At 32.6% G+C, this 72,089-nt stretch overlaps 7 protein-coding genes and 1 non-coding gene across 8 annotated transcripts; 5 read left to right on the plus strand and 3 right to left on the minus strand.

The window, feature by feature from the left end:
• Positions 1 to 9,306: 9,306 nt before the first annotated feature.
• LOC105792470 (peptide chain release factor PrfB2, chloroplastic) lies at positions 9,307 to 12,427 on the minus strand. Its single transcript, XM_012621061.2, has 7 exons — positions 11,984 to 12,427; positions 11,448 to 11,660; positions 11,063 to 11,164; positions 10,750 to 10,887; positions 10,179 to 10,483; positions 9,900 to 10,053; positions 9,307 to 9,800 (listed from the first exon to the last, which is right to left on the minus strand). Exons 1-7 carry the CDS (start codon positions 12,425 to 12,427, stop codon positions 9,666 to 9,668), a joined length of 1,491 nt encoding a protein of 496 aa, XP_012476515.1. The 3' UTR covers positions 9,307 to 9,665.
• A 204-nt stretch (positions 12,428 to 12,631) lies between these two features.
• On the plus strand, positions 12,632 to 19,109 carry LOC105792471 (RNA pseudouridine synthase 1). Its single transcript, XM_012621062.2, has 2 exons — positions 12,632 to 13,004; positions 18,016 to 19,109. The coding sequence occupies exons 1-2, from the start codon at positions 12,632 to 12,634 to the stop codon at positions 18,690 to 18,692; spliced, it is 1,050 nt and encodes a 349-aa protein (XP_012476516.1). The 3' UTR covers positions 18,693 to 19,109.
• Positions 19,110 to 21,189: 2,080 nt separating this feature from the next.
• On the plus strand, positions 21,190 to 24,333 carry LOC105792472 (pyrophosphate-energized vacuolar membrane proton pump). Its single transcript, XM_012621064.2, has 8 exons — positions 21,190 to 21,529; positions 21,607 to 22,181; positions 22,293 to 22,672; positions 22,752 to 22,838; positions 22,934 to 23,264; positions 23,361 to 23,771; positions 23,850 to 23,909; positions 23,985 to 24,333. The coding sequence occupies exons 1-8, from the start codon at positions 21,298 to 21,300 to the stop codon at positions 24,189 to 24,191; spliced, it is 2,283 nt and encodes a 760-aa protein (XP_012476518.1). The 5' UTR covers positions 21,190 to 21,297; the 3' UTR covers positions 24,192 to 24,333.
• A 1,153-nt stretch (positions 24,334 to 25,486) lies between these two features.
• On the plus strand, positions 25,487 to 27,429 carry LOC105792473 (GTP-binding protein SAR1A). The gene is made up of 3 exons (XM_012621065.2): positions 25,487 to 25,765; positions 26,078 to 26,209; positions 26,908 to 27,429. Exons 1-3 carry the CDS (start codon positions 25,637 to 25,639, stop codon positions 27,226 to 27,228), a joined length of 582 nt encoding a protein of 193 aa, XP_012476519.1. The 5' UTR covers positions 25,487 to 25,636; the 3' UTR covers positions 27,229 to 27,429.
• LOC128032319 (small nucleolar RNA snoR83) lies at positions 26,567 to 26,690 on the plus strand. The gene has a single exon (XR_008188446.1). It is a non-coding gene; the product is annotated as a small nucleolar RNA snoR83 (small nucleolar RNA).
• Positions 27,430 to 38,876: 11,447 nt separating the features above from the next.
• On the minus strand, positions 38,877 to 42,055 carry LOC105792474 (uncharacterized). Its single transcript, XM_012621066.2, has 10 exons — positions 41,868 to 42,055; positions 41,701 to 41,781; positions 41,577 to 41,604; positions 41,371 to 41,453; positions 41,249 to 41,281; positions 40,929 to 41,007; positions 40,765 to 40,817; positions 40,004 to 40,064; positions 39,815 to 39,897; positions 38,877 to 39,606 (listed from the first exon to the last, which is right to left on the minus strand). The coding sequence occupies exons 1-10, from the start codon at positions 41,883 to 41,885 to the stop codon at positions 39,517 to 39,519; spliced, it is 609 nt and encodes a 202-aa protein (XP_012476520.1). The 5' UTR covers positions 41,886 to 42,055; the 3' UTR covers positions 38,877 to 39,516.
• A 10,898-nt stretch (positions 42,056 to 52,953) lies between these two features.
• On the minus strand, positions 52,954 to 54,374 carry LOC105792475 (uncharacterized). Its single transcript, XM_012621067.2, has one exon. It carries the CDS (start codon positions 54,290 to 54,292, stop codon positions 53,177 to 53,179), a length of 1,116 nt encoding a protein of 371 aa, XP_012476521.1. The 5' UTR covers positions 54,293 to 54,374; the 3' UTR covers positions 52,954 to 53,176.
• Positions 54,375 to 65,052: 10,678 nt separating this feature from the next.
• LOC128043077 (uncharacterized) lies at positions 65,053 to 65,406 on the plus strand. The gene has a single exon (XM_052634898.1). The coding sequence runs from the start codon at positions 65,053 to 65,055 to the stop codon at positions 65,404 to 65,406; it is 354 nt and encodes a 117-aa protein (XP_052490858.1).
• Positions 65,407 to 72,089: the final 6,683 nt, after the last annotated feature.

Here is a 72,089-nt window from a genome sequence, read left to right on the forward strand (position 1 = left end):
CAATGTCTTCAAGCTTATCTTTTATTTATTTTTCTTTTCTTTGATATGGAAAAAGGATTTAAAAGAGAAAAACAATTCGCATTTTCTTTATTTGAAACCCAACAAATAAAAAAGTTTAAAAAGTAGTTGAATGCATAAGTTGGGGCTCAAAGTAAAAATGAAAAATATAAATATAAAAAATAATCTAGTTAAAAATCAAATTTGTTGTACTTGGGTAATACTATTTAACCAATCTTTTAGCTTGATTTAATTAATTTTCTATGGTACAAGAAATATCTGATTCAATAGAGGTGGTTGAATTATTGGGTTTGTCGGTTCTTATTACAATTGATTCAATCTAATTTTGACAAGACTATTATTAAAGTCTTCAATTAATCATATGAAAAAACATATATTTCGAAAAGAATATTATTATGAACATGCTAACACAATTGTGTCACCAAACGAATGACAAAAGTTTTGTTGAAATGATCACCATCATTCATTTATCAATATTGATAGTATGTTTACATTTATAGACTTGTGTTTAACAAACTAACTAACTTGCATATACCTAATTCTGCTAACTACTAACTGTCTTAACTTCTCAACACTCCCCCTCAAGTTGAGGGTTGATACATATCTTTAACCCCTAACTTGGATACTAAGTACTCATGTTGCTTAATGCTTAAAGCTTTTGTCATCAAATCAACAAGTTGCTCAGTTGTTCCAAAATGCTGCATCTGAATCATTCCATCCTTGATTTTATCTTGTACAAAATGACAATCAATTTCTATATGTTTCGTTGTTCATGAAAAATAGGATTAGCAGCAATTTGCAGCGCTGCCTTACTATCTGAAAAAACCAAGGATTTATCAAATTGACTAGGACTAACTTCCCTCAATAAGCCATTCAACCATATAACCTCTGCTACAACCACTGCCATACTTCTATATTCAGCTTTTGCTGATGATCGAGAGACTGTGGTTTGTTTTTTTGACTTCCATGAAACAAGGGATTCTTCAATTTTAACACAGAAACCAGTCACCGACTTCCTAGACATGGGACATGAAGCCCAATCAGAATCACAAAAAGCAATCAATTGTGATTTGCTTGCAGCAGATAGTAAAATACCTTGACCAGGATTTTTCCTTATGTACCGTACCACTCGAAAAGTAGCTTCCAAATGTGATGTTTTTGGTCTGTGCATGAACTGACTCAAATGTTGAACCGCAAACATTATGTCCGGTCGTGTATTTATTAAATATAGCAATCTTCCCAACAACCTTTGATACATTGTAACATCCACGATTAAATCATCTCCATCAACCTTTGTTTGTACTGACTCATCATATTTAATTGATGTGAGCTTCTGATTCTGCTCAAGCGGTGTACATACTAACTTTGCTTCCTGAATCCCAAATCAGCTATCAACTCCAAAGCATATTTTCGCTGATTCAATATAATCCCTTTGTTCGACCTTATCACTTCTATTCTAAGAAAATACTTCAACACACCTAAATCTTTCATCTTAAAATTTTGATGCAGAAGCTGTTTCAACTTATTTATCATGCTAACACTACTGCCTGTAATTAACAGATCATCTACATAGATGAGTAAAACAACCATGTTACCTCCAACCCTTTTTGTGAACAAGGAATAATCGTACTTGCTTTGTACATATCTTCCTCATATTAAAGCCTCGGTAAGCTTCAAATTCCACTGTCGAGAAGCTTGCTTCAGACCATACAATGATTTACGCAGGCGACATACACGAGACTCCCTCTGGTTGCAAAAACCAACCGGAAGTTCCATATAAACTTCTTCGGACAAGTCCCCTTGAAGAAAAGCATTGTAAACATCCATTTGAAAAATAGGCCAATCATGAATGGCTGCCATGCTGATCACTGTCCGAACCGTGACATGCTTAACGACCGGAGAAAAAGTATCATGAAAATCAATGCCAGCCTTTGACTATAACCTTTACCAACAAGACGTGCTTTAAAACGTTCCACCAAACTATCAGAATGGTATTTAATTTTGTAAACCCACTTGCATCCAATGGGAACAACACCAGCAGGTAAAGGAACAACTTCCCATGTACCGTTGACCTCAAAAACTTAAACCTCTTGTTGCATAGCATCAACTTACCGTGGATCCAAGACGGCCTCATCATAAGTGTTGGGTTCAATTAAAGAAGAAACATGGGCAACAAACAATTGAGTATGAATATGCAAATGAGAAAAAGAATAAACACTAGTAATAGGAAACAAACCTGTGGCACAAGAAGTGAACGACTGGTTAGAGCAGACGTAATCCTTCATCCAAGTAGGCGGCTTAACAGACCTTGTAGTACGACGTAAAGGGATATTGTTAGGCGCAGGAGACATAGAAGGAGTAGAAGAAGATACGAGCACATAAGGTGAAGAAGAGGGAATAGATATAGAAGGGGAAGGTTCAAGTTGAAGAAAAACAGAAGTATCATCATTAGGAAAAGACAAAAAAGGTTTGGTAGGAAATGTAAAAGGGAATACCGTTTCATGAAAAATAACATCTCAGTTAACAAAAAAATTTTGGTTTCAAGACTGAACAATAAGTATCCTTTTTGCACAAGAGAATAACCCATGAACACAGACGGAATAGCCTTAAGAGAAAATTTATCGTGGTAGCTAGGAGTAGTAGCATAAGCGAGACAACCAAAGACCTTCAGTCGATAAAAATCAGGAGACTTATGATACAAAAGTTCAAAAGGACATTTCCAGTTCAAGATAGGAGTGGGGAGACGATTAATCAAAAAATAAGCAGTTAAAACACATTCGCCCCAAAATTTACTAGGCATGTGGGACTGAAACTTTAATGACCGAGCCACTTCAAGTAGATGTCTGTGTTTTCGTTCAGCAACTCCATTTTGCTGAGGAGTGTGAACACACGAACTCTGATGGACAATTCCAGACATATTAAAAAACTCAGTACATTCATTCTTAAAGAACTCATACCCATTATCACTACGAACAATTTTAATCGTAGTAAAGAACTGATTTTTAACCAAAACAAAAAATTGTTTGAGACATATAAGAGCATCACTTTTATATCGCAACAAATGCACCCAAGTCATTCGTGTGTAATCATCAACAATTGTTAAAAAAAACCTATGACCACTGTGAGTAGAAACCCGATAAGGTCCCTACAAATCTATGTGAATAAGGGAAAAAGAAACATCAACACGAGATTTATGAATGGGAAATGGAAGCCTAGTTTGTTTAGCCATTGGACAAACAGAACATTTATAAATATTGTTAACATCGGACATTGTACAAGAAAAATTAGGAACCTTATTAAGTCTTGAAACCGAAGCATGACCAAGTTTATTGTGCCAAAGAATAGATGAGTCTGTAGAAGCAACAGCAACAACAGAAGAAGGTGAAACCACAGAAGTCTGTTGAGACAGATCCAAGATGTAAAGACCACCTCGTGCTTTACCAATCCCCCTCATCTTTCCACTGGAGAGATGCTGTATGAGACAAAAATGAGGATAAAAGGAAACCATACAATGAAGATCAGTGGTAAGTCGGGAAACAGAAAGTAAATTATAACGAAAATTTGGAACACAAAGAACTCTCGTCAATGAAAGGTTAGGGAAAACTGTGTAAGTTCCAATATAAGTGATTGGGACTGAAGAATCATTTGGAAGTTGAACACTTGGGGATCCTAATGTACATGCAACAGGAGATTCCAAGAAATAAAGATCCGACTATATATGGTCCGTAGCCCCAGTATCTATAATCTATTTATTACCAATATCCACTATACCTGCTATACTGGTAGCAGCTTCAATCGCAGCAGGTTCTTTGTTCAACAAATGCATAATCTGATCATACTGTTCCCGTGTAAATACTGGCGCTCGTGAACGAGATCCACGGAAATCCACTGCTTCACTACAACAAGCAGAATCAGGAACAGCAACATTATTTACCACAGAAGTAGAGCTATTGGTCGCCTTCTTTTTTGTAAACTTAAAATCTGCAGGATAACCAATTAATTTGTAACAAGTCTCTCTTTTATGTCTTTTAACCTTGCAGTGATCACAAATGCCAGTAAATCTTTTTTTCTGTACCATCTGAAATGAAGAGAAAGAAACCAAATCATCCCCAATATTACTAGAACTATGCTTTCTTTGTGACTCCTCTTGCATAATCATCGAATACGCATGATTAACAGATGGTAACGGACTCATCAATAAAATCTGACTACGCACAGCACTATATGATTCATTTAGTCCCATAAGAAATTGAAATAAATGCTGTTGTGTAACATGAGTACTGTTCTGCCTAGATTGAACACATCCACAAAAAGACGTAGGTACAAGGGCTTCATACTCATCCCAAAGTAACCGCAACTTGGTAAAATAGGCAGATATGGAAACTGTACCTTGAGAATATGTAGTAATCTCACGATGCAAGAAATAGATTCTTGAACCATCGATTTTGTAAAACCGCTTACTAAGATCATTCCATACTGCCGCTGCACTAGACGCAAAAACAATTCCCGCAGAAAGCTCTTTACTAACGATATTTAAAATCCAAGAGAGAACAATTGCATTACATCACTCCCACTGATGACCCATTTCCTCCGGTACCATATCTTTAGAGTAGGTGCCATCCACAAACCCCAATTTATTCTTCACCAGCAATGCAATTCTCATCGTCTGACTCCATACATTGTAATTCTCAACACGAAGCAACTGATGGGCTACTAACAAAGTGCCTGGAGTATTCGAAGGATGGAGGTAACATGGATGATTGAAGTCAATAACAGAATCAGAAAGATTCATCACCTCTGTTGCTGAAAGAACAAAAAACCAAGAGACCACCAAACAAAACTGTCGTCGTAGATACAAAAAAATGAAACAAAAAAATGCCCTTGATTGCCAGCCCAACTTTATTGAATCAACCAAATTTGGGCTACAAACACCAGCTCAATTAAATATTTGATGAGACTCAAAGAAAACTATTATGCAAAAGAAAAAACACTGTTCATACCAGCAAAACGAAGAAGAAAAACCAACCAGAACAGGAAGAATCACTGACTAGCAAAAAAATCAGGAAAAAACAACCTAACTCTGATACCATGTTGAAATGATCACCATCATTCATTTATCAATACTGATAGTATGTTTACATTTATAGACTTGTGTTTAACAAACTAACTAACTTGCATATACCTAATTCTGCTAACTACTAACTGTCTTAACTTCTCAACAAGTTTAAAATCTTAAAACTTGTTAGAGAGAGAGACTCAAATATCTCTTTTAGGATTCTGCTTAAATTTTATTAATTCATATCTCTCTTTAAATAGAAAACCTATTCTAGAAAAGAAAGAGCTTAATATAAAATTGGCCTTTTAAATATTTCATTTTTCTCGGTTTTGTACTTAAAATATTTTTCATAATGGTTTGGTACATAGAGTTTTCTTCCATTACATGGTTCACTCTAAAGAATTAACAACGTTAAAAAATTAATTGCCACCTCTAGCCAATCAGAAGCTATCTCGTGACACATCCATATAAACACAAATAAAATCATTTAATAAATTATTTAAAGTCGTTCATGTGTTTGTCTTTCTTCTTCTTATTCTTCTTCCCCTCTATTAGAACATGCTGGTGCAATTACAACCAAAGAGACTACAAAAATGCCATGGACTTGAACTAAACACAAATACGTTTGTGTTGGTATGTGGGGGATAAAATTAAACTTATAAGGAATTAATCAAAAGCTTTGAGGTGTGTAACCATATCACCTTTTTACGGTTTTATTTGTCACCACCGTGTATTTTGGTGTGCAAAAGAGTTACAAACAAGCCTAATGATTGTTTGCATTTTACACTAACAAAAACATTCTATCGAACATTGTATAATAAGATAAATATCAATTTCTATAGACAATTTTGTGCAACAATTTATTATAAAATAATCTTTGAATATAAAAGACGTGGGAGAACAAAAGGAAACTTTGTTTCTATGTTTTTCTAGTTGTGCCTTGCAAATGAAATTTGAATCTTATTTATAGGAGTTTTCATGCCTCTTCAGTAAAGACATAATTATTTAATAGATATCTATTTTGAGGCACATCTCCTAAATAAAAATAACTATTCAACAAATATTACTTAAATAATTATAATTCTTTATTAAAATCAAGTGATAAATTTTGATATCTAATTGACATAACTCATCATTATAAATAGTGAGAATTTTTACTAATAACCAAATATTATAAGTATTGATTATTTACAATTTTCTAATTATAATTATTGAAATAGTATAAATATTTTCAAACTATTCCAAAATACAGCACCAAAACAAAGTTTCAAGAGTCTAAGTAATATTTATAATGTTTTGAAAATATTTCAACATACATCACTATTAGAAGTGATAATGAAGAAGAAGAAAAATAGAGTGAGATTTTCAAGAAAATTATTAAGTTTTTAAATTTATTTTCATCATTTTTGTTATTTTTATTTAATTAAGTTAATTTTGAAAATATTTCAACATAAGAGAGAGAAATAAATTATTAATTTTTTTGTTTTTATTTATTTTCATCAACCATTAAAAAAACTTTAAGTAGTATTTGAAAAGTCACTTAGTAATTAAATTTAGGTGTAATTGTGTGTAATTACACAAAATGACATGTTTGAGTAATCTTAATTTATAATTGGTGGGTCTCACTAAATTGGGTGTAATTGGAGCATCCAAATCTTATTTGTAGGAGAAGGGTGAGAATTTGAGTAATTACACTCAAATCCAATTTAAAAAAATATTTTTATACAAGTTATAAAGATCATATTATAAGCATGGACATGTATGTGTTTGAGATAGTTATGACAAAAATTTCTTATATTATAAATACTAAAAATTATATTATAAAAATAATTTGTGTATTTTATAAAGTTATAAAAATTATATCATTTAAATCCTAAAAAAATTTAAAGTTATGATAAAAAAAGTTTATTATCAAAAATAATTTATACGTTATAAAAGTGTTATAATATTTTTATTTATAAAATTTGTGGTCAAGAAGTATGAGTATAACTTATTTATGTGTCCATACTATATATTATAAAAATAATATACTTATTCATAAAAGAATGTTATAGCTTTTTTTATCATAACTAATTTATAAATTATAACTATTTTAAATTATCATAAAAATATTATTTATAAGAAGTGTTATAAAAGTTATCGGACAATTTATAAAATTTTATTTATAAAGGTTATATATTATAAATTTTATACCATTTTACTTAATTTATGTATTATAAAAGATATATAACCTACCATAATTTTTTCTCCAAATTAAGTTTATATAAGTTTTATAATTAAAGTTACTACTATTTGGATTGTGAACCCAAATATTATAAGTCGATGCTAATTATGTAAATACAAAATGTTCTATTGTACCATATCGTGGGGTATGATATCATTTGAGAAAATGATATTAGACACAAACACCATAGATAACTCACAAAGTTTTTAATTTGAGACATTTAAGGCTTGAAATATATTAAAAAGACATTTGCTACTCTAAAATATATTTCCCATATTAACATTACCTTATTATAGCATAAAAAAAGGTTAGATTGTACTAGCATGTTGCATATTTCATAACTGCAATTATAGGTGGAATTAATATGATCCATACTTTGAAGAGTATATGAAATAATGAGATCTTGATAATCTTAATGATGCAAATTATAATTCAAATGATGATGAACTCGATCAATGATCAACAGATAATGATAATAAGAAGTATATATTAAATATTAAAGGGAATAACCCAACAAATATATACTAGAACAATTACATAAAATTGGATATGATGTTTATTTTTCTTGTTATTTTCATTTCTAATCGTATTATCAATTGCCTTTTAGACTAAAATAATATATATAATGATTTGATTTTAATTTTATTAAAGAAAATATTTTTATTATACTAATAATTTTTATAGCAATTAATATTTTAAAAATATAAATTATATAATTGTGTAATTACAATTTATACTATCAAACGTGACATAAAGAATTACGATATAACTACACTTCGTCAACTAAACATGTCTAACGAATTACAATTCTTTGTAATTACAAAAGAATGTAATTATCACTTTAATAATTAGAGAACCAAATCCGAGACAAGAAATTAATTGAAATAAAATTGCAATAAAAAAATCCTAATCCTTAATTAGAGAACCAAATTCTAATGGTGTTTCCTAATAGAGTTTTCGTCACAAAAGCATCCACAACATTAAAGTTCCACTATATAATATCCCAATTCAATCTCATTTCCGATTCTGCGTCATTAGATAAGCTAATTCCAGTTAAAAGAACTTCTTGTAATGATGTCTGACTGTATACAGTTCATCGCAGTTATAACATGCATTTTTAGTGACAGTGAAAATGGCCTACAAAAGCACTAAATTCTGTCACTAAAACTCACCATACAAATTAACTCCACTTCCACTGTTATATTAGTGACAAGTCAATTAGCCGATTTTTTAATGACTGCGTGTCTTTGTCTAATAAATTTCAAACATTTTGTCACGAATACACAATTAAATAGCGTCTAAAAACATGTTATCATGAACCTGGTTGATGTTGGAATTGATTCGTCTGATTTATTTAAATAAATTATTAAAATCATAAAATTTTAAAAGTAAAGAAAATTGATTTAACTAACTTCTTAAATCTTATTCATTAAGTTCATATCCATTTGCGAGTCTACTAATCCATTTTTTTTTATTTTAGATCGATTCTCAATCTAATTACAGTCTAATTCAATTTTAAAAAACTAACAGTTATTACATATTTCGAATTATTTAACGAATTTGTGTCAATAGTTTTCCTAACTTATTGTCACCCTCGAAAAGTTGAGATATCGAGACTGCCATATTCGTTAGGGAATTGAAATTGGCCTCTGTACCTTGTCAAAGTCCTATGATTATTTCAGACACGTAGCATTTACTGCTTCTGTTCAAAGACTACAGTAAGGCTCATGGATAAGGTGTATTTGATCCAAATCATAAGCGGGAGGGAAGCAATAATTGCCAACTTCATTTGATAATGTGAACGGCTGTGAAACAAACTTATCTGCCTCGTTAATGTGTTGATTTCTGGAAGAATTGTTCCCATCAAAATTAGCAAATTTTAATTTCGTGTATCTCAAGGCAACTTTTTCAACTCACCTGGCAAAGGCATTTAGTCTATACCCAGGTTGTATTGTTGCTTGTAAAATCGCAATAAATAAACCTGGAAAATAAATCAGCTTAAATAAAATTATAATTTAAAACCATATGCCTTAATTAAAGAACCGAAACTAGTGACCTTTCCTAGTTCGGCCACAAAAGCATCCACAATAAATACATTGAACTACAAATTATATGGCTCCATCACATGTTAGTATTCTCCTTATTTCAAAAAAAAAAAAAAAAAAAGAGTTAGTATTCTCCTTTAGTCCTTGTAATGAATATACAATACACAAAGGTCCAATGGCTCTGTAGAATCAGCTACTACATCATATCTTAGATGTGAAAATGCAAAGCTCGTGCATGACTGTGTTGCCACAGCTACCTAGTAGCTTGCAAGCCATGCGTAGATGTAATATTCCAACAAGATCTTTTGCATTGCAGCTAATCTTACTGTTCACCTTCACCTTTGTCCAATGAAGCAGATAAATAGCTCAAGATGAAGCTGTCTAGATCTCCCTCTAGCACAGAATCGGGATCGGAGACCTCATAATTGGTCCTCAGATCCTTCACCAAGCGATAAGGCTGCACCAACAGATAGCAAACCAAAGTTTAGTGTGAACGAATTTGTTTCTTGTCAGAAGGGAACTTACAGTGCAAGTTTCATGGCAGCAGGGCATTTACATGAAGGACGTAAGTACGTATCTGGTTGCCCCAACTTATCTCGGTAAGAGATTGTGTGTGCTGGGAATTCATCTGTGCTTGACGAGCCATCTCAAGCTGGTCTAATCGAGACTGAAGCACAGCCATTGCTGAGGCCTTATTCTGATGTTGTGATCTGTGTGTTTACAACTAAATTATGAGCTTGGATTAAAGAGAAAACAATAGTAATCGGGCTCCATTATTAGCAAAAACAAAACAGGAAAACTGCGGTGGTTTTGACAATCAGCACACTATTCACACCTTTCATTTTGACAAGTAGCAGTTACTCCTGTGGGAATGTGGACAATTCTCACAGCACTCTCAGTCGTGTTAACATGCTGACCACCGGCTCCCCCAGCACGAAACCGTTCAATACGAAGGTCAGATTCATTAATTTGTACTCGAGAAGATCCATCACCTAGGATTGGAATTACAGCAACAGCAGCAAATGAAGTATGCCGGCGTTTTCCACTGTCAAAAGGTGAGATACGAACTAACCTATGAACTCCTACTTCTGCTTTGGCATATCCAAAAGCGTATTCACCATCAACTTTTATAGTTGCTCGCTGAAAGAATAAACAACATCAGGTCAAAAACTTATAGCCTCCTTCCAAGGAATTAATCGAAACAGAGCCAAAAGAATCTTAATTAAAACCTAAAAGTAGACAGTTTAATGGACTTCATGCTTAGCACTCAACTGGCCTTAAAGTTCCCAGATATTGTTGAATGTGTGTTATTCTATGCATGCTTAGTTCCCTCTATACCAAAATAGGTAATAAAAATTGATATTAATGCAGCTTAAATGAAGGATGAACAGGGATAAGATATGAACCTTGATGCCTGCAATTTCACCCGGCATTTCATCCACTACTGTTACTCCATAGCCACGCCGTTGGGCCCAGGTTTTATACATTTGCATAACCATTGCTGCCCAATCCATGCTCTCAGTTCCTCCAGCTCCAGCTTGTACCTACACCATAAACCAAAAGATCGAGGTTGAGATTGTGATTGGCAGCAAAAAAAAGCAGAAGGTTTTGATTATCCGTTGGGACAATGGAATATAAGAAAGGAAGCCCTTAACTTCAAGGCATTACATTTTTCTTTCAAATGCATTGAACACAGTCAAAGAAGTATATAAGTGAAACCTCTATATAACAAGAGCAAGAATCGTGCTCTCCAGCTAACAAAGCTTCAAGCTCCTTGTCCTTTGAATCTCTTCTCATCCTCAGCAATGCTTTCATTGATTCCTGCAGAGGAAAAACTTACTAAGTAAGAATTGGCCACTAGAGGACGATGCTTAGTAAAATACAAGTGCCATATCAGTGTCATTTCATCAAATCTTGCTAAATCACCTTTTGATCACGAAAGTAAATAGTATCTTTCGATCACCATGCATTAATGATATGTATAATTAATCTAAAGAAACTAAAAGAAGTAATTGCATTATCATCTACAAACCTATGAGAAACAAGCCCTTAATCATAAAACATAAGAATTGAAGACATGCCTAGATAAGAAGTAAGAGCCCACCGATTCCAACTCAGTGTCATCCTCTTCCCTTGCAAGTTTTATCATATCTATATGTTCAAGCAATTCTTGCTCAAACGCCTTCACTTCTTTCATTTTACCCATTAGTGAGCCGTGTTCACGGCTTATCTTACCAGCATGGACAGGATCATTCCAAAGGTCAGGCTTATTCAGCTCTGCAGATAACAAATCCAATCTAACCATCAATTTCTTCCACTGCATCCAAAAAGACAATGAAGAGTTTAACAAACATGTCCTTATGGAAAGTCCACTGAGAGAAAGATTTTAGTAGAAAGTAAATTCAAATATATAAAAGCAGAAACTGAAATCACAATTTCATCAATCATTTGTCTTCACATGTATAAATTCCCACTAAAGAACCATGAGAGTTTACAAAAGGAAAGAACAAAATAGCTGCAGAACTCCAATCTCAAATATTAATTTAATACCATTATTAAGATAAAATATAACCCTGAAAAGCATGAACTTTCATCTCACACTGGATATAAGGATTGACTAAATGCCAATAAAACTAATACCTGAAGGCGTCTCTTGATAACTTGAATGGACTGAGCAATTGCAGCAGCATGGCTCTTCCAATCACTTTCACTCTCCTCAAGAATTGTCCACTTACTGCTAGCAATCCCATCTACTGTGAGTCCATCAGATGTACATGGTTCAATAGCAGCCTGGGAACCAAATTCTCTTGCCCAGATCCAGCCTTTTCGATTTAAACGCAAGGAATGTTGATTTTGTGAACCCAAAAGGCTTGAACTTGGAAGGAAAGAAAAGGACCCAAACGGCTTTTTCAGTGAGTTATGCAAAATCGAAGAACACCCAGGATCAAAAACCTTGGAGTTCTGATTGGAATCTAGAAAATTGTCAAGAGGATGTAAGGAAGAAAAAGTTCTGGTTTTGGTTCTAATGTATTGAGATATGCAAAAGGATCCATTACTCGATCTCTTGAAAATAAAATAAGACATATTTAGAAGGGAAAAAAAGATTCTTCTTTTACCCCAAAAGATTGGTTTTGTGGGGGTTTAACAGGAACTATATATCAATTTTCTTGTTCTCAAGGGTTTATTGCCATTGGAAAGGCGGGACCCTGAAACGACGCAGTTTTCTGTATTGGAGAATGCTGGATAAATTGAAAGATCCAATTTACCAACTGCCATAACGTGACACCAATGCCCTTCTTTTCCCTTCACCAAGCCCAACAATGCTTCTTCCTTTACAGTCCAAAACCCTTGTCTAAATTTCCCAGAGCCAGAACCCTGTTCTTCCTCTGCTCAAAAATGTCTTCAAATTCCAATTCCCTCCAAAATTACCCAACACCACTATCCCCTCCCTTGCCATCAATCTCGAAAGACATAGAGCTTGCCAGAGCCATGTCAGCTTCTTCAAAATCAAGCCTTTTTGGACTCTCAAGAAGTGATATTTTATATGAAGACGAGTGGCTCATTGCTGTCAACAAGCCTCAGGGGATTTATTGTGATACCATTCTGGCCTCAGTTCCTCGCTTTCTATCTGGCTCGGCCCCGTCAGATCGGCTCTGTGAAGGTCTTTCTACCTTTTCTTGGTTTATTCAGCGATTTTTTTTCTTCTTTTTAATTTAGTTTATGGCTTCTGCCCAAATATATATATTATACTTTGTGGCTAATTGTGAAATATTGGTTTCTGGGTTGACTTGCATAATCTCATTACCAAAGTATTCAACTCTTGCCATGGTAAAGTTTGTTTCTAGCTGAAATGAGCTGATCTTAGATGTACTTCCCTGAAATTGGACTTTTTTTTTTTTATGTAAAAGGAATTCATTCATTCATAATTGAATAGCATCATTCATAAGTGAATAGTATTCAACTCCTTGCCATGATTGGCTTGGCAAGCACTGAAATTCCTCATTAAGCCTGTACAAATAAACTATAGGGCCAATGGGGGATAAATCCTCATCCGTTCCATTTAGAGCCTTTACACTGAAAAGCATCGCCTTCCAAATTGATGCTTTGGAACCCCATTTTGGCATCAAATTCAAGGGCTTTAAATGCAGCCAAAGCTTCAACTATAAAGGCATTCATAGCTTTGTTGATTCTGGAAGCCACAGCCCCCATAACGAAGCCTTAGTGATCCTTGACCATCACACCAACACTGCCCTTTAGATCATCTTCAATAAAGGAGCTATCAAGGTTCACTTTCAGTTTATTAGCACTTGGGCTTTCCAGCGTGTAATGTCTGATTGCACATAGGTGGGGTTGTGATTTGCATCCTTTTGAACTTCCTTGTAGGCTAAATCTCACATATCAATATTTCGAGCATCCCAAACATCCCAGAGCATCATAACTGCTATCAAAGCCATCCTTGCTAGGTATCTTTCCCCCTCTTCTAACTAATCAGCCACTCAAGCAATACTTGACAACGTGATTCTATGGGAGAAGCCGCTAAGTTTGAGCATCTCCTTGGATAGTGGGCAGCTCCTTAGCATGAGTATCCCATCCTCTTCTTCCCCTTGACATCACTCACATTCTGTTTCAATGTCCAGCAACCTTTTGGCCAAATTTCTTTAATTGGTAAAACCTTCCGGCAGCACAGTCAATAGAATAAGATAACCTAACTTTACAAGGTATGTTCAGTACCAAAAGCTCCTTCAGATTTTTTGTCTAGGTCTGTGTCCCATTTTGAAGGAGAGTTGACTAAATACTTGCTTCTAACACTATACCAGCCATTCTTCACATTGTGTCACAAGTTTGTCTTGTGTGCCTAGTTTATCCAGGCAAACCCCACTAATCTAGTCAACCTCATAATGGTTGAAAATTTTCCTAACTAGTCCTTCCTTCTATTTGAGCTGCTCCAAATTGATGAGAGCAGAAACAGTTGCATCTCTTGGAAGTGAGCTTGTGGCGTGTGGATTTAGAAGGTTTCATTATTAGGATCCATCTATCTTCCTAAATCTTAATAGAAGAAGCATCTCCAATCCTCCTTTGGGTGTTGCTCCCCAGCACATCTTTTGGTTGCCTAAGGCTTCCCGAACTATAGAAGGGCTTGGAATTGAGGGGCTCATTCAAGTGGGAGCCATTCAGGAAATATCTAGATAGGAGGACTCTAAAGAAAAAGGAGTATGTTTTGGAGAATTCGGCTAGATTTATTAAAGAGGAGAAGGTCTTGGAATCCCACCCCTCCCATACTTTTGGGTTCACAAACATTATCCCATTTTAGCCAACAAATCCCACTACCATTGAGTTTGTTTCTCTATCCATATTTCCGGATAATTGCTGTCAATTCCTTACAAAGGGTGACTAGAAATAAGAAGACATTCATGGCATAGGTAGGGAGTGATCAAAGGACAGCTTTAATGAACAGTTCCTTGCCTCCATGAGATAAAAGTCTACCTTTCCAGCTATGGGTTCTTGTGTGCACCCAATTAGTTAGTTCTTGGAAGGCCTTTTTCTTGCCTTTTCCAATGATATTTGGTAGCCCCGGGTACTTTTCTAGATTTGAGGCTTCAAGGATGCTAAACAATCATTGGAGTTCCATTCTTTGGTGAAGGTGAGTGTTCGGACTAAAGAATAGCAGAGACTTCTTGTAGTTAATCTTTTGGCCTGAACTTTGTTCATACTTAGAAAGCATGTCTTTTATTTTCTCTCCCACCCTTTTCTCAATCGGCGTTAAAAGTAAGTTGTCATATGCAACTAGGAGGTGGTTAATCCTCAACCTTGCTCTGTTAGCTTGTAGACCCACCATTTATCCTTGGCTTTGCGTCCTTAGCAATAGTGCTGATAACCCTCCCGTGCATGTCACAGCAAAAAGGTGATAAATGGTTGCCTTACCTCAACCCTCAACTCAGTATGAAAGTCTTGATAACCCGTCCAGTCACAATAACTGAATAAGAAGCTGTAGTAACACCTTGCATGATAAGCCCAACCCATTCTTTTGCAAAACCCATTTTCTCCATGATTGCCTTAAGATAATGCTATTCTATTCTATTGTAGCTTTTACTCATGTTGAGCTTCAAAGCAAATTGTCTTTTCTCCTTGTTTTTCTTCATTTTCAAGGCATGGATGAGCTTGTATGTAACAATAACATTGCCCATAATCAATCTCCTTGATACAAAGGCACTTTGGTTCTCACTTATTTAGCTTTGCAGAATTTGTTTCAACCTGTAAACTATCACCTCCACAATAATTTTATAAATGATGATATATAAGCTAATCGGCCTAAAGTGTTTCATGTTTAAAGGATTGCTCTTCTTAAGGATGAGAACAATATATGCATGATTGAGTTCACACAGATCAATTAGTCTATTGGGGGCCTTTAAGCAAATTGAGACAACATCTTTACCAACAATAAGCCAATACTTTCGGAAAAACGAGGCAGATGTACCATCAAAACTAAGTTTTGGTTGGGTGCATCTGATTAAGAGCTGTCGATATTTCCTCTTCCTTGAATTCCTAGAGAAGAGAGTGGTTCATCTTGCCTGACACTATTGAGGATATGTTCATGGACTTTCGGGTAAGAGGAATCAAAGAGTTTCCTAAAGGACCTTAAAACCACATCTTGAATGCCCTTGTTCTCAACCCAGCATCCATTGTTGCCTTCCAACTAGAGAATATGGTTTTTCCTTCTTATGGTTGAAGCTTGAGCGTGGACATATGAGGTGCTTTTGTCTCCCTTTTGGAGCTATAGGATCCGAGAGCGTTGGGAGTTGGGACCATTAGATTTCTATTTCAAATAAGGCTTGTAGTGCTTTCTTGGTTTCCTTAAGCCTGTCAATAGTTTGTTGGTTAACTGGCTGTTCTTGGATATCTTTGATTTCTGATGCAAGTCTTTGATTCAGTTTCCCACTACCCATGTTAACATTATGCCACTCGCAAAGTTTTCTCCCAATAATTTGAATATTTTCGACAAGACTATTGTGATGGAAATTCCTGTGTGTGTTAATAATCACCTGTTTGCACTTAGGTTCTTTTGTTCATAAAGCTTCAAAGTTTGATTCATCTCCTTCCCTTAGTGCTCCCCGTAATTTATTGGCCAAGCAAATCAATTCTGATAGGGAAATGATCGGATGCCAAGTTCTGATCTAGTTCTGATTCACCAAGGCTTGGTCAAGGCCCTCACATATTTTGTTATCCGCATGTCTTTTAGAAGTCCCTGTGTACCAAGAACCTTTGAAACCCAAGTCATAAAGCTGACATTCATCAACATCTTTGAAAACTTCCATTTTCATTTCAACTCTTTGATTGCCTCCCACTTTTTCTTTCTTGGTCATAATCTCGGTGAAGTCGCCAAAACTCCTAATGGTAAGACCGATTGGCTATTTAGGATAGCAAGAAGTGCCCATGACTTACTTCATTGACTTGCTACTTGTTCACAATCGAAGTCTGTAAGTCAGAATGTTGCTCGTCTCACCTCTAGGTACTCCATGTCAATATGATTCTGCAAATAACATTTCAAATCAAGAGCAATGTCCTCTTTCCACATTAAGGCAAGCCCTCCACTTTGGCCTTTGCTTTCAACTATAAGACAGCCTTCATCCGTATCATTCTCCTGGTCCTCTCTATGCCACCCTTGTTTGATTTAGTTTCACAAAGGAATAGCACAATGGGGGTCTTTCTATTATTTGAGCTTTCACAAAGCTCAAACTTACTGTGGGTATCCAAGCCCACGACAATTCCAGCTTATGAGGATCGTGACCCTTGTCTATGGTAGTAGTTAGTCTTCTCCATTGTAAAGTAATTTATCTCCCAATAATCAGTCACCTATTTTTCACTAAAAGTGGCTTTAGTCATACCTAAGCACAATTGTTAATAAAAGATGCGAATCTGATGGAAGGTTGGGTGGGATAGATCTCAACATTCGCTTGAAGAGGGTTCGGAGTGAGAGACAGGCAGGGGTTTACACCAACACGTGCCCCTGCAAGTGTGTGTATCAAGATCAATTCCAGCCAATTCAATCACTAAGCTTGAAATACATCCCAGATCGAGAGCCTCAGTCCCTAAATAGCCCTAGCAAGCTGAGCAGTCATCTTTAGAAAGCTTGAAATGGGCAGGAGCCGAGATGACAGTGTGGTAAAAACTCACCAAAGGTCTTGTGCCTTGTTCCAATCCTCTAGTTAGGGCTCCAAAGAGCAGAGAAAACTCGAACTTTATATCATGCAGAGGTGTGTGAAAAGGAATATATTTGTTTCAATTTATTGATGTCAGGCTTTTTATCTTAAAAGTTCTATATTAATTTTGATATGATTTAGAAGCAGCAAATAGTTTCCTTAGTAAATGAAATATTATAAGTTTAGAGTATTTTTAGTTTTATACAGCTCCTTAACACTGGATCAGAGTCCAGAAAGTGACCTTGGATTATCTAAAATTACATGGGCTTCACTTCATCGGATCATATATGGATTTTCAGTTAGCTTGTGGAGTTGAAAAGCATTGTATCACTGTTTATTTCCGACCCTTAATAGTTCTTCAATACCTCTTCTGGAAGTGTAACATCCAAAATCAGTATAAGAAGCTATCTTTTAATCTGCTTGAATTTCTTTATTTATCAGCTGTTTACATACTTTGGTATCTATAAATTCCAGGGAACCAAGCCAGCACATTAGAGCTCCATCTGGCCAATCGACTTGATCGTGACACAAGTGGTGTCATGGTTATAACCAAGTCACACAAAGTAGCTTCTGTGCTTGTCAAAGCATTTACTAATCACAAGGTTCAGAAAACATATGTTGCTTTCTGCATTGGTTCAGCTCCAAAATCAGAAAGAATCACCATCAAATCAGGTCATGGTCGATCAAAGTTCGGAGCATGGCGTGTATATGCTGCAGGAGATGTAGGTCGAAAACTACCAGGAGGTTCCATAGTTAGGGATATGGAAACTACATTTGAGGTATTATCAATCAACGGACAACAGAATTACAAGGAGCAATCTGAATGTATGGAAGATGAAGAACATAGTATTGTAGTAGAAGAAAAAGCTGTTACAGATGTTGATGCAAACAAAGACGAGATTTTGGTTAGAGCATTTCCTCGAAGTGGAAGGACGCATCAAATTCGATTGCATTGCCAATATCTTGGGTTTCCTATTAGAGGGGATGTGAAATATGAGGGTGTCTATGAGTGGAAAGGGAGAACATATGACGCCCACGAGCTTCATGCTGAGAGCTTAACTTTTCAGCATCCAGTTACTGGTTTCCCTCTCCTGATTCAAGCACCTCTTCCTTTGTGGGCTAGCCAAGCACTGCAGCTCTTAACAGATTAAAGGGCATTCTCTGCATTCATTCTTATGTGCACTTAACACTTCTTTTGTATTCCTTCTTCGCGGTATTTGTAGGATTCTGCATTCCAACATATTTGCAAACCGGATACGCGATTGTAAGGCCTCAAATTTAGCATGATTCGTCAGTTGTTTTTGCAGCCTTTTCCTCACTTAAATGTTATCAAGTTGGTAAAATATCATTATCAACAACGGTTTCTATTTTCTTTTGAGAAATATATTTCAGGAACCACTTGACATCATTTGATTGTAAATATCCTTATCCTGTTGATGATTTTTGGAGGCAAATAATAGCCTGAATTTATGTATATAGTAACAACTCTTAACCCCCAGAATGTTGCAAATGGCTGAATTTAGTAAGTGTTTTACTGAATGGCAATATTGTTATCTTAGTCTGTGTAATTGATTCTTGTTTCTTTTCTTTAGGAAACATTTACATATACATTACTGCTATAGCCAACACAAAAGTTGCAGGTTATGTAAAATTTGTTATCTTAATTCTTAAATACGTGAATAGTGAATGTATGGTTAGTTAACTGAATTAAGAAATAAAAAGGGGGTAAGACAATTGAAAAGGAAAACGGAAATCAGAATAACAAGACATTCAAACAAATGGGGTGCAAGTTCATGGTAAACAAACTTCTTCTGGTTTATGGTTTATTCCTCCTCCTCATTATTATTATTGGCACTAATCGCCAAACAACGGGCTAGACAATCGTATTAGACAATTCCGTGGTTTAAGAATCTAAAAAAATTATTACATTATTTAACGTGTCTTGCATGATCTCAGTCATGACTCATGTCTCAAAGGGAACTTTTAACCCCAAATTTAGTATTTACAAAAAAATGTACATTTAAGAGTTTTAAAGTTTGAACTTTTGCAGCCTTTAGAAAAAATTATATAATAAATATATTTATAAAAAGTTAATAGTATAAAAGATGAGATAATAAAGATTATGATATTTTAAGTTTAAATCTCAAATTTCTTATTGTATGCATATATTATTTTAAATTTATTAAATATAAAAAAGGTATAATACTTTTAAAATAATATTTGTTACAATTTTAAACGTATTATATGAATATAGATATAAAAATCAAATTTGTGACAAACCAAGTGTTTTGATATTCAATCTAGGTACTTTTCCTAAGATGAAAATGAAACCAGTAGTTTTTATGACCTGGAAAGCATGCAGGGAAATGGTATTTGCATGCACCAATCATTTTTTTTAACCCTTAAAAATAACTGAAACGTCATAGGTTAACATAAAAAATAAAACCCTACCCATTGAATTAGTTTTTCTACTTTAAATTTATTAATTAAGCTCTTATGTTGTTAAAAAGAGTAAAAAATTTCTGATGGGTTTTTCGATCGGATTAAATTAATCTAGTTACTATTAAATATATCAATTTAATCATTGTATTATTAAAAGAATCAAACAAAAATCAAAATATGTCAATAGAATTAATATTTATTGTTTTAAAAGTTATTATTTTAAAGAATTTTTTATAATTTTGCAAATGAAATTTTTGTTTAAATTTGAACTATGCATGAAAAAAATTCATGTCATTTTTTAACAACAAATGTTAATTTTGATACAATTTGAGAGTATTTTATTTTTTATAATAGTACATCAGTGAAAAAGAAAGGACCTAAACCACTTGCCTGACCTTGCTAAAGAAGACATTTGTTGGTAATTTTGAAAAGTTGGGAATCGAAAATATCTACACATTTCTACTAGAAATTTCAATAACCTGCAAGATGACTATATGTTTAGGTTTAACGACTTGTCTATTTCAATGTTTTGACCGACCCTTGATCTTCAATATGAATACTTCTTTGTATGTAATTTGCTTGAAGAGAAATTTTTAATGAATTGTGTAATTGTCAAAATCATAGGTTAGCCTGTTGAACATCAAAGCCAAAAACCCCTATCTTACAAATGGAAGCAATGCCGTGGCAGGTTGATCTAGTGAAGTTTATATTCATATACATATAAAATAATGCTTACAGTAAATGGTGACTATCAAGAATTAAAGTTATATTATAAAATTTACTTTTCTCATTTTTGACCAGATGTAGAATATAGCAGTTGTAAATTCAAAATAAATGACAGCTAAAAGTTGAATAAGTTCAAGGAATTAGAAGCTTCATGGATATGGGAAAAAGTAAAAGTAAATGATTAATTAGTCTGCAGCTAATTAATGAATATTGAATTAATAATTGATGCAGTTTGATCTTATCTCCCCACATAGTAAATGCTGTTGTTGATCCAACTTAACAAAACCTTTTACAGCATGATCTTAAATGTGGATTGTGAAAGGAGCACATTGGATAAGGACAATGACAAAAACTCAAAACTGCTAATCAAAACAACTGGTAAACACAATCCAAGGTTTAGAAGAATCTAATCATTTTTGTCCCATCTGTCGTTCAAAACAACCAGTTAGTCTATTTCAGTAGCCATGCAGTGCCTGTAAGACCACTTTTTTCCATTGAGTTCAAATTTCCAAACACTAGTTTTCTTTTACTGCATTTTGCTAAGACAAGCCGAGAAACAAAGTGAAATATTGCTGAGAGTTTGTGGAGATGAGTGCCTTGAGTGAGGGTCTTACCCAAATTGTGATACCTTTAGCTTCCTTGGTGGGCATTGGTTTTGCTTTGCTTCAATGGTTTTTGGTCTCTAGGGTGAAGCTCTCATCACAGGATTCAAGCAATGGATATAAACAAAAACTGATTGAATCTGATGAAGAAGAAGAGGGTATTAACAATCTTGAGATTTCCATCAAGTGTACTGAGATTCAACATGCCATTTCTGTTGGTAAGCTTTTATTTCTGTAAATTTTGATTTATAATGTCTGTTGCTTTCCACTAACAGTGTTAGTATTATGTTCACAGGTGCAACCTCTTTCCTCTTTACTGAATACAAGTATCTTGGTATCTTCATGTGTGTATTTGGTGCTATCATATTCCTCTTCCTTGGTTCAGTTAAGGGCTTCAGCACCAAAAGCGAACCATGCACATACAGCCAGGGAAACACTTGCAAACCAGCCCTGGCAAATGCCATCTTTAGCACAATTGCTTTCTTGCTGGGGGCTCTTACTTCAGTCCTCTCAGGTTATCTAGGGATGAAGATTGCAACTTATGCCAATGCCAGAACAACATTAGAAGCAAGGAAAGGTGTTGGCAAGGCATTTATAACAGCTTTCCGCTCTGGAGCTGTCATGGGTTTCCTGCTTGCAGCCAATGGCCTTTTGGTGCTCTATGTATCCATCAATTTGTTTAAACTCTACTATGGTGATGACTGGGAAGGACTCTATGAATCTATTACTGGTTATGGTCTAGGTGGTTCTTCTATGGCCCTGTTTGGAAGAGTTGGGGGAGGAATATATACGAAAGCAGCCGATGTTGGTGCTGATCTTGTCGGTAAAGTCGAGCGGAATATCCCCGAAGATGATCCACGAAATCCAGCTGTAAGTTCCCACAGTTCCTCCTCATCTATTTTAGCATTTTAAGTCCTTTTTTCATAAGAACAGTCGAAGTCTGGTAGATAGTTCTTGAGTTCTAACACAGCTTTTAAACAGGTTATTGCCGATAATGTGGGTGATAATGTAGGAGACATTGCTGGAATGGGATCTGATCTATTTGGTTCTTATGCTGAATCATCATGTGCTGCTCTTTTTGTTGCATCCATATCATCCTTTGGTATCAGCCATGAGTTTACAGCAATGTCTTATCCCTTGCTCATTAGCTCAATGGGAATTGTGGTATGTTTGATAACTACACTTTTTGCAACTGATCTGTTTGAGATCAAGAAAGTAAGTGACATCGAACCGTCGTTAAAACGACAACTGCTTATCTCCACCGTTCTCATGACTGCCGGGATTGCTGTCGTTAGCTTCTTTGCATTGCCATCAGAATTCACTCTCTTCAATTTTGGAACCGAAAAGGAAGTGAAGAATTGGTATGCGACCTGTAAACTGTTTTCCTCTTCATTTGAATTCACTCCCCTTTGCTTTGTTTAATGATTATGTATAATGCAGGCACTTATTCTTCTGTGTTGCTATCGGATTGTGGGCTGGACTCATTATCGGTTATACTACAGAATATTATACTAGCAATGCTTACAGGTAAGGATGTTTGCGAGTCTTCATCGGTGTTGTAATTGTTAGATTAGAATTGATATAAAGCTTATGCTTACCGTCCTCTTTGAATATTTTTCCAGTCCGGTGCAGGATGTAGCAGATGCTTGCAGGACAGGAGCTGCAACAAATGTGATTTTCGGGTTGGCTCTGGGATACAAATCGGTCATTATCCCCATATTTGCCATTGCCATCGCTATTTACGTGAGCTTTAGCCTGGCTGCAATGTATGGAATCGCGGTGGCCGCTTTGGGGATGCTCAGCACTATAGCCACCGGTCTTGCAATCGATGCATATGGTCCCATAAGTGACAATGCTGGCGGTATTGCAGAAATGGCCGGAATGAGTCACAAGATTCGCGAAAGAACCGATGCTTTAGACGCTGCAGGAAACACCACTGCAGCTATTGGGAAGGTAAGATTTATAAGTTACTTCCATGATCTTTTTCTTCAAATTCATCATTGCCCCTTCCACTAAAAAAATGCCATGTATTCTGCTTTTTCATCTCAGGGTTTCGCAATCGGATCGGCAGCCCTTGTTTCACTTGCTTTATTTGGTGCCTATGTTAGCAGAGCAGGCATCAAGACCGTAGATGTATTGACACCAAAGGCTTTCATTGGTCTCATAGTTGGAGCCATGCTCCCTTACTGGTTTTCCGCCATGACAATGAAAAGTGTCGGAAGCGCAGCTCTCAAAATGGTCGAAGAGGTTCGTCGGCAATTCAATACAATTCCAGGACTAATGGAAGGCAGGGTAAAACCAGACTACGCAAACTGCGTCAAGATATCAACTGATGCCTCACTCCGCGAAATGATCCCACCCGGCGCACTCGTTATGCTTACTCCACTTATAGTAGGAACCCTTTTCGGAGTCGAAACTCTCGCCGGTGTCCTAGCTGGTGCACTAGTTTCCGGTGTCCAGGTACGAAACATTTCCATCACTTTTACCAGCCTATGTTCATATAAACAAACGCCATGATCAAAATTTGTGTTGCCATAGGTTGCCATCTCAGCTTCAAACACAGGAGGAGCATGGGATAATGCCAAGAAATACATTGAGGTAAGCCTACAAATTGTTTTATGATGTTGTAAGCATTGGGTTTATCTTGCAATTAATGGATTTATGTGTTAAAAGGCGGGTGTTAGCGAACATGCAAAGTCATTGGGACCAAAAGGTTCAGAATGTCACAAGGCAGCAGTGATAGGAGACACAATAGGGGATCCACTGAAAGACACTTCAGGTCCATCACTAAACATCCTCATCAAGCTCATGGCTGTTGAATCTTTGGTCTTTGCTCCTTTCTTCGCCGCTCATGGAGGCTTTCTTTTCAAATTCATCTAAATTTCAAGCTCCTTTTAACAATACATACATGCATGCATGCATATATATATATATATCAACAGTAGAGTTGTAAGTTAGAGGATATGGGGAACTTTTGTATTAAGAATAAGATATGTAAAGGAAAGTCAGGCCTTGCTTTTAAGTTAGTTCTTATATCAACATATTAAGTTTATGATTGAATAAAAATGATTTTGTTTTGAGAAACTTTAAAAAATTGCAAATGGTTAGATTCCAACTTCAAATCTCAAAACAATTTAATATTATCTTTTAAGGAATTTATTTATAAGGGATAAATAATAATATATACTGTTTGAAAATATTTTTTTTTCACATTTAAGATGATCAAAATTAAATATTAGATTTATTTGTTTTATCGATAAAAGGACAAATTTTAGTCACAAATATCAAGCTTCACTCCAACTTTTCACATTTTATAAAATATTTATTACCAAGATTTAGTGTTTAAAAGTCGAAGGAAGAAAGATTTTTTAAATAAATCATTGTGACCAAAATGGGATGATGACTTAGGCAGGGGCGTATCTATGCGCCCGGGGTTGGCAGGGTTCATCTCCTAAAATGAAAAATTTTTCATTTAGGCCTTTTTAAAATTTATAAAAATTTTGAGAAAAAGCTTCATACTCCACATAACCATCAACCCAATTTTTTTAGATCAAAGGTAATTTTAAATCTAGACACATTGTCATATGAGAAAATTAATCATTGGATCCATTTTTAGTTTTAAAATCAATTTAGATAACTTTTCCAATCCCGAAGTATGTCTTGATTATAAAATGCACATGATAATCCTGATAGGCGAATCCAAACAACAAAAATCATCGAATATAACTAAAACGTCATAAATAAGGAAGAACACGATTGAATCGTTAAGCACTGACCATAAACAATCCACGACACTTCCGAAAGAACTTTAGTCCTTAGGATAAACTTTTCCATAAAATAATTGTTCCCAAGATCAACTAACTGAACAGGTTGCATAGGTTTCCACAAAATCTTAGTTCTGTTCCAAAAGGCATTGAGTCCTAATCTTCTTTAAGTGCTCAAAACGAACTTCTCCTTAGGGACAGCCACTCTCCTTGTCAATCTCCATGCCAAAATTTAATCTTTAAAAAGACATGAGCAGGGATTAGGGCTGTATAATACGAAGCCCAATAGAAAGAGAGACCAACAAGAAAACGTTTGTCTCCGACTAAAAGATCAGATCCAAAATAAGAAGATCCATTGTCGTCGCCCCATCCCCAACTACCCTTGTGATTTGAAGCACCTGATTGGTCCGAACAACTCACCCACCCAGTCAAAACTCGCCAACTCGCCCTTATTTATATACTCACCAACTCCCTCCCTCTGTTTTACTTTGACTGAAGATTCATTTCTTTTTTTCTTTTAGGGTTAATTAGTTTTAGTGAAGGAAAAAATAAATCTAGATCATGTTTTTGTTCGATTGGTTCTATGGGATTCTTGCTTCCCTCGGTCTATGGCATAAAGAGGCCAAGATCTTGTTTTTAGGGCTTGATAATGCTGGCAAAACCACGCTCCTTCACATGCTCAAAGATGAGGTATTTTCATAATTCCACCCTTTATGAGTTTGGGGAATTAGATTTGTGTTCAATTTTGTTGTTTTTTTTTCTGATAGAGTTCTTCTAATATTTCGATCTAACAATGTTTTGAATGCCATTAAAAATTTAATCAAAATTAAGGCTATTTAACATGTTCTACTCTTGTACTATTGATGGGATTTTTGTAGAGATTAGCCGTTAGCTGGAAAATTTTTATTTTATCAAACGAAGAAAATAGAAAAAGGGGTGCTTGCTCTATTTTTTTTTCTCTAATAAGTTAATTCGAAGTTGGGTTTTAATGGGATTTGGCAGAGATTAGTTCAGCATCAGCCAACACAGCATCCCACATCAGAGGAATTGAGCATTGGGAAAATCAAGTTTAAAGCTTTTGATTTGGGAGGCCATCAGATTGCTCGAAGAGTTTGGAAAGATTACTACGCCAAGGTACATTTCTTTTACCTACAAATCCATCTGATTAGTTGCAATTTGATGTGTGTGTGTGTGTGTGTGTTTGTGTGTGTGTTAGGTGTTCATTCATGATGTGCAGCATAGACTTCATCGTTTGGAAATGTTATTCATTGTTTAATTGAGCATTAGGTAATAAATTCTAAAGTGCATAAGCGAATTGTTATTCATGTATGGTAAAATATGGTAATGTTTGTTGGATTGCATAAATAGGGATTTTAAAAATATGGGTAATCGGGTCTGGTTGGTTGCTTTTCTTCTTTGTTATTTCACTTGAGGATCTGTGTGATTGCAATAGTGTTTGTCGTAGTAGGCTTTTCCAAGTGTGCCTCTATAATCCCAGATAATGGTTCTTGTGATTATCTGATTCATGAGGGGCAAAGAATGAGGATGGGGAGTTCGCTGATAACAGCTTTAGTTTTAACAAGAAGTTGTTTTAATAGTACCTCTTCACACAATACGATTGCATTCTATGTTAGTGCAGTAACAATATGAAGATTTCAGTGTAGGAATATTGTAAAAGGAACAAAATGGGATTCTCTATACACACTCTGGTTCTTCATTTTGTTCGAACTCTTTCACAATAGATTCATTCAAGTTTTTTGAGGTTTCTTTTTACGGATGTCATGTTAGGACGGGGAGCATAGTTACCGTAATTTGTTTGAATTTGTTTGTAGGTGGATGCAGTTGTTTACCTGGTAGATGCTTACGACAAGGAGAGGTTTGCTGAGTCAAAAAAGGAGTTGGATGCTCTCCTCTCTGATGAATCTTTGGCTAATGTTCCATTCTTGATATTGGGTAACAAGATCGATATACCATATGCTGCCTCAGAAGATGAGTTGCGTTATCACCTTGGCCTGACCAATTTCACCACAGGCAAGGGTAAGGTCAATTTGGGAGACTCCAATGTTCGTCCCCTCGAGGTATTCATGTGTAGCATTGTCCGAAAAATGGGTTATGGAGATGGTTTCAAGTGGGTTTCTCAGTACATTAAGTAGGTAGCTAAAGAGAAATCAGACATGCTATGCTTTCTTTCTTAATGTTATTTTTATACTGGATTTAGTTGGGTTATCCCTTTTCACTTTTTCTTCCATTTTTGTTTGAATTGGTAAACATACCTCCCCTCTACGAAACAATGAGACATATAAGTAATTGATGATTTGGGTTAATTTAGAGGGTGCCCCTTTCATTTTTTCTTCCATTCTATGTTACTTCTCCATTACTCTAAAAGTATTCAACCATTTCAATGCCTTCTTTCTTCCGAACTAGTAAGTGAATTTCTATCATCTCAAAGGACCGATTCTGGTGAGCACCATATGGATGCTTCTGAGGTGAAGAAATGCTGAGGAAGCAAAAAATATATATATACACACACACACACGTCATGAAATTATCATACCTCTACTTACCTATGTTTCAAATGCAAGGTATGATATTATTACAACGCCCTATTTTCAAATGGATCAAATTGTGAAACTAAGGTAAATTAGCAAGCTTCTTCTTGAGCAACAGCAAGAATTATAGCAATCTGGTGCAAAAAAATTGCTATCTGCAACAAATGAATCAATGGTAAACATGATTAGTTATTTAAGCATATACGATGAATGGATTTCCCATCTTTTCGACAAAACTAAGGTTTTAACGGCTTCTCTTACACAAAGGACGGAATGTGAGACAAAATATTGTCTGGTAAGCCACTGATCCTGTCTTCTTTCTTTGCTTGCTTCTTTGTTTCTATACTGTCAGACGGTCATTGATAAGTGTTTCTTCTATTGAGGCATATATAGTATCATGAGGCTAGGGGTGGCTTTTATAGTCCTTCTATAGTTCCAAATTATATATTTTTGGTAAGAACACCACTATGGTTATTCTCAATTTCAATATTGAATAAATTTGACCCTTTAAAAAAGTGAAGCAATTTAATTTCATTAATTTCAAAAGTGAATAAATAAGGACAAATAACCATGAAAATTAATATTTTCTATCAATGGTGTATAATTGATTGATATAATAACAAATTAATCTCTCAATATTTACATGTTTGTAAATTTGATTTTGATTTAACAAAAGCTTATTTGAAAAATGAAAAAATTCAAAATGAATATATAAAAATATTTGTAGTTTCATATATATAAATATAAATGGATAGAATCTGAAAATTTTGAGAGTTAAATTTGTTTTATTATCAATTAAAGTTATACAAATTATTAATGTCGTGATTAATTGTTCTTAAACAAACATTTTGAAATTGATAGAAGTTAAATAGCTCAGGATTTTTAAGCCAACATACCACTAGTATAATTTTCTTTCACTTAAGTGCTTTTATGTAATGAAAATGCAATATATTAAATTTTCAAACACAAGATTCACAATAATCGCACTAGCAACAACAAACTTTTATTAATCAACCTCTAAATTTATTACCCAATCATGATGTTAGGAATCTCATGCAAAATCAGTAATCCCAAAATTATTCAATAACTAAAATAAATAAAATTTGCATGGAAATCCTAATCTATCATAAGAAGAGTTGCAATCTTAATTATTTATAGATTAATCAATAAAGTATAAAAAGAAAAGAAGAGTTGTTACCAAGTGACTAGTGTTAAAAGAAAATAAAAGAATTAGGAATTTTTACATTTTGATTGGGCATTTATTTTTATATAAAATAATTTGTTTTCAAAAATTTGTGGGCCTTTCTCGAATTCTTGTGGAGTTGTTTTAATTTTTTAAATTAATACATCAATTATATAAGAGTTTTAAATAATTATAAGTAATATTTTCATTTAATTTTATGGGTCAACTCACCCCACAATCTTCAACGTTACTTGGACTATTCTCTTTCATTTTCATATTCAGCACATTTATTTTATTTTAAATATTTTTATAAATATATTGGTTTTATATTATTTTGAATATTTATATCTTTTGAAATTTTTATGTATTTTTATTTTAAATTTTCTATAATTATAATTTTTGAATTTTTAGGACTAGGTTCTAATTGAGATAATATGTAAAACATGTGAGGATAAATTTGTTAAAATTTTTAGAATTAGAATCAAATTGATAAATTCTATAAAATGTTAAAGGTTAAAGTTATTATTATATCAATAAAGGAATGGTACATCAATATTTTCGACTATTGATGAAAGCATTTTAACGGTGGACTGAACATAAGTAATTAAATTAACAACAAAAAAATCGAATGACCAAAACAAAATACATTAAATTTTAGGCCACTCTACCCAATTAATATCATTAATATTGAGATGTTCAGTTTTGACCTAAAATTTTTAAATCGAGTCACTTAAGAAAGTTAAATCGAGAGATTTTCAAGAATAAATGTGATAATAAATTAGCTGTTTTTAATTAGGATGTAGTTATCTATTAGAATTAGTAATTGATTAGTGTGAGTGTTTAGTAATTAAGGCCTATGGATTAGATTGTAAGATTAATAAAATTAGTAGGGTCAATGTGAAAAAAATTAGAAAATAACATTTAAGAGAAAAGAGATCCTATTTTGGAATTTACCCAAGCTCCTCTAAGCAAATTGCCTATGTTGAAAATTTGTTAAAAGGAAAGGGTTATTCCTCTCCCATTTGCCAAGTGTTTCCTCAAAAAAAGAATCACCGAAGTTCTCTCAATTTTCAATGAGTTTTCATCCTTGAAGTATACATTATGAAGATGGGGTTTGAAAGACAGACAGTTTCAGGGACATCAACACAAATCATGTTGGAATAAAAAGAGATTAATTTAAGGGTTACCAGGTTTTGGCATGGGAAAAGGATAGGAGGCATGTTGATACCACCAACTCCAATACCAAAATCAAAATTCTTGAGAATGGATGTAACAGCAGCAGCAGCAGCAATCCATTGAACAAGAGATGGGATTTCTTCATGTACAGTATCTTCTCTAGAACCAAAATAATACCAAAGAGAAAAGCTTGTAAGGGACAATATCCTATCGTTATTCCCAGTTAAAATCTCATTAACGAAATTAATGAAGACAACAAATCTCGGTTGAAAAATCTTAGATATGGTTTGTTATTTAAGTATATACAATGAATCCAAGTCCAAACTTTTTTCCATCTTTTCGACAAAACTAAGGTTTTGACAGCTTCTCTTAGTTCCACAAAGGACAAAATGTCCTCTGGTAAGCTATTAATCCACGCTTTGCTTTTTGTTTCTATATTGTCGAACGGTCTTTGATAAGGGTTTCTCTTGAAGATTTGCTTCAGCTAGTATAACAAAATAATTTAGCTAATTTTAGTAACTTTTGCTAATTTTTAGAATTTTTTTAGAAATTATGAATATTTTAGTAGTCTATAAACACTAGTTTTCAGTTCAATAAAATACGCTCTCAATAAAAATTACTCTTGCCTTCCTCGTTTTCTTTTCAAAAAAAACTAAAGGAAAATATTTTGTCTGTCTTCTCCTTCTATGGATTCAAAAATTCCTTTCACTGCACGTGCACCACCCGGTAAAGGTTACCATGTCTGGGCAGTAAGGATGAAGGCTGATCTAGAGGCAAATGATGTTTGGGAAGCTGTGGAGACTCATCTAAAGGCAAATGATCTTTGGGATGCTGTGGAGGAGGACTACGAAGTTCATTCATTATCTATCAATCCGACTATGACGAAAATCAGGAAAATCAAATGCAAGAGTTACGTTATTTGTTGTAGTCTCATTTGAAATCTTTCTCAAAACCATGAGAATGAAATCAACTTTTGAAGTTTGAAATTTCTTGAAGGAAGAGTATAAAGGAGATGAAAGAATTAAAGGCATGAAAATGCTAAACTTGATTAGAGAGTTTAAACTCCAGAAGATAAAGGACTTTGAGTCGATGAAGGAGTACTTTGATTGCTTGGAATCACAAACAAAATAAGATTACTTAGATTTGAATTTATTGATTCCAAATTAGCTCAAAAAAATTCTTATAACTGTTTCTGAAAGATTTGAAGCTATCATTTTCTCTTTGGAAAATACTACAGATCTTTTAAAGGTTAGTTTAGCAAAATTGATGAATGCTTTACATGCACAAGAGCAGAGAAGGCTCATGAAGGATTTGTTGAGGATGCATTAGCTGTGGAAGCTCAATACAGTCAAGGAGGAAAGTGAAAGAAACATGAAAATAGTAAGAAGGGAAATTCAAGTTCTGATTCTTCCATTACAGTACAGGAACAAAATATGATTTCCCTCCTTGTAAACACTATGGAAGAATGAGTCATCCACCTTTCCAATGCTGGAGAAAGCTAGACCAGCAATGTGAAAAGTGCCAAAAGATGGAACATCATCAAAATATTTGCAAAAGCAATACTCAGCATGTAACACCCCTTACCCGATACCGTCGCCGGAATCGAGTACGAGATGTTATCCAATTTAACTTACAAATTTGGAGCATAAAAATTTGCTTTTAAAATTAAATTCACCGTTTACAACAAAACTGTCCACCTGCGCGACTGTCACTTATTTACTTATAACTCAAGTTACGAGACTCAAAATTTAAATCCGTAAATTTTCCCTGAAACTAGACTCATATTCCTACTTACCATAAAATTTTCAGAATTTTGTGACTTATCCAATTAGTACAGTTTATTCATTAAAGTATCCCCTGTTTCACAGCTCGATAGGTCTGACCTCTTGGCACTAAAAATAAATTATCTCATTGCACAGAATTCATATAAGGTTATTGTTTGTTTCTTTTGAAAATAGACTCACTAAGAAATCTATACATATAAATTATGACCCATAATTATTTTTGTACGATTTATAATGATTTTCCAAAGTCAGAACAGGGGACTTCAAAAACCATTCTGATCCTGTCTCACTAAAATTCAAATATCTCAAAATACAGAATTTCTTTGCCTACACCGTTTCTTTTATATAAAAATAGACTTGATAAGCTTTAATTATATATATAATTCACTCTCTAATTCCATTTCTAATATTTATGGTGATTTTTCACATTCACGTCACTGCTGCTGTCAAAGAAACTGCTTCTTTGAATTAGTTACCATTTTAACATACATAACACCAAAATGTATTCTTTAATAGCTACTTCAATAGCTAATATTAGCCATATCATTTAAACATGCTCAAAATGATTAAGACTCTATACATGCCATAGTTTAAACATTTTGAAATGCACATAATACCGAGATGATTATGATAGTGTGATACGAGCTCCGACGATCCCCAATTCGATCAAGTTCAAATCACTATAAAACAAATGAAAAGAATAAAGGTGTAAGCTACTAATAGCTTAGTAAGTTACATGTAAACAATAATTACTCATTTAATAATTAGCACTTTTAACATATAACTAATCAAAACATTTCCTAGCAATTTCAATCACTTACACATGCACAATCTTACCAATTCACTTGCATATACATTTTCACACTTAACCTTTATCACTTATGCTCATTCTTTTCAAATGTATCTGCATACACACTTCATTTCATATTCACTTTAACTCATTAATCCCGTTGAATACTCGGAATATACACAGATACGTAGAGATTTAGCACATAAGTGCAACACTGATATGTAGCTGAAGCTACCACTGTTATGTAGCCGGCTACCACCGAAATGTAGCCGGCTACCATTGTTATGTAGCCGGTACCATCAAACGTGGCAAAGCTACCAGCGATCAATAACACCGAAATGTCCACGGGCCTGCTCACACAAGTGTCGGTGTGCGCAACACATGCTAGATCACCCAGCACTCGGGACTCATTGTAACAACAGAACATCGATCTCTAGTGACATGTCACTTGTATCCACTTCTATTCCTAAGTTCAACCGAATTTACACTTAACACTTTATTTTCAACACTTTAACACTTGAATAATTCATGAATAATTTTCCTTCCACATTGAATATTAATTCACATATCAAATATAATTCACAATTTATAAAATATAACTATTATTTACACGTAACTTACCTCGGATGCTAAACGACTACTTTTGTAATTTAGTCGATAACTTTCTCTTTCCCGATCACTTCCACTATTTCTTTTTCTTGATCTATATTAACACAATTTAATACATTTTATCAACATTTCATTCAAATACAATTCATACACAACATTTTGGCAAATTTACATTTTCCCCAAAACTTTTCAAAATTCCACTTTTGTCCCAAAGCTCGTAAAAATAAAATTCACTAAATTTTTAAATTTCAAACTTCACTAAATCATATTTCATGCTCATAACAGCCCTTAATTTCACAAAATCACAACTTTATGCACACTTTACCATCTTTCACAATTTAGCCCTTTTCAACATTTTCATCAAAATTCATCTAGTAAAACTTGTAATTAACACTTCAAACATTTATTATCTAACATCACTAATTAATTTACAATTATATCATGAATGGGTCAATTTTTAAACTTTAATTTCATTTAAATTAAATAGTAGAAACATGAAATTCAAGCATCAATAAGCATAAAAATACGAAAATAATTAAAAACAGGGCAAGAAATCACTTACAATTGAGCTTAGGAAGATCAAGAACCCTAGCTATGGTGACATGAATTTTTTTGGCAGCAAACGTCTGATTTTGAAGAAGATGGACACTTATTTTCACTTTATTTTGTCTTTTACTCAATTTGGACAAAAATGCCCTTGACCCATTACTTAGATATTTTTCTAGAATTACCCTTTTGTGTCCATATCACTAATTTATGGTCTAATTCCACATAAACACTTCCAATTTCATGCAATAATTCAATTAAGTCATTTAATCACTAATTAGACACACTTTGCATTTTTCTCGATTTAGTCCTAAAAATTCAATTAGACACTAAATCATTAAAATTTTCTATCCATATTTTCACACAATATTTCAATCAATTAGTAACTAATAAAAATTTATAAAATAAAACTATTTCACTTCGGATTTGTGGTTACGAAACCACTATTCCGATTAGGCCCTATTTCGGGCTATCACACAGCAAAAGATTGTCACACAAGTGAATTTGTAGCAAAAGAATGTTGCTGAAGTTGCTAATGAAGAAGAGGAGGAGCAACTCTTTGTGGTCACTTGCTTGCAATCTGTCATTTAAGTGAAATGGCTCATTGACAGTGGTTGCACCAATCATATGACTTTTGTTCATGATCTTTTCAGAAAATTGGATAATTCGGTAGTTTCCCAAGTAAAGATTGGCAATGGAGAGTATATTCTAGTTAAGGGAAAAGGCACAGTTACAATTAAAATTTGTTGAGTGATGGCCAGTTAATTCAAAAGGATTTTAAAGTTATCTTTGAAACAAATCAGCGTTTAATCAAATATGCAAATGACAACGATGTTTTGCACTTGATCCATTAGAGGAGTAAGTCGTATTCTCTACAACAAATGTCCATGTTGAAGTTTGGCTCAAGAAGCTTGGACATTTCAATCATGCAGCTGTTGTGAATTTATAAAGGAAGTAATTGGTTCAAGGTCTCCTCGTCTTGAATCTAAAATTCTAGATTGTAGAGCTTGTCAACAAGGAAAGCAATCGAGACTTCCACTCAAGCTATTGAAAAGTTGCAAGCCATGGTGCAAGATTTGAAAAAAAAATGACGCAGAGTTGAAATTGATATTGGAGATGCATAGACGTGAATTTACTGATTCGAGAGATGTTCTGGAAACGAGAGATTCAGACTACAAGGAATGGGCCCGTGTTCAAAGTTTGAAATCCCGCCTCGATGAGCAATTTTTGAAGTTGTGCGTTAAGAAAGCTAATGAAGCTGAAGCGATATCCCAGCAAAGGTTGGCTGCTGCAGAAGCTGAAATTACCGACTTGCGACAGACATCGGAGGCTTCCAAGAGGAATAAGGCTAGGCTTTCTGATACTTTGAAATCCAAAAATGAGTAAAATGAAGCTTACTTATCTGAATTAGAGTCAATTAGACAAGCATATGATGACATGCAATGCAGACGCAAAACCAGCAGCTACTGCTGCAAATTACGGAGAGAGGTGACTATAACATCAAGCATGTTTTGGAATGCGCAAAGGCAAAACAGCTGCAAGACACTCTCCTCTTGGAGAAACATAACATGGAAAAGAAGATTCAACAATCCAGTGTGTTGACACCATTTTTTGGATGAAAAACGAGGTCGACTTGGATTTTGAAAAAGAAAACGAAAATGGGAGTCGCCACCAATCTTTTTTGATGAGGTGTGATCGGGTCACCTCGAAAAGTAGTTGTTTTTAATAAACGATTTAATTTTTATTAAAACAACGCTTTTGGTCTACGAAATTCAGAGAAACGGGTTCAGGAGTCGGTTACGCACGAGGAAGGATTAGCACCCTCTATACGCCCAAAATTGGTACCTAGTTGATTACTTAATGTCTTGGTGTCGAAAATTGAGAACTTTAAAAAATTAAAAAATACGATCCTTGAATTAAAACGTTGAAAATTTTCAAGAAAATGAGGATATTTCACGTCATTCGAGAAAGAGAATCATATCCGATGAAGTTAGGATACAATGTCTCGAATTCCGATCTGCGAATGAAAATGCTAAAATTTACTTGTTTAAAAGATATTTAGTTATCTCGGGTTTAGAAAAGGGATTATGCCCAATAAGTTAGGACACGATCTTTCTTAGTTCCCGAGATCATTTAAAACTTGAGTTTAAAAAACATGTATTTAGATTTATTGTGAAAATCGAAACCCAGTAAGTTAGGGTACGACCTTCGCAAATCTAAACACGGGATTTTGCTTATTCAAATAAAATCATAATTTATACATCAAATAAAATTAATCTAACATGAAATAAAACACGGTGTCAATATGTGAATAAAAACGAATACGATGACAAGCATAAATAATATGAGTAATAACAATGAAAATAAGTTTAATAAGAGGATAAACCAATAATATACAAAATAACAATGCATACAAGGTGATAACACTAGAACATTCATTCAAAATAATATTGAAAATAAATAAAATCATTAAAAATAAATAAAAACATATGTGTATGAATACAATCCAAGTTTAAAAGAATAAAATATATAACCAAGTAAATAGTGACAATGTGTATGTGTGTTTAAAATGTATTAAAAAATATGTATGTATATATAAATTATAAAGTATAAAATATATAAGTATGTAAATATATAAATATACACTTATAAAATTAAAATATATATGTAGACATAAATATATGTATACATAAATTATAAAATATATATAAAAAATATATGAGTATGTATGTGTATATATATATACGTATAAAGTTATAAAATATATAAAATATAAAGGTAGGTATATATATATATATATTTATGAAAATAAAAATATGCATACGTACACTATAACATTATGTACATACATATATATGTAAATTATAAGGTGTATAAAATGTTAATATGTACATATAAGCAAAATTAAAAATATGTAAATGCGTGTATATAAGAATATGTATATATAACAAAATTTTAAAAAATATAAATGGGTAAATGATCATAATAATAATAATAATAATAATAATAATAATAATAATAATAATAATAATAATAATAATAATATAGCTAATTAATTTAATAATAATAATAACCAACGGGACTAAATTGAAAACAAAACAAAATCCCAGGGGAGAAAACAAAAATAAAATAAGGGAAAGGGTCAATCCGTGACGCGCACAGAGGGAGAGGGACCGATTGTGCAATTACCCCTAGCCATATGCGCGACGTTCCGCGTGGGACTGAAATGAAACAATTATAAAATTATATGGCTAAATTAAAATAAAAGAAAAGAAAGAAAAATGGGCTAATTGTAACGCGCTACAAAAGCGGAGGGACCGCGCGCGCAAATAACCCATTTCATGAAAACACGCGGATCCCCCCTGGAGCGGGTCGGATCGCGCGCAGGTCATGGTGGGCTAAAACGGCGCCGTTTAATGTCTTATAAAAGCTTAAAAAAAAACCTATTTTCATTTTAATCAGTTTCAAAAATAAAAACAGAAAAACACTCTCTGCCTCCCCCCAACCATCCGAACTCGCTTAGGTTTCAGCCTCCGTCTGCTTTACAACCGCCATGGTCGTGGCGACGAGGAAAAAATGGGCTTTTGACCCCTATCTCGCAGCGCCCTTAGAAGCCCAACCCTCTGGGTCTCAAAAGAAAATGGAGGACTCTCGACCCTCGCGTAGATTCGACGGCCACGACGGAGGAGTCCTCCGACGGCGCGGTCATGGGGCATTCGGTGAGCCCTCCCTTCCCCTTTTTTATTTATTTTTATTTTTATTCATAAAAAATAAAAGAATATGAGAGAAAATAAATAAATAAATAAATAAATAAAAGCTGAAATAAAAACCTTGAATTTTTGTTTATTTTCTCCTGAAGAAAAAAAGAAGAGAGGCAACATGGCTGAGATCTAGGCTTTTATAGCCAATTACAATATATTTTTATCTATTTTCTTCTATTTTGCCTTTGCTTTTCTTACGCTTATGTGTGTTCTCTGTTTGGCTTCTATTTTTGCAAGAGTAGGTGCGGCGATATCAAAGAAAGTAGGTGGTCAAGTGACCAGGGGAGCGTGTTCGGCGATCGTCTCGCACACATGGCCCTAGCATGCGTGTTGAGAAGGCGGGAACCCGGGGTTCCCGATGTTGTTTAATTTTGGGCCCAATTGGGCCAATTTAGATTTTGGGCCTTGAGCTATTGGGCCGGGTCAAAATTGGTCTTGTACAGCTGCCCCTCTTTGCTTCATTGTCGTGTAACAGGAATGAAGCAAAGACTAAGAAAGACTGATTTTGCCCGGTCTCACCGAGTTTTCGACTTCTTTTGACGCTTCTCCTCTTCAAGTAGTTTTATCCTAGTCCACTGTGTCTCGTTGCTTCGATCCACTTCACTGCACTTCAGAAAGATCTGACTTGTAGCTTCAATCTTCTTCGCGACAACTTTTGAGAGACGATGTTTGTGGTTCTAGTCTGCTCCATTGCAACTTCAGGGAGATAAGACTGTATGCGATCTGCTCTATTACAACTTCAGAGAGATAAGATCTGTGGTTTTAATCCGCTCCACTGTAACTTCAGGGGGATAGGATTTATTTCTTTCGTCTGCTCCACTGCAACTTTAGGGAGATAAGACTTGATGTGATCTGCTCTACTACAACTTCAGAGAGATAAAACTTCAACAGTTTCTTCTATTGAGGCATATATAGCACCATGAGGCTAGAAGTGGCTTTAGAAGCTAAAACTTTTACTAGGTTTTCTGAAGTAAAAAAAGCCTAGAATTATATTTTAAGAAACAAAAGTTGAAATATTCAAATAAAAATCTCCTAATTATGTTGTTTTATTCAAATAAATCTTTTTTTAATAAGCCATTTGTCTTTTAATAATTTAGGTGTCAATTAAAGTTTAAGAACTTATTTTGTATGTATAAAAAATATGATGACTTATTCAAATAAAATAAATTCGTAAAATTTTATTAAAAGCAAGCCGAAAATGCTTAGAAACATAATTATCTTTGTTTCTGAACTTATAATAAACCACCCAATTTAACAGCTATTATAAAAATTCAGATTACATTTTATCTTTCTCTACTCATGAAATAAATTAATTAATTTTGTAAATTAAATCAAAAATATATTAACCTTTTATTAAAATTTCATCAATTTCTATCATTAAAAATAATTCTTACACATCAAAATGAGATAACCTTAAAAATAGATGAAATTTTTATCAAATAAAAACTAATTTACAATCTAACTATTAAAACAAGTGTCTCTATAGTACATTAAAATAGAAAATACCTTCGCTTCTAGACATGGCATAAACCACCCAATTTATTGGTAGAGAAAAAGAAAGAAATTATCTCCATAAACCATGTACTAAAAAGAAAAATCACCAAGTTGGTTCCATTGACACCCCTCCCTGGTCCATACTCTTTATTTCTCTACTTCAACTCATCTCCATCCTTCCACATAAAAAATTAATAACAGTGTACAGTTTACCCGAATTCCATGGTTCTATAGGGCAAGCACTGAGCATAGAACCCCATAAAAGTAGCATACTGCATGGCATAACATAAACACGCATGGTTTTTAAATAATTAAGTCATAAACCATTGTGTCACGCGCAAGGAGATCAACCATGCATCCATAGATGCTCAAGTTTAGTAATTTTTCCATGACTGAACTCGGAATCTGGAAGACGAACGAAGCATGTTGAGCAATTTTTACTTTTCTACCCTTTCTGAACCGGGAAACCTTACAAGTCAGTCAACCACCAAAAGCCTGAATAACTAGAGTCAAATAAAACAATATGTAATGATACATAAACAAATGCGATCATTTTTTAGATGATCCGAACCCACCAAACCCCATCATAGCTGCCACATCAGGATCAATTTCAGGTTCCTCTTCTGCGGCCTTCTCTTTCTGAAAGCCAGACAAAATCACAATCAATCATTATTTTGAGAAGTAAAAATTCCTACTATTAAGTAAACAATAATAAGGAAATTAGATATAGGCTCTAGGGAACGGCTTAGAACTGAAAAAGCAAGCTTGCTTACAAACATTTCAATATGAAAAGCAATAACCTAATGGCAAAACAACAACCAGGAATTTATCAAATCTAACTACTGACCTTTTTCTCTTTCTTTCTTTCTCGTCGTTGGCGCTTTCGCTCTTCCTCTTCTTCCTGCTGTTTGATGATCCGTTCATCAAGATCTACATAAAAATAGGAAGGTGGAATGGAGTAGAGACATCAATCATCTTAAACAAAGCTATAATCAAAGTCAAATTCCAACTAGTTAGGAACTGAGACAAAAGTCACCTTGCTCTGTGAAGCTTCCAGGAGGTTTTCGCTTTTTTAATTGCTCAAATCGCTCTTGAACCTGCATGCAGCAAGCACAGAAATTGACAAAGTGCAACTTAACATAGTTTCTTTTGGCCCTACAAATTATATCATTACATGCCGCAGATTTTATTTTTGACAATCTCCATGCATCTATACTACTTATAAAGCTCTTAATTGAGTTGATGTCACGAGTTAACCAGACACCAACTTAGTTGGAAAAAAACTAAAAACCCAAACCTTTAAAACAATCATTTTATCATAAGGATATTTATTTCTTTTAATAATTTTATATATTTTTTAAATTAAATAGCTTACAAGCTTAAAAGAAATCACAAAATGGATGAGTGGTTAAGTTATAAGATTTAAAATCCTTTGGGTGCAATCCTCGGTGTTGATGTTAATTTAATATGATTTTTTTCCTTGACCAGCAACATGGGTATCACATAATCTAATACATAATAAGCCTTTAGGAAAAGGACATATAGCCTTTTCCTCTAGTTTTAGGTGGAAGCTTGGAGCTCCAATCCACCCAGCATCTTTCTACTAATATTATGAAACTCTTACTATGATCACTCCCAAGGATGCACATATCTAATGGATTGCATTTTCTATACTTTACTAATTTATTACTAATATTAAGAATGCACAGCATTCGTTGGATAACAAGATTCTAAACTCAACAACTTGGACCAATTAATTGTTTTAAAAAAAGCACATAAAAATTTCCAACTAAATACCTGTTTAAGGGATGCCCGTTCTACTCGCATGGACATGCCTAAAGCTCTTTGATCTGAAAAAGCACCAGGGGCAATCAGATTAGTGGAAAACTAACGTGCATGTCTATAGAAGTCAAAACACATCCATGAGATGATAAAACAAGAATCTCTAGAACATCACATACGTTTCTTCCCATTGATGTGATCCAAGTAGTTAGCAGAATCTTTCACTACACACTCGCAAACTGAGCAATAGTATCCAGCCTGTCAAAAAACCAATTTAATGAACACATGCATTATACAAAGTCTTGACAGAGCTGATAAATTTCTGATTAAAGAAAACCGCAATGCTTCAGATGAAAAGTTGAGTTACCCTCTGGGCTAAATGAAGCAATGAACATGAACCAGTTAGAGAAATGCAATTTGCAATCAACAATGAACATCAAACACCCAGAAATTAGATAGTAACGTAAGTTCAAATGAGGAAGAAAATGATAATAATTACCTGCTGACTTAAAGGTGCTACTGGAGTAACAACCTGCAGAAAGTAGAAAATCAAATAAAATGGTGCAATATAAACGTAAATTATGAATACAAACTAAGTTCAGTCCAAGCAATTACACTAACCTGAGTTTTACCCAAACGAGACTCAAGATCGACTTCATAATCCCTATGCTTCAGGGGTTTCCTTTGCACTGGAGGGCCTTTTGCTGCATAGATAGACATATAAATATTTGATTTTCACTGTGCAGATTCCATTTCTTAAATTCAAACATAAATGCTAACAGGTAAGAGGCTAATCAGGTTTTTTTAAAAGAATTAAAATCAATCACCTTTGGATTTATTTCTGCCTTCTGCTTCCTGAATCAAAATCAAATTTTCAAAAAGAAAATCAGCAAAAGGATCGATCAAGCTTAAAAAAGAAGAAGAAGAAGAAGAGAGGTTTTGATAATAAACCTGTTTCTCACGCTCTCGAGCGCGTTCCAAATATTCTTCTCGATCGAATTTCTTTCTGAAAGTATTATCAACACCAAGAGTCTGTACAAAATATAATAAAAAAATAAATACCATAGCTAAAGATGTAAAAGTTGAAGTAGAAGAAAAAGAAAAAAATTTGTTCTTACATTATTGTTGGCAGCCATCGGTATTGATCCCCAAACGGAAGACGGGAAGAGTTAATTGGCTTAGATTAATTCAGAATTATAGAGGGGGAAAGGAATAAAAATTTGAAAACCCTAAAAAGTCGAGCGAAATTTAATTGTTCCCAAAGTTGAGTCCAGAAAGGGGTTGAAGGGAGAAATTCGATTTCGATTAATATCGTTAAAACGGTAACAACTTGCGGCCGTTTTCAGCTTTCATTTGGTTAAATGGGCCGAGTCTAATTCAGTGAGAGTTTTCAAATCTTTACTCAAAGCCCAATTCGACCCATATATATATGAAGACTTGGATGAGTCCAATAATGTTTTCAAAATAGGTTAAAAAATGGGTGTGTGATTGAATCGAGTGAAACATTTCAAGTCAATTGAGTTTACAAGTCTTATTTTATCATCCTAACTTAATCTGAAATGTTTTTCAAATCGAATCGAGTGAAATGAAATTCGAGTCGAGTTGAATCAGATTGAATTGAGAAAAATTATTTGAGTTAAATTAAAAAAATTAAACATGCCAAATAAAAATATTGTTATAGTATAACTAATTTCATGTTAGAGTAGATAAATTTGAGACCATATACATTTGAAAATTTTTTCAAAAAAAAAATACTTGAATATGATAAATTTGAATCATTGATCGTGTCCCAAAATTATTATTTTAAAAAATTAAAATTTTAAATTTTTCTATATATATTTTTAGAATTTTTAATTTTAAAAATAAATTTTGAAATTTTATAAATATTTTGAATTTTAAAATTATTTTAAATTTTTGAAAATTATTTTATTTTTATTTTTATTTTGTAATTTTTGTTGAGAGAGACCAATTTGCTTATTTTCAAAGTTGACAGTGACCAAAAGAGTATTTACATCAGTCTGTTACTTAAATTATTTGAATTATTCGAATTGTGAAATTCAACTCGACTTGAACTCGAAACTCAAATCGAGTTATTCAAGTTGACTCGAATAATTCAAATAACTCGCTCAATTAACTCGAAATTTGAAATTTTTTTATTTTTTGAATTGAATTGAGTTTTATCTTCATATATATATATAATTTAATTCTTCTATTGTTATTTTCAAAAATTTAGTTTTTCTACTTTTAGATTTCAAAATTTTGATTCAATTGTTAACACTATTAAAATATTTTTTAAAATTAATTGGTGTGACATTTTAAAATGAAAGAAATACTCATTTAGTAGTCATGTAACTAAAAAATAACATTGTAATAAAATTGAATTTAATGGAAGAACTTTAACTCATCAATAATTGGACTTGCATTTTAAAATCTATAAAGCATAAGGACTACATTTCTTAAAATAAAAGTAGATGGACTAAATTCTAAATGTACAAAAATACAAAGACCTAGTTCATATTTAAAACCTTCAAAATATTAGAACATTAAAAGTTCTTATTATTGTTATTTTTCACTATTTCTAAACTATTCATAACACTCAAACCCTTAAATCAAAGGGGATAATATGCACTTAAGAGTGCTTGAAAACACGTCATCTTGATTGTTGCAACCACAATGGTGCGGATTGAGCTAAGAATTAATAGTATTAATTTTTTTGTGAATTAATATTTAGTGTATGGATATATAATTCTATACATTGTCAATAAATTAGATGTATCATTCTCTGATTTTTTTTGCCACTAATATAATTTATTAACATGGTATAAAATTATACACCATTAATGCATAACATACAAATTAGTTTTTAAATGCATTTGAAATTATAATTTCGAGTAAAATTTATGGTTTATATAACTTTTGGAAAATATTTATATTTAAAAAATTAAAATCTTTTGCATTTTTAGTTTTCTTTTCAAAATTTTAAAACATTTTGAATATTTTTATATAATTTTGGAAAAAGATTTAAATTTAAAAGCTCAAACTCTTGCATTTTTAGCTTTTTTTTCAAGGTTAAAATATATAGAAATATCTAAACTTGACAACTTGTACTTACTCGGTATTTATATATTTTTAGACCTAATTGATACATAAATTTAGAAATAATAGGTTAACTTGATAATTTTTAGGTTCCTAACTAACACCGTTAGTTTTTCATCTCAACTAATCAAATTATGCCATATGTATTAAACAACCAATCATATTATGTCACGAGTAAAATCATTTAATTTTTTTATTCTTTTTCAATTTCTTTTAATTTTATTGATTAAAAAAACCTTTAATTAATTAATTAATTATTCTCATTTTTCTTTCTTTCTTTTAATTTTTGATCCATCGATTTTTCTTCTCCCAGCATCACTATTATTCTCCATCGTCGCCATCCTATTTTGCTAGTCAAGCCCTGACTTAGCGTTATTCACACACCTTTATCATCACCTTTTTCAACTGAAGCTTGAGTTCATTTTTATCATTGTTGAGTAACAAACCTACATCTTTGAGCTTATTCAAAAAAAAAAAATTGGCTTGTTCAAATGTGCTAACATCACTGGCTATTTTTAAACTCTAGTTGTATCTTAGCAAATTAGATGCATGAAAATCAAAACCCTAAGGAACCATACCCACTAAACACATTGCGTCTAATAAAACCACCATACCCATCACTCCTTTTTTATTTTGGGGAAACTGAAAATAAGAAACATAAAAATAGTCAGTAGAACGTTATGTTTTGGGGTAATTCATGTTAATGAAAATGGTGCGTATAAGTTTAATGAAACGGTGAGTTTAGTGGAAAAAGCTATAGCTGTCATGTAACTGCAGTCCCAACTAACTTAACGGCCAAATTCCTTCCTTTTTTAACAGCAAAGCAAGAAAGGGAGCAGCTATGAAATTGGTTAATGAATTTCTTCCTTTTTCTCTTTTTTTCCTTTGTTTTCTCTTTTTTCTTCCTTCAAACTTTTCTATTTTCTCTACAACGTGGTGCATCAAAGGTATCAGAGCCTATTGATCCTCCATGGTTGGTGATGGGGTCACTACTCGCTTGCAAAATGATGTTGGTTATATTCAACAAGAGGTTGTCAAGCTCTAGGGTGAGCTATCCCAATGGGACACTAAGTTGGACTCTTGACTAAAGGAACTCAAGGACAATTTTAGAATAGAGCTGAGATCTAAGCTTGAAAATTTATTTGAGCAATACTTAGGCAATCCAACTACTACTGTAAGTAATGTAGCTGTTTAGGTTAAAGGAAAAAGGTATTTTGGGAGGTGTTCCACCTAGTTTCCCTTCCAAGGATCCACTAAATGCTCCAATAAGTTTCCCTTTCAAGGATTCTTTGGATTCTCATCATTTAGTGGAACTAGGGACTTGAGTAACTCCTTCGCATTCAAGTCTTTTGGACTGGAATTCTTGATTTGTGTGAATTTACATGTGTGAAAGTTTCGTGAATTAATTTTATTGTTTGTGTGCTTAATTTGAGAAAATGGCTTAATCGCGTAAAATAAAAATTTGGGGCTTAAATATGAAAGTAATTAATTGTTGTTGTCTTTATAAAATGGAGGTTTTATGTGGCAATTAGACCATTTTATTTATAGTGGGTAGCAATGGTCAAGAATGACCTTGAATTATATGTTTTATATATTTAATATTATAGGTTAATTTAGTAAATTAATGAAATGTTAATATATATGTTAAAATAAAACAAAACAAAGCCATGGTTATCATCTTCTTCACTAGCCGAAATTAAAAAAGAAAAAGAAAAAGAAAGAAAACCTAGCTACATTCAGCCATATTGAAGCTTGATTAAGGTTAGTTCTTTATTCGGTTTTTGATAATTTTTACGTTTTTGATATTGTTACTTTGTGTTCTTCAAAACCCATGCTTTAATTTTGTGAATTGATGATGATTTTAAAATGTGCCATTGATGAATGTTTGAGCTTTATGATGTTAGTTGATGAAATATGAAATATATGTGTTAGATTAACATGTTTTGTCTTTGAAATTTTGATGAATTTGAGTAATTAGGGTTAAATTGTGAAAATAAATATTTGAGGGACTAAAATACGAAATAAATGAAATGTGTGGGATTGTATGAAGACTATGAATATTCGACCCTAGCATGATGTGTGCAAATTTTGTGTATTTTGTGTTTTATGCAATAGGGATTAAATTGCAAAAAGTGTAAAATGTCAGGGGCAAAGTGGTAATTTGCTCATTTATGTTTTTTGGATAAAATTGAATGATTTGATAAATAAAAGGGTTAAATTTGAATATGTTCAGATCGAGACCCGAAGAAAACGAAATTAGATCGGGGAAAGTCGAAAGTAGTCGATTAGTTGATTTCGTCCGTCGATATCCGAGGTAAGCCGATAAGCTTTTAAATGTTGTTAAATTCATGAATATATAAATGATATGTGAAAAATTGTATTATTTGATTTGCTAAATGTCTTGGCCGAATGTGAATGTTGGGTTAGGGATTTTATTTTGAGTTCGATTCGATCAATAATCAATGTCTGAAAGCTCTGTATGAACCCTAGAAATAGATAGGATATGTCATGACATAGGATTTCCGATATGTGTTTTCATGTAAGACCACGTCTGGGACGTTGGCTTCGACTTGTGTTTTCGTGTAAGACCCTGTCTGGGACAGTGGCATCGATCTGTGATCACATGTAAGACCACGTCTGGGACGTTGGCATTGTACAAGCTTTCTGACTATCCGCGTATCCTTTTTAATTCCGAAAAGTTCATCGGGCAATGTTAAATGAAGATCGAATGTGAAATTGAATTATATGTTCAGGTATGTGTTAGTTAAAAGTATATATGGAAATAAGGTAAGTTATTTTCTTAAAATTATATAAGGTATGTGAATATTAATTTTGAATTAACATGTTTGGATCTACATATATATGTATGATTCGGCCTTGTTGGTGATAATTGTGTTGTTTAAGGTGAAAATTTTATATGCAATTATAAAAGTGTACGTTCGAATATATAATTTTTTATATGTAATCAGAGTATGACCATATATTGATTGATAACTTTATATTGTAAATTATGTAACTTTAAATTTACTAGTTAAATGTTACTTGCTATAATTAATATACATGCATATGCTTATGACTTACTAAGCTTTAAATAATTTACCGTGTGTTTGTACTTGTTTACCTCTGTTTTATAGATTTTGAAGTCGTTATGAGCTTGGGGATTCGTCCGTAAAGCCTATCACACTATCGACTAACTACGGTATTTTATAAGTTTAAATTTTTTTTGGAAACTATGACATGTGTAGACTAGTTTTGGAGTTAGCTTAATTCGATAGTGTATGTATTAAAGCCATGCAAAAATTGCTTAATTTTTCTTGTTTGTGTTCGGTTTTGGTTGGATTATGGCTTAATATTATTCTTTAATCATGGTTTAATTTTATATGGATAATATTTATATGGTAAGGCATATATAAATATATGGTGGTGTTTCATTCATGTATTTTGGCATTTAAGTAGTTGAGAAAAGTATATTTGATGTATTCATTAAGATAAATAATGTTAAGTGATTTTGGTTACGTGTTTTATTTATATAAATGATATATGTATGATATGTTTGGAATTAGTAATTAAGTAAATATAGGTTATGGTTTATAAATAAGGTTGGTAACTACTTATAGTCGGCTTATTAATGAGGTAAATAAATAATTGCATGTTCGAGTATGTATTAAATTAAGATTTGTGGTTTTGTTATGAAATAGGAAATGGTATGTTTCAAATGAATAGGTTGGTTTAGAAATGATAATTTATGTGAACATGTATATTAGGTTATGGGGATGATATATATACATACAAAATCAAATAGGTATTATTTAGTTTTGTAAAGGTAGTGATATATGAACTTTTGAAATGCTTAATTGAGTATATATATAAGCAAGCTTAAAAAATATGGAAAATATGTATGATTTGCATATGTTATGTGTGATATAAAATGATATAAATAACAGTTAGTCCATGAGATTTTTTTATATTAATACTTAGTCGTTGCATGGTTGTAAGGTTATATTTTTGAACATGTGTTCAGGAAGCAAATGTCATTATTATTGAAGTCATATAGCTCGAATATTATAAGCATTAAGTGCATGTAATATGGCTTGGTGGCATATTCATTATTTCGAATATGTGAATAGATATGGACATTGACATGCTTAAAATTTGAAAGCATGAACTGTGTATAAATTTTAAGTTGTAAAGCTTATTTGAGTTTTAGTTGTTTAAATGAACTATATGTATTATAACTATTTGAATGTGTTCTGAAATATAAAATGTATGTGTAATCATAAGATTGGATTATGAAATCAGAAAGGTAGTAAATGTCCGTTTCGATTTGAACTACGTTCAGTAATACCTTGTAACCCTAATCCAGCGAAGGATATGGGTTAAGGTGTTGCAACCCTCTTGACAACACACGGTCCAAAAGATGCTGAACCAAAATTTATCACCTAAGTATTTTGGCCCTTTTGCCATAGAGGCCAAGGTAGGACAAGTGGCCTATTGGTTACAATTGCCTCTGGGGTCTCCCTACTTTCCATGTTTCCCAACTTATAAGGCATGTAGGAACAACTCCAGTTCAATCCACTTTACCAGTGGTAGGTGCTGGTGGAGCTATGCTCATGGAACATGTTGGTGTTTTAGAAAGACGTATGGCCAAGAGGGGAAATCAGGAAATCATCAAAGTGTTAGATGCCACTTATGAGCCACTACAACAGCTGCAAAGCAAATTCCCTACTTTTGATCCTTGAGGGCAAGAATCTTTTGAGGAAAGAGTATTTGTTATGGGGGAAAACTGAAAATAAGAAACAAAAATATAATCAGTAGAATGTTGCGTTTTGGGGTAATTCTGTATAGGTTTAATGGAACAGTGAGTTCAGTGGGAAAGGCTACCGCTGTCATGTAACCGCATTCCTAACTAACTTGGGTAACAACCAAATTCCTTCCTTTTTTTTTTTTTTAATAGCAAAGTAGAAAGGAAGCAGCTATGAAATTGGTTAATGAATTTCTTTCCTTTTTTCTCTTCTTATTTGTTTTCTCTATTTTTTTCCGTTTAAAGTTTTTCTGTTTTCTCTGCAACATGGTGCATCATCCTTATCCCTAATAGAACCTAGTTTCCCATTGTTGAACCAACAAAAACCCTACAATACAATAAACCAAATAAAACAAGACATTAAAACTAGCGGCCAAAACAAGAGAAGAGCTCAGCAAGAGAAAATGCATACTCAAAATAGAGGTCATCTGACAAATGGAGAAAAAGATCGGAGACAAGGAAGGTCGAGGCTCAAGGATGGATTTAAGGATTTTCAAAGAGTTTTTTGAGAAAACAAATTGGAGAACTTGAAAGAAGGGAAAGAGATGAGTATCTCAGAGCAAGGCGACTCGAACAGAGTTTGGCAGTGACGAAAGATGATGGTGAATGATGGAAAGCAACAATGGAGAAGAAGAAACTATGGCAAGAAATTTTAAATTTTATTTTATTTAAAAGAAAATTAAATGATTGAAAGATTTCTAAAGTATATTCTTTTAAGTATAAAAAATATTAAAACAATAAAAAGGAAAAAAAAATTTTACAACCAAATTATTAAAATATTAAAATAATAAATTTTATTTTATGATTTTTAAACTTTTCAAATTTCTTTATTTTTAAATTATTTATTGGTGTGACATATAAAATAAAATAAAATAAAATAAAATAGGACTACCTCGTCAATGAAGATTGAGAGACAATTTGCTCCAAATAAAAAAGTAAGGTCAAATTAAATAAATGTGTAAAATTTAAGAGTTAAATTTATTATTATTTCACATATATGACGCACCAAAATAAACATTTAATGGCTTAATTTTATCGGGGATGATTTTGCTCCATCTAAGAGACCATTTTACTCGATTGTTTTAGTAAAAGAACCGGAGATAGTATAAAGACTTTTATGGAATTCTTCAGCCGATAAAATTAAACTTTTATTTAAAACAATTAAAATCCAATTTTGATCCAATGTAAAATTTCTAGCTTGTCATTAACATTGACATATGTAACAAAGGCACCAGCTGCTGGATTTCCTGTTGATAATAGTTTAAGGCCTAATGAATGTTAGAAGGAGAGACAGAAGACCGAGTCATCCGGGAAATTCTGGTGAAGTTGAATGAAGGTTGTCAGAAAATAAAAGCAGTAATGGAGTTGCAGAGAAGATAATGGGGTTACGTGGGTGAAACAGTCGTTTGGAAGGGGCAAAGACTGTCACATATTTTGGCCCACCCACTCGACTCATAGTTGTTTTTATTCATGTCATGTAGTATATTTATTATTCTCTTGTTCCAAACAGACAAATGGGTGCCTCTCCATATACATAGCCCTTGGCTTTGGGATAGGCTGTGCCATTTTCCCTCTCTCCCTATTTGCTTGTCATTTTCACGTTTAACTTTAACAAAAGATCATTGTAGATTATAATGCATGAATCGTTTTGATCCATTTGTCCATGTTTGCAGGGCCTAAACTTCCCTTTTTGCAGAAAGTTTGAGGGTATTTGTTCTGTTTATATACAACTTATATGGGTTATAATTCACCAAATGTCCTCAAACTTTTTTTTTTTTGGATATATTCTAAATTAGTTTTTAAACTCTCATCTGTCAATTTAGGTATTAATATCAGTTTAGATTTAATATGATAGATCTAAATTATTTATGTAGCAGATAAATACGTGTTTATAATTTAATACACATTTTAAATATGGTCCACGTCAAATTGAGTTAACATTTAAGGTCTAAAATAAATGAAGATAAATGATAAGCTCATGAAAGAACTTGATTGATACGATACTAATACATTGAAGATTCAATTACAACGTTTTAAAGTTCAGAAACTAATTTAGAATCTGTGCCATGGTTTAATGACGTGTGATGAAATTAACCACAATTTCTCTCTCAATCATGATTGTTGAAACTAGATCAAACCGGCTAGTCAGATCAATTGGACCGAGAATTGGTTGGTATACCTGTGTGAACAAAGTGTTGAACCGACTTTGGACTGGGTCTTAAGCGAATCGCTTAGAATTAGTTGAACTGGACTAAAAGTTGATTAAACCGATTCTTTCTGTTTTTTAGTATTTTTATTTTTAACTTTTATAAATTGTTAATAATTTATTTAATTAAAATCAAACCCATGAAATTAACCAAAAATTAATAGTCTAATCTATTCAATAATTTATCCTATTTTAGAAACCTCTCCCTCAATTCTCGTGTTTGGCCGTACGAAAGTTATCCACGTGAAGGGAACTTGTTTTGCCTTTAACTTGTTCCAAGTTCACTGCAAACTTCCACGACAGGTTAGAACACATGAGTTGACACTTACTTAGAGGTGGCAAAACCATTCAAATATGCTACAAAATGCAATTGGTAAAAGATAACTTATAGGGTCAGAAATGGGGCCATAGCATTCAGGGTAGAGATGTAAAAAGAAAAAAGACGCAAAGTTAAACCTGAAATCTCCATAACTCTTTTAACCAGTTTGGTTCATCAAAATGATGCTTTGGGGATAACTCTGAAAACTGTATAAAACAGCCCCTCCAATATAATAATGCACAAAGCTATGGCCCCATGTTTGATGTGATTTTTAGCACTGCTGGAATTTGGACCTCATATATCCTTTCGTCTGATATTTCCTCACCTAATAATTTCCATTTCTCTTTCAATATGTTTCAATGATAATTTGGCTTTGTGGTATCCAATTACCGTTTATCACACCAAAGCTTATCTATAAACCAATTGTAAGGGACACGACGTTGGGCTTGTTATAAAAAAGAAATGGAGTACCATGATGATTCATTAATGATCACAATTTAGAATAAAAAAAAACCCATATAGAAGAATCCAAAAAGAGATCAATCAAATGTTTGGAATTCGAAAACACTATCAAGATCAAGTCAATGTCATATAATCTCCAACTCCTTTATGTCCATTCCTCATGATTACCTTTTATGTCAACATCTATACAACAGGCCCCCGTTTTCAAAAAAATTTCTATCCATGATTATTTTCTTTCCCTCGTAGTTTTAAGCTATAAACATGGATGTTTTCCATGTATCATTGGTAGATTTTTATAGAACATGACAAGCATCTCCATCTCTAATATTGAGGCCAACAAACCCATATGATATAATGCAAAATATAAAGACATGATGTGCATTTGTGGGCTCAGCTCATGTGGGGGGAAGGGGAGGGGCAAGGGCATCCTCATGTGCTTGTGCTAATGTGGGTTAAACCATTGGCCATCCATATGCCACCAAAATGCAACAGCCAGCAGGGGAAGTTAGAGATTTGAGATCCTAGAAACTCAACTATGTGTTGTTTGATATTGTTGCTTCCACAATCTAAAAGGAGAAAGAGTGTTATGTTTGTCAATGAGAACCTCCTCATCAACTTTTATATAAACTCGCTTCAAAATCTTACAAATGCATCAATAATGTCCGTAAAAATATCATGGAGATCCCTGTACTAAGTGTTAGATTATATTTTGACCCCTCTACTAAAAAATGGGTAAATTAATCCTTGTACATTAGATTGAAGAGTAAACTAGTCCTTTTTAGTAAAATTGTCATTCATTTTTATTGTTAAAAACTGGCATAACTAACATAATAACCAAACAAAGGCACGTGGTGTGCCACGTATATTTTAGGTTGACGTATAGGGACTAGTTTTTAACTGTAAAAATGGATGAAATTTTAAACAGAATGATCAATTTACTCTTTGATCTAACGTACATGGACCAATTTACCCATTTTTTGAGTAAAGAATGTAAAATACAAATTGACTCCTAAATCAAGAACCTCTATGATAGTTTTACTCAATAATAACATATAATGTTGCAATTGTAAATATCTCAGCATTAGTAGATTATAACCGTTGTTGTGAAAGTGAAAAAATAAAGGAGTTGCAAATCTTCTTATTGAACATATGATCAACACAACAAGGAGGCTTTGAATTAGGTAAGCAATTGGATGAAATTTTTTATTTTACAAATCAAAGTATCATTCACTAATCTTTTGTTACTGTTGCTCTTATATCATAATGAAGAATGTATGAATGTCGTTATTGATAAAACTTTATGAGAAAGAGCACAAAAGATAAATGAGAAATAGATATTAGAATGTGTTACACGGCAAAATATATGCATAGGAAATATTGGTCTAAAATTTTCTAGAGGAACAGCTTCCCTTTTGAAACAAAAGAGAAAATGTATCAAACTGTAAAATACATTTATATGATCATATAAAAGTTAAAATCTTATCTTAAGTATAAAATATATATTTCTATACACTTTCTTTGATACCCTCTAATTAACTGGGATTTAGCTGGAGGAAACTGGATTCAAAGCTCTAGCTAAGCCATTCATGGCACCATAACCTTTTGAACTAAAACTCAAGCACCCAAATAAGCCTTGTTTATAAGGCAAAAAGGTCTTCTTCCTCATTTCTTCAGCCTGTGCTCTATTTGCTGTGTAATGCAACTCATGTGGTGATGGTGGAACCCTCCTCTTCCCTTTCCCTATCCCATTCACAGGCTTACTCTTAATGCTCCTTTGATTCTCTGATACCCCATTTGACACATTGCTTGGCTTCTCTTTAGATTGCTGAATCACACAAGCACTGGTTTTGGTCCCAGGTTTCTTTTCTTTAGTTGGAGAGAATGAAATGGTGGACCAGAACTTATTGTTGCTTCTCCCTTCACTTTTGCTCCTTAGGAAATCTTTCAAGAAAACCCATCTCTTTGAGCTTCTCCCAGCTGAAGAAGACCTTGAAGAAGAAGCTGACATTGAAGCACTTGTTTCATTATACATCTCTTCATCATCATGGTTCTTGCTGTCAGCTTTTTGCTTGCTTAAACCTTTATCCAAGCACATGTTTTGGTCATTTCTTAAAGGGGACATGGATCTTGTTCTTCTCCTTAAAGACTTATCCCTTAGCCTTAGATCTCTGCCTCTTGCTTTGTTATCAACATCTTCATTTTCTTCATCTTCTTCATGTTCAAGATCCAACAAAGGAGCCAAAACCTGAGGTCTTTCCAAATGAGTGGATAGCTTCATAGGTTTGATTTGTCCATTCAAGAAAAGTTCATCAGCTGAGCTCATGGACCCTGTTTGACCCAACCCTGAAGACCCAAATCTCCCAGAGAACTCAAACTCAAAACCTAGAGGCACTGAGTTATCAGGGGAGGATGGTCGGGTTGATGACACAATTGAAGCTACTGAGGTCATTGCGAAGTGCATAGGGCTAGCTGGTGCACTATAAAAGAACCCGCCATTGATGGATCCTGGTCCAGGTGCCCGGCCAGGGCTTGAAGGAGCACTAACATAGGGTGTGGAACAGGTGCTATCATAGTCTTCAGGGTAACCTTGGGGCTCATGGGGGTCTAAGGCTTGGCCATGTTGGCTTGATTCATGGCTGTTTGGGGTTTGAAACATCATTGCTTTTCTTGGTTGGGTGACCAAACAATAAGATAGAAATGAGAAAGAAAAATGGATGTGTTGTGTTATGAGATTTGTTCATCCATGTGGTGTTTTATAATAAGTGCTAACTACCCAAAAATGTCAATGTTCACTTCCTATTTGTCCGTACCAAATTGAAAATTTAATTGATTTATCCTAATTAATAATTTCCTAAGTGACATCCTTTTTTCAATGATTAATTAAATTATAAGTCTAGATCTCATCTCATCTAATTACTCACTAATGAATGATGCCTGTCAATTTGATTGATAATGTTGCCAGAAAAATAATTATTGTCATTGTCTTTCTTTTTTATTTGATATTATCTAGATTTAATCACTAACACCACTTTTTTATAAAGAAATTTTATTTTTTTAATATGTAGATGAGAAAATTCTTTTTAAAATATTTTTTTACGAAATTCGTGCTTGATTATTGAGAGAAATATTGATGAACTACGGTCAAGGTTCATTATATTAATTTTTTTAGTTCACTTTAATTAATTTATTTAGGTTTAATAAGCTTTTTGAACAAAGATGGTTCGGTCAAATTTCACGATGATTTTGCAGCAGCTGGATGCTTGGTACGGGATGTTGGAACATTTTCAAATATTTATAGTATCCCAATAACTATAAATGAATGGGTGTAATTAATCAAAAGATAAATCTTTTGGTCATTAGTCAAAAGTTATATCATTTGATTTTTTTAAAAAGAATTATAATTATTCAAAAAATATTATTTGAATAGTTACAAAATTAAATGAATAATTATTCATAAAGACACCTATTGAAAGATGTCTCTATGAAGAGACAAGAAAATTCCTATAAATAGGAATGGGTTTTCATTTGGAAATAGATCAACAAATTCTAATATTATTTCTTCTCTTCCTTCATTTTCTAATATTATTAGATTATTCTATAAAGTATTACTGCAGAAATCCTTTGTAGAAATTGAGTTTTTGTTACACATTACTCAGTGCATAGTGGAATATTCTCGTCAGTGCAAAACGCAAATAGTCATTGGCTTCATTGTATCCTCGAGGTTAATTTGCTTGGAACTCATTTGCACACTGAAGATAAGTGGGGGCGAATATAACCTTAAAGATAGTGGCTTGATACACGCCTTGGAGCCTTGTCCTATTTCTTCTTTTTCTTTTCGAGTTCCGATCGTGTGTTCGAGATTTTCCTTACCGGAGTTTTGTAATAACAATTTTAAGGTTATATTTCATGATGACTACCACAACACATGAAAGTGGAACACTAAGGGAGTTGGCTTCCAACTTTGTTAAACTTGATTGTTTTGATGGTGGCAATTTTCGACAATGGCAGAAAAAGATACACTTTTTGTTATCAACTTTGAAGATTGCTTATGTTTTGGATACTCCAAGACCTGAAGAGAATGAAAACGAATCTGTTGCTGCAACCCGAGAAAGACAAAAATGGGACAATGCTGATTACATGTGCATGGGCCACATATTGAATGGTTTATCTGATGGTTTGTTCGACACCTACCAAAACGACGTCACCGCTAAAGAATTATGGGACAAATTGGAGGCAAGATACATGACCGAAGATGTTACAAGTAAGAAATTTCTTGTCAGTCGTTTCAATAATTATCAAATGGTTGATGGTCGTTCTGTTATGGAACAATTTCGTGATATTGAAAAGATGCTGAATCAATTTAAGCAATATGATATGAAAATGGATGAAATGATTGTGGTATCCTCTATAATAGACAAACTTCCTCCATCTTGGAAAGACTTTAAAAGAAGTCTAAAACATAAGAAAGAGGAAATATCTCTTGAGGCTTTGGCAAATCATCTTCGTATTGAAGAAGAGTATCGAAAACAAGATCAGAACCTAAATTCTGAAAATGCCAAAGTACATGTTACGGAGGAAGTACAGACTACTAAACCATTCAAAAGAAAGTTCAATCAAGCTGATAGAGCACCTAAGTTCAAAAAGAAATAAAAGGGATCATGTTATCATTGTGGAAAGCCGGGACATTTCAAGAATGAATGTCGATTTTTAAAGAAGAAATCATCTTCTAAGGCTGATAATAACGAAAAGTTCGTTGCAATGATATCTGAAATTAATATGGCACAAGATGATAATACATGGTGGATTGATACCGGAGCAACCAAACATGTGTGCAAAGACAAAAGCATGTTCACAAAGTTCACACAATGTGAAAATGACAATGTCTTGTACATGGGAAATTCTTCCACCGCAACAATTAAAGGCAAAGGGTCTGTTGAACTACAATTCACTTCTGGAAAGGTTTTAACCTTAAATGATGTATATTATGTACCAGAAGTTAGGAAAAATTTAGTGTCTGGAAGTCTGTTGAATAAGTTTGGTTTCAAACTTGTTTTTGAGACAGATAAGTTTATTTTGTCTAAGAGAGGAATTTTTGTGGGAAAAGGGTATATGTATGAAAGCATGTTCAAACTTAATATTATTAATAAGAATAAAAATACTATTTCTGCTTATATGGTTGAATCATTTTGTTTGTGGCATTATAGATTAGGTCATTTGAATTATAGAAAATTGAATGACATGTATAAATTAGATTTAATTCCTGTTTTTAATAATAATATTGAAAAATGCAATACCTGTATGTTGACTAAAATTACAAGAAATCCTTTCCCTAAGGTTAAAAGGAAAACAAAATTGCTTGATTTGATACATAGTGATTTATGTGACTTACATAATACTCCTACATTAGGTGGAAAGAAATATTTTGTTACTTTTATTGATGATTGTTCTAGATATTGTTATGTATATTTATTGCATTCAAAAGATGAAGCGCTTGATAAATTTAAAGTTTATAAATCAAGTTGAACTTCATGTGAATCATTTATCAAGTGCTTAAGATCGGATAGAGGTGGAGAATACTATAATCCAAGTTATTTTGAACTCACTGGAATTGTTCATCAAGTTTCAACCCCTTACACACCACAACAAAATGGTGTAGCTGAAAGAAAAAATAGAGTCTTGACTGAAATGGTAAATTCAATGTTATCCTATTCGTGTCTTGGACAAGGTTTTAGGAGAAGTCGTTCTAACACTTGTCACATATTGAATAGAGTTCCTAATAAGGAAACTAAAATAACCCCTATGAACAATGGAAGAAAAGAAACCAAACCTTAATTATTTGAAGGTTTGGGGTTGTAGAACTATTGTAAAGTTCCAACACCTAAACGTAAAAGTTAGGTGAAAGAGGAATTGAATGCATATTTATAGGTTATGCACATAATAGCAAGGCATATAGGTTCATGGTAATTGAACCAAATGATTCAATTTCAATTAATATTGTTATTGAATCAAGAGATGCTATTTTGATGAAAATAGATTTAATTCTATATCAAGACAATTACAACCACAACAATTGATTCATTCTTCAAATGAGAATGAGATTCCATTGAAACAAATTGATAATAATGATGAATCTTGTCAAGAATTAAGAAGAAGTAAGAGGATTAAAAAGGTAAAAGATTTTGGACCAGATTTCATTATGTTTCTTGTAGAAGGAAAATGTGAAAGTATATGCAATAAGATACCTTATTGTTATAATACCGAATCTGATCCTATTACATTTGAAGAGGCAGTGAAATCTCAAGACTCTGCTTTTTGGAAAGAAGCAATAAATGATGAGATGGATTCAATAATACAAAATCAAACTTGGATCTTAGTTGATCTTCCACCAGGTTCCAAACTAATAGGTTGTAAATGGATCTTCAAAAAGAAAATGAAGGTCGATGGAACCATTGATAAATTTAAAGCAAGGTTGGTAGCAAAAGGTTTTACACAAAGACAATGTATTGATTACTTTGATACCTATGCTTTAGTAGCAAGAATTACTACAATTAGACTATTAATATCACTTACCTCTATATATAATTTGGTTGTTCACCAAATGGATGTTAAAACTGCATTTTTAAATGGTGAATTGGAAGAGGAAGTGTACATGGAGCAACCGGAAGGATTTGTTGTTCCAGGACAAGAGCATAAGGTATGTAAGCTTGTTAAATCTTTATATGGGCTTAAACAAGCACCAAAACAATGGCACCAAAAGTTTGACAAGGTTGTTTTAGCTAATGGCTATAAAATAAATGAATCTGATAAGTGCATATATAGCAAATTTGATAATGGAAAGGGTGTCATAATTTGTTTATATGTAGATGACATGCTCATTTTTGGGCTTGATACACGCCTTGGAGCCTTGTCCTATTTCTTCTTTTTCTTTTCGAGTTCCGATCGTGTGTTCGAGATTTTCCTTACCGGAGTTTTGTAATAACACGGGATGGCAATGGTAAATGAATTTTTGGTTTTTGCATATATTTGGATTACTGTAGTGTGTTGGATGAGTTGAATCTGGTACTAGATCTGAGGTTCCAATGTATTTTAATTCAAACGGACGGTTGTGAAGCTGTTAACATCATTCAGGAAACATTTGTAGGAAGTTCCAAATCAACTCTGATTAGGAGAATTCATCAGCTTCTATCAAAAGTTTTTCATTGGAGTATTTAGCATATCCCTCGAGATGAGAACAAGTTGGCAAATAGATTGGTTAAGTAAATTCGCGACAAGAGAACAGGATTACATCTTTTGGAAGATCCCCTGCTTGAGGGTTTAGTTTAATTTCTTTGTTTTGCTTTTATTTTGTTACACACAAAAACAAAAGAGAGAGAGAGTAAGTTTCATTTACATTTTAGTTAAACGTACATTAGTATAGATAAAAATTCATAAAATTTATTTAAAATAGTATAATTTAAACACATTATATTTTTTGAGGAGCAAAGCTTGAAAATTTTTTTGGGGTTGGAAGTAAATTATATATTTTTACGATAGTAAAATGTAAATTTATCATTTTAATAGTCCATATCTTTGTAATTTTTAAAAGATTAAATCATATTTTTATCATATTTGAGAGGTCAAAGTGCAATTTTACCATTACTAATTTAAAATTTTATAAATTATAAAGAGACCTAAATAGAAAATTTTTCATTTTGAGGGAGCAAGGCCTGCCAGCCTCGGATCCGCCACTACATATTTTCTTTTTAAAAATACATTACATTTTAAAAATAACTAATTACAAAATAACATAACATTTGGATTTAAAAAGGGGAAACAAATATAATTACCCATATTTGTTGTACTTAAGTCATGTATGCCACCAATATATTTGTTGTCAAGAAACATGCCACTAGTATGTTGGCGTACCTCATACCGGTAGCTTTTGTTAACTTTAACACCAAACATAGGGTGGGTTTGGATGGGCGATTCGGTGTGGTGCGTTTAGTTTACTTTTTGTCTTACGCTACAGTATCGCTACAGTATCTAATCTCACCGCCACCGCTGTTTTTACACTAACCGCAGGTAAACTCACCGCCCATCCAAACCCACCCATAATCATGAAAATTTTTGCCTATATTGTGGATAAATCCCAATCCAATTTCCCAATTCCCAACCTTTAATTACTTGGTGACTTTTTTTATCCTCCAAGATGAAAAACACCCGCTAAAAACTTTTAACTCATTACCATGCATTAATTAAGTAAGCTCCCAAAAGATGGAATTTATTTATCTTTGCACATTATTGCTATCTCAAAGCACCAAGGTCTCGAAAGCCATTTCCCTTATCCCTTGGATATAATTACCTGATGATTTTTATTGGTCCTCACCGTTGAACTAACCCACCAAAATCTCATAAAAAAAATTTTTAAGTTATTTCTCTAAGTCTTAAATCCCAAAAGTCATGAGAAAACTTCTACATCTTGAAATGAATTAATATTTGAGGGGTTTATGGGTTAAGTTTAGATTAGTATTCTTAACCTCGAGTTGGTTTAATTTGGCCCAACACATTTTACTATTAACAAAGAAAACTATATAAAAATAGTTTATATTAATATTTATAAATTGAATTTAAATAAATAATTTTAAATTAATTTTTAAGTTGTGAAAAGAGTCATTGGGGTTGGTTGACTCAGACTTACACCTAAAATTCCTTTTAAAACTAAACTTAAGTCTGACCCATGAACACCTCTAATTAGCACTAACCATGGCATTTGTATCTACACCCATGTTTGTAGAAACAAATATCTTAGAGTCATTACCTCCAATTGAACGCAGCAACAAAATCAAACTTTGATAATAGATCCCATTTACATGGCATCAACCATGTTGCTATACTTGTTTGAAAATAACTTCCTTTCTATCATTCAAAGTATCCAAGTTTTAGCATATTGCTCTATCTGCTCGACAGTTTCATTAGCTGGAGAGGTTGATTTCGCAAGTGTCTTCAACTAAGTAAATATCTCCTTGCTCCCATCACATTCCATTTGCCCCTTTTTTGGCCAAGCACCCAATAGTTGAAAATATAACAGCACTAGCTCAATGCTTCTATCTCCAGTTACAACTTGTCTGCCAATTCTTACATCTTTTAGCATTGCAGTCCCCCATGAAAGTGAAATATATGTGTTTCTGACCTCCATCTTTTCAAATAATATGGCAAGCAACTCTAACACCTTTTCAATCTTAGTTGTTAATAAACCAACCCTTGTTAAGTAGTCTTAGATATGCCCATCCAATTCGGAGAATTTAAGATTATGTTGAGCACAAAAAATTCTATCCCTTTTCTATTCAAAATATAAAAAAATTTAATATTTAATTTAATAAAATCTAAAAATAAGTTTATAATAATAGAATATAATTGTAAAAAAATCTAACAATGGTATGCAACCATTTATATAGGCTAAAATTTAAGGTTTTTTTTGCTAGTTAAGGGGTTTCAGGATTTTTCTAAGGATTTTTATGAAAACAAAAAAAATGAAGTATTTCGAGACCACATAATATTAATATGAGTTATTCAAACTATAACTATACTAAAATTGATTATTGAAATATTTTTAGTTTCTTTACGAAAATTTACAATAAACAAATGTCAATATAGACAATAACATAACAACAAGAATAGTTTAGCATACTCTAACAAAGAAGAATTAAAGCTCAAATTTGCTAATGCACAACCATGAATCTAGCATTTAACAAGGAAGTATATACTCCCTTTGAAAAATAAATTTAAATTCATAACTCGAAAGTCAATGCCAATGGCTCCCAACTTGATTAGTTAAATAAATACCCTGCCTATAAGGGTGAGTGGGAGCAGAATGTCTCAACTTGTGGCCTAAAAAACTTCTAGTGTTCATTAAAAGAATTTAAAAAGGGTTAAGCATTGAGAGAAGTGTAGGGGTCCAAGTGGGGGTTGTGAGAAACAAGCTAATGGTGATAAAAAAAATTTCTTGGTTGTTAAAATGCGTGGTGCATTTATTTATGGTTAGTGTGAAAATAATGATGATGGTGAGATTAAATATTATAGAGATAATATAGCGTGAGACAAAAAAAAAGCTAAGTGCATCGCATTGGAGGTAAACGCCCACCTAAAGGGACCCTAAATAGGTTAAATATGCCGTTTTTTTTAATTGGCCAAATAGGCCTTTTTTAAAAAAAAAATTAGAAAAATAGACCGATTTTGGACTGAGTGTATGAAAGTATGTCTAACTAGATGAGCTTTCTACTGACATGTCAGGAAAAGCGCGTTCAACTGGAAGCGTTTCTGAAAATTCCAAAGAAAATACGTCCAACTGGATGCACTTTCATTGACATGTCAGCAAAAAGCTCATCCAGTTGGACGCGTTTCAACTTATTTCCCAAAATCTTGAAAAAGCGACCTTTATCAATTAAAAAAATTGACATATATTACTTATTTAGCCACCAAAAATATTAAAAGTTTACAAATATAAAAAAATACCTAAATTAGTACATTTCTAAATTAAAATCAATAAAAAGAAATTTGACGAAAATAATAAAAACCTTTTTTATACCATTCCTATCGATGGTGCAATTTAGTTAACATAATAATAAAAATTTTAATTTGAAGAATGAAAATAAATATAAAAAACTTATTTAGAGTAAAATAAAATTTATCTGAACAAAATAAAATAACTTTAAAAGCCCTTTTAAAAAAAATTACCAAAAATATTGGTAAGGCATATAGGTGAACCATTCAAAACAAAAGGTTAAACTATTTGGCAGGTCACTATACTATAAAATTAGGAGCAAATTCGTCCTTTTATTATAAAATAAAATAATTTAGTTTGTATAACTAATTTTGAAACAAATAGGTAAAGTTGTAATGGGTGATAATATAGGGACCTTCAACAAAATTAAACCAAAAGCAAAACTATAGCAACTCCTCCATTGGATCCTAATTGTGGGGTAGCTGCTCCAAGGCTGAAGTCCTAATAATTCATAATTTTATTATTGTTAGCATAAAGTGTTGACTTAATATTAGGGGTATGATTAAATTAAGGGTTTTGAAGGATTACTAACATGCTCATTTATAATATTAAGTTCCTAATTAAAAGATGTTATTTCATGGATAATTTTATATTTAGTTGGTAATTTATAAATCTATACCATATTTTCTTAAAATATGATGTTAGTCCTTGTACTTCTATAGAATTTGAGATTAGTTTGTGTATTTTAAAAGTTAAAATTCAATCCTCTTATTTTTTCAATTTAAAATCTAGTCCAATCATTATCGTTGGTTGGTAGTTTTTGTTAAAATTTGTCAACTTAACATGTTTATTTTCTGTTAATCATATGGCATGTCACATAAGGATAACTTATTCAACGTGCCAATTTGACAAATTTTGACAAAAAAATACTTACGATTTTAATGATTGAACTGAGATTTTTAAATCAAAACAGTTGAAGGACATAATTGTTAACTTTTTAAGTACAAAGATTAAATCTCAAAGTTTATCAAAGTATAGGGGCTAATAACCTTTCAAAATTTTAATTTGATGGTTTATGGTAATGTTTTCTAAACCAGACCGATAGTTGAACCAGACAGGCCATCGTTTCACGTGTCTGACCAGTTCAACCAATCTGATTAAAAAATATCAAAATTTAAAAAAAATTAAAAATTAAAAAAATCCGCTTCAATCGGTTTAACTAATTTTTTTTTCTAATTCAACTGGTTTGTACCAATTTCCGGATCAATCAGTTCAAAGCCCTTCTCTGTATCGGTACTTCAACCGATTCCTAACCCAATCGATCAATTCAATCCGATTCAAACAATATTAATTTGTGAAAAATTAAAAAGATGAAATAAATATCGATTTGTACATTAGAATTTCAAGGTTTGAGGTTTGAACAGGAAAAAAAAGTTGAAAATAATGAATGATGTTCATTATTGGTATTACACACATGCATGACAAATTGACAGCCAATTTGGCGAGGTAAAGCTAAAGTAGCCATGCAATTGCAAGCTGCCTATAACTCCATATTTAAGATGCAATGCCTCTTGTTTTGGATGATAAATTTAAATGCTTGAGTTGGAGATCAAACTAGAAATTTAAAGATGTACATCTAATTAATAAACACCTCACCAGGGATAGTTAAGGGGTATCAGTTAAATGGATTAATTATTTTAGTCTTTCATATTATTAAGAGTTAAGTTTAATCTCTTTTAAAATTTTAAAATTTTATTTTAATTTTTAATATCAAATTTTGACTTCGTCTTTGCACTTCATTAGTGTATGTTGTAAAAGTTTATTATCTTTTAAATAAGGTCTCAAGTTTGAATCTCGTGACTTAAAAAAAACTGTGTTGAGAAAAATTTGTTATGGTAGATCATATGGACTTCTTATATAATATTATAATAATATGATAACAATTACATTTTTATAAAAAATTTAGCCCAAATTAAAAGTGACATAATACAGTCAGGAGCGGAGCTAAGGGGTAGATAGTTGCCTTAATTAGCTCCCCAACATGGCAAATATGCCTCTTAACCCTTTTAAAATTTATAAAATTAAAAATAAAAATAATGATAAAATTATACATTGGTCTCCCAAAAATTTATTATTCAATTTTGACCCCCTAAACAATATTCTAGCTTGACCTTTGAGTACGGTTAAGTTTAATCAAGCTTCAATTATTAAATAAAGTATGAACTAAGTACATGTTGATACTCAAGTAACTATTTTTTACTGATGATGAGCTAATTAGAAATTAAAGTTAATGTGCAAAAATCATGTATTAGGGCTATGGTGCTAAATTACACGTACCTTTTGTAACATTCTATTTTCAAAAAGAGAGTCACATTTTCTAAAAAATTGTGTGCGTATTTGGAAGATTAAAATCACCAAAACTCAAAAATTTCAACATATCAATAAATTCAAAAACGCTTTTGCTTCTAATTTATTATTTTTTGATAATTTGAAATGACAAATACTAATAGATAAAGAATTATAGCAATTTTTACGGTTATAACTTATTACACTTAACTTAGTTTAACTTCAAATTTAATCGAAACCCAATATAATAATTATGGAATGTATGAGAGAGAGAAATCATAAACATCTCAACAGTGAACTCTAAATTGTTTTCGTTAGGTTTTGAAGTTTGAGCCAGTTATGTATTCACCAATTATAAGTATCTTCAGATATCAAAATTAATTTGGACCGTCAAATAAAACCAAACCCTATATAGTAAAAATATAACCTTTCATTTGTCTGTTCTTACCGTAATGAAAGGTCTTCCATTCATTTTCTCTTCCCCTTTCCCTTTCCCTAAGCTAAAAGCCTCAAAAGAAAAGGAAAAAAAAAAGAAGAAGAAGAAGAAGAAAAGAGAGGAGGTCCGAAGGAAGGGAATTAAGGCATCAAAAGATATGGAAGATTTTCGGCACTCTTCCCACCATACGACGACTGGTGGAAGTGGCGGCCAGAACTTCGAAATCATTGATGCCAACATGTTCAAATATGTAAACAAAGTTTACTTCGGTCGAACTCACCCATCCTATGGTCCTTCTCTGTTCGATCAAAACCCGATCGACAAAAAGAAAAAGACGCGGTCGTCGTCATCGTCGTCGATTAGGTCGTGGTTCAATGAACCGAAGATGAAAAGAAAGATGAGACTTACCAAGTATAAGATGTATGCCCTTGAAGGGAAGATCAAGGATTCATTGAAGAAAGGGAAAAAATGGATCAAGAAGAAATATTGTAAACTTGTGCATGGTTTTTAATGGAAGACACAATGATCACATGCAAACGAAAAGTAAGGGCAAAAAAAAATACAGATAAAATGTAAGGTTTCTTTTCTTTTTTTTTTAATTTTCATTTTGCACTCTTCCTTTAATGTGCATTATATTTTTTTAGGGTTGTAGTACTTTTTACTACTTGAGAGGTCCGAAAGTTTGATCCAACGTTTTATGTTTTAACATGTTTTTCATTTGTATAGATGAATAAATGACAAAAAGCAAATATAGTGTGTAATGTTCATATTTATTTTTTAATTAAATTTAAATTATTGATTCAAGTCAGAGTTATGCATGTGTTTTATTTTTTATTTTAAAAATAGGGTATGTTTAACTCAAATTGGATTTGAGGATAATTACTATTTGATCGGAAGTATTTAAGGTAAAGTCTTTCTAACAAGTGTGTTTCTCAATGTTTAAACTGATATTGTCACCTTTACGAAGTGTAAGGCTGCTTTCACCTTAACCCAGAAATTATTAATATTTATGCATAATATTAATTTCATTATATATCTAACTTGATACACGAGTATCTCCATTAATGAATACATAATTTATGTAACTTTTAGCAAATAATTTATTATCTAACATAATATACTAGTGATGTGTACCATAATACACTAGTGATGATGTGTCACCTTATTATTTGATTGATTGTGCATTAAACATTTACACGAACTTGATAATCATAGCTTTATTAAAAATATTGAAGGGTTTAAATATAAATATAAATGATTTTATTTTAAAAAAATATGTTGAAAAATAATGGAAAGGGTAATTGAGTGCACGAGGGAGTGCTCATTGCTTGGACCACTGTAGTAGGTTAAGGCAATTTCCATATTTATGTTGTTGGCAATTTAATAAACTGTGTTTATGTGCCCATTAAAGAAGATCAATCACTTTAAGGATTGAATTGGATCGAATCGGATCAGATTGGATCACCCCTTATCTAATCCCTTAAATCATGGATATTGGATTAGATTGGAATGTTGCATTATTAGCTGCCAAGAGTCCATGTTTACCTTGTTCATTATTATATTGTATTTGTAACACCCCACATCCAATCTGGTAGCCAGATCCGAATGTATGATGTCACATTATGTTGCCGAAGTAACTTAGACTAACTTAAATACTTAAACACATCATTTAGTATATGATAATCATTCATATCAATTTAACCATCCATTATAATCACGTACTTACATTCATAGTGTCTAATAATTTAATTCATCAAGTTGTGGGATTATGCTAAGCCAATTTGAAAGTTAGGACTCGAATCCAAATTCAGTTTTCAAGTTTTAACATTATGTCTTGAGACACGGATCTCCATATCTCGAGACAAGTCATGTAACAACCCGATTTTCAGTGGTATTAAAAATTCAATTTTAAAACCGAAACTTATTTAATTGAATCAACTAAAATTAGAATCAAATAATTACGTGTCAAATACGAGATTGTGGGAATTGAATTATTAGGTAAAATTAAAAAATTAGGCCGATTAGTAATTATAGTACATGGACTTAATTGAAAGGAAAATAGATTAAAAAGAATTAAAAGTGGAAATTGAGCAAGCCTTGGTGTGTAATAACCAAGGACTTGAGAGTAATGTAACCATAATTAATTTATAATTAGTGATGATCGCAACCATTCAATTCCACTAAGTGGTTTTTTATGAGATTTTGATCATTAATTTAATATTAATTAATTAAGATTAATTAAATTGATAAATAAGAGATAGTGGGAGAAAGATGAACCTAATGAAAAGATTTCATTTCATTATCTTTATCACCACCAAAAACTTGAAGAAAAGGGAAGGAAAACTTCCTTTCATCTTCTTCTATTGCAAAGCCTATTTTTTGAGGTAAGGAAGGATTTAGTGAATTCTTAACAATTGATGATAGATCATTATAGCTCAATTACTTGATGGTTGAATTATTGATGTTTACTAAGTTTTCGTGGTTGATTTTATGATAGATTGGTAAGAGCATGAGAATTTTAGTTGAAAATGTGTTAAAATGTTGGTAAGGTAATGGGTATTGCAGAATAAACTTAATTTAAGCTTAAAAGCTTCAAAATTATTGTTGATTATTAAGGACCAAATTGAATAAATTGATTTTTTAGAATATTATGTTGTGAATTGAAAACTAGAGTTCCTTAGTGAAGAAATATGAAATCGGTTTTGAATTTGATAATGAATACTGAAAGATATGAGCATTTCGAAAATTTGGGTTTATAAGGACTAAAATGAATAAAATAATTTTTTTGTTTAATTGATATATTTTCATGTGTTTGTATGAAATTAATACTGTCTTTATAATTAAATTTATTATACATAGCTAAAGATGACGACGAGAAGTCGCAGGCTAAAGGAAAAGCTAAAATCGTCGACAAGTGATTGATTCCAACTTGTGCTTTCATAATTTGATTATATATATACATGCACGATTCAATAACTGGTTAGAAATAAAAGGGATGGTAATGTTGTACGCAATCAAGAGATACGTATTTACTTTATTATGTGCTATGATTGAGGTATGATAAACGAGTTTGTAAATATGTGACTATTTGATATGTTAACCGAATATACTAAAGCTTGTTATATATCCATTTGATTATGATTATATTGGGATTATGTACTGTGATAATTAATAATGGAAAAATGTCCTATTAACGTTGTCAGATATAGTCACAGGTATAGTTGACATGCCATAGGCAGGAGATTCAACGTTATATGTGTATATATATTGCAATACTTCTCTAATTCCTCGAGGGTCGAGAATGTATTTCCAGTTCAAATTCCCTAAGTGTACGAGTGTATTCTGATGTGGTTGGTGGGATTAATGTATTTATGTCCGACCAACACTTTGATGTGTATATTTGTGTAATGTGGATTAATCTGAGTATCTGTCCTTGAGTTTGATTTTGTTAATAAGGATTAAAATATGAAATAATATGTTATGTGTGTAATGGTGATTAAAATGTGAAATTCCATGCTAAGCTTAAGTATTATTGAAATATGATTACAATGATAACATGAGAAATGATATTGGTATGATTTAAAATATGCAACTATCCTGGGGCTGCATCGTAATTTCAATATGTAAAAGCAAGCATTACATTGATATGGATGTTTTATGTGATATATTATCATGGAATACCTTAAGGGTTTATTGATCTATTGAAATATATGTATATGGATAATATTAATGAAATAGTTCTTAATTATATGAACAATCATGTACTTGGCTCGTTTATTAGATTACTATTACATTTTAATTGAATTTGAATTATGTTAGCACCACTGAGTATGCATTACTTAGCATACGATTTTATTTGTTTCCGTGCATAGGTTTCAAATGAGTGTTAAAGTAAATTATAAGTTCGTAAGCATCCAACTCAGCAACTTAGTTCAGAAGTCAAGTTGTACCTATTATGGTTAAATGACAAGTACCAAGGTTGGTCTTGTGACTTAATGTCTATTTTGATGTTTTTGACATGTTTTGGTAGCTTGACCTACAATATTTTGGGAGGTGAATTTCAACTCTTGATTAGTTGATAACCATGCATGATTATATATGTTTAATTGTGCAGTGTATTTTGTTAGATATGGATACATTGGATGTTATGATTGAATGGTGTTTGGAAGCATTGAAAGGTGCATTTTAAGTTATTTTACCATAGTATCTCGAAATAATAAGAACATGTCTCGAGACCTCAAGAGCAAAATTTTCCATTTAGAGCATTGATTTAGCTTAGTCTCGAGACTAGCCATAGAAGACTCAAGACAGGGTGGCCTTTGTCTCGAGACAATGGCACATCGAAGTTATAATAGTTTTGTCATATTCCAAGTCTTGAGATAAGAACCCCTCGTCTATTATGACCCACACCCAGCCCAATCATCGGATCCGAATATGCGACATCACATTACGTTTTCAGAGCAGCTCAGACCAAATAAATCATGAATAACATGTAATTTGCCGTTCAAGCAATTTAATTTCATACATTCATAACAAACACACATAATCAATTCAATTAATGCACATTAATCACTAGCCATACATTTAGAGCTTGTACGAAGTTTATGGCATAGTTAGGATTCGAATCCAACTCTGTATGTAGAAATTCAACATTGTGTCTCGAGACCAACCTCTTTTTAAATTTTTTAGAATTTTTATTTCGATGTGGACATGGCCCAAGACCTTAGGGTCCATGTCTCGAAACAAATGCCTTCAAGTCTTTAAATTGGTCTTGGGATTGACCTCTCCTATTGTAACACCCATAACCCGTATCCGTCGCCAAAATAAGGTTACAAGGCATTACCATATAAAACACGGCTCAAAATAGTCATATTACACATGCTTTAAAATCCCATCATTCGAAACATAAATACCTCTTACTCATATCATTCAAAATCAAATTATAAGATGACTCATCACATTACAAATTCCATGCACACACATTAAGACATCTAGGGGTGAGCAAAACTCAATTCGACTCGAAAAAATCGAAAAAAATTCGAATTTCGAGTTAAACGAATCGAGTTATTCGAGTTAATCAAGTTATTCGAATCAACTCGAATTTTTTTTTCGAATTTCGAGTTCGAATCGAGTTGAGTTTTCGAATTCGAATAACTCGAATAATTCGAATAATTCGAATATCAAACTATAATATTTTACATTTTTAGCCCAAACTCCCATACCTTTTTACTTTTCCCTCAAAACTTTTACTCCTTCCTACTTTCCCCCCAAAACTTTTATTCCCCTCCCCTTCCAACCCCCCAATCTACCCAAAATCCATTTCCCACCAAAATTTTACTCTCCCATTTATTTTTTCTCAAAATTTTACTCCCAAAAACCCTCAAAACATTTTATTTTCCCCAAAAATTTTTACTTCCTCCCACTTTTCCCCTAAAACTTTTATTCCCTTTCCATCCCACCTCCCATCTATCCCAAACCCTCCCCTCCAATTTTTTTTAATATTTTCCTCCAAACTATTTACTTTCCTCAAACTTTTATTCTCCAAAACTTTTATTTTTCCCTAAACTTTTTACTTCTCACCCTTTACTCTTAAATAAAAATCAAAATTATCCAAAAAAGCACTAAACATAAATAATAATAATTTTATTTATATCTACTATTTATATTATTAAATTAAATTTCACATTTTATATTATTTATATTATTAAATTATTTAGTCATATTGAATATTTATATTAAAATTGAATTATTAATTATGCCATAAAATATTCAAGTTAAAATTTTACATTGGTATCAATTTCACATTTTATTTTTAAAATAACTTTTATTAAAAATCATATTTTTACATTTAATATATTTTAAATTCTAAAATACACAAAGACAAGAATCAAGATAATTGAAACAACTAAGCAAGCAAAGAAGCTAATCAATATATAAAAAATTAATAAATAAATTATGAAGTGAAGAAAGTTAATAAAAATTTTGATTAAGGTTGACAAATTTTATTACGATGGGTGACAATGGTTACAAGGACCCAAAATTATTTTTTTAAAATTTAACTCGAACAAATATATTCGATTCGATTCGATTTGAATTCCATCTCACTCGACTCGATTCGAGAAAACTTCAAATAAAGTTAGGATGATAAAATGAGATTCGAAAACTCGATTAACTCAAAAATTTTCGATTCGATTCGATTCGATTCAATCGAATGCTCACCCCTAAAGACATCCAAGCATATTTTACTTCTTAAGCTGGATATCAAATATATCAATTCATACTTCTATTCATGTGCAAAAAAACCAAACAATCCATATCGCTCGGCTTATTGTCCATTAGAAAATACAACATAATCAATTTCACCAAATATCAGGTTTAGCATATAACATCTTAGCCACTAATGCATTTAACCTTATCAAATATGCACCATTTTTTTTTAACTCAACTAAAAATACATACATGCCTAACTCCCCATTTAAGTACCAAACATGTGTATGCTTTGCCATTCATCTTATCTTCTATTCGTCTAGCAAACTAACCATACAATTTACACCCAATTCGCATGCTAATTATTAAGCCTAAAATACATATAAAACCAATACATACTTTACTCACTTGACTAACATTAGCCATTTCCCAAGTACTTTAGCCAATTCAAAACATGCCAATACCATACAGTATAAATCATATCAAAATTTCATATACACACCCAAATCAATATATTATATATATATCTGGTCATGCAAATTAACTTCTATATAACATTTAAATCAAATTCAACCTTTGCCATCCTATATTAAGCCTAAATAGTCAAATCATAATAATGGCATAAACATTTCATAAACTTAAAAGAACACATACCAATGCAAATATTTCATACTTACAATAATAAGTCAATTACCATAATCGATCATACCACTATGTATACATATAACACATTTTTGTAATTCAAGCCCTAAAACCGTTAATCCTTTACATACCGAATTATCAAATAACTTATCAAAGACATATATATATATATATGTTTACAATTCATCAACCGAATATATAATAATATATCAATTTCCATTTTCAATCCATTTCACCAATGTACTCATGCCATTACAAATTTACTCAAATTAACCATTTCAATTTACCAATATTCATAGCATAACATAGTCCACACATAATGAATACAACCAAATTCAAAATTAA

Source organism: Gossypium raimondii, chromosome 8 (assembly GCF_025698545.1).
Source record: "Gossypium raimondii isolate GPD5lz chromosome 8, ASM2569854v1, whole genome shotgun sequence".
Taxonomy (NCBI): domain Eukaryota; kingdom Viridiplantae; phylum Streptophyta; class Magnoliopsida; order Malvales; family Malvaceae; genus Gossypium; species Gossypium raimondii.

What these genes read in the sequence shown, in the direction of transcription:
- LOC105792471 (XM_012621062.2), top strand. Translation starts at nt 12,632, where the DNA reads ATGCCCTTCTTTTCCCTTCACCAAGCCCAACAATGCTTCTTCCTTTAC. An exon ending in GTCAGATCGGCTCTGTGAAG is followed by an intron (nt 13,005 to 18,015) that starts GTCTTTCTACCT and finishes TATAAATTCCAG; the next exon opens with GGAACCAAGCCAGCACATTA.
- LOC105792470 (XM_012621061.2), bottom strand. Translation starts at nt 12,427, where the DNA reads ATGTCTTATTTTATTTTCAAGAGATCGAGTAATGGATCCTTTTGCATA. An exon ending in GTGAAATTGCAGGCATCAAG is followed by an intron (nt 10,484 to 10,749) that starts GTTCATATCTTA and finishes TTATTCTTTCAG; the next exon opens with CGAGCAACTATAAAAGTTGA. An exon ending in GCTACTTGTCAAAATGAAAG is followed by an intron (nt 10,054 to 10,178) that starts GTGTGAATAGTG and finishes GTAAACACACAG; the next exon opens with ATCACAACATCAGAATAAGG.
- LOC128043077 (XM_052634898.1), top strand. Translation starts at nt 65,053, where the DNA reads ATGGAAGATTTTCGGCACTCTTCCCACCATACGACGACTGGTGGAAGT.
- LOC105792474 (XM_012621066.2), bottom strand. An exon ending in AGGCAGAAATAAATCCAAAG is followed by an intron (nt 41,454 to 41,576) that starts GTGATTGATTTT and finishes CTATCTATGCAG; the next exon opens with CAAAAGGCCCTCCAGTGCAA. An exon ending in TCACATCAATGGGAAGAAAC is followed by an intron (nt 40,818 to 40,928) that starts GTATGTGATGTT and finishes GTGCTTTTTCAG; the next exon opens with ATCAAAGAGCTTTAGGCATG.
- LOC105792473 (XM_012621065.2), top strand. Translation starts at nt 25,637, where the DNA reads ATGTTTTTGTTCGATTGGTTCTATGGGATTCTTGCTTCCCTCGGTCTA. An exon ending in TTCACATGCTCAAAGATGAG is followed by an intron (nt 25,766 to 26,077) that starts GTATTTTCATAA and finishes GGGATTTGGCAG; the next exon opens with AGATTAGTTCAGCATCAGCC. An exon ending in GGAAAGATTACTACGCCAAG is followed by an intron (nt 26,210 to 26,907) that starts GTACATTTCTTT and finishes ATTTGTTTGTAG; the next exon opens with GTGGATGCAGTTGTTTACCT.
- LOC105792475 (XM_012621067.2), bottom strand. Translation starts at nt 54,292, where the DNA reads ATGATGTTTCAAACCCCAAACAGCCATGAATCAAGCCAACATGGCCAA.
- LOC105792472 (XM_012621064.2), top strand. Translation starts at nt 21,298, where the DNA reads ATGAGTGCCTTGAGTGAGGGTCTTACCCAAATTGTGATACCTTTAGCT. An exon ending in TCAACATGCCATTTCTGTTG is followed by an intron (nt 21,530 to 21,606) that starts GTAAGCTTTTAT and finishes TTATGTTCACAG; the next exon opens with GTGCAACCTCTTTCCTCTTT. An exon ending in ATGATCCACGAAATCCAGCT is followed by an intron (nt 22,182 to 22,292) that starts GTAAGTTCCCAC and finishes GCTTTTAAACAG; the next exon opens with GTTATTGCCGATAATGTGGG.